This window comes from Nomascus leucogenys, chromosome 8, assembly GCF_006542625.1.
Source record: "Nomascus leucogenys isolate Asia chromosome 8, Asia_NLE_v1, whole genome shotgun sequence".
NCBI classification, from domain to species: domain Eukaryota; kingdom Metazoa; phylum Chordata; class Mammalia; order Primates; family Hylobatidae; genus Nomascus; species Nomascus leucogenys.
Window position 1 is genome coordinate 111137620 of NC_044388.1, and position 69620 is coordinate 111207239.

The 69620-nt window shown below is 55.1% G+C and overlaps 1 protein-coding gene across 3 annotated transcripts; it reads left to right on the top strand.

Annotated features, from left to right (window-relative positions):
• Positions 1–8822: 8822 nt before the first annotated feature.
• Positions 8823–55323, top strand: OLFM1 (olfactomedin 1). Of its 3 annotated transcripts, none has more exons than XM_003279628.3 (6): positions 8823–9376; positions 23698–23847; positions 28942–29097; positions 32572–32791; positions 41028–41134; positions 53647–55323. In XM_003279628.3, exons 1-6 carry the CDS (start codon positions 9281–9283, stop codon positions 54319–54321), a joined length of 1404 nt encoding a protein of 467 aa, XP_003279676.1. In that variant the 5' UTR covers positions 8823–9280; the 3' UTR covers positions 54322–55323. The 3 variants fall into 3 exon arrangements, with proteins under 3 accessions (XP_003279676.1, XP_003279677.1, XP_030674007.1); XM_030818147.1 differs by lacking the exon at positions 8823–9376 and adding an exon at positions 21130–21634; XM_003279629.3 differs by lacking the exons at positions 32572–32791; positions 41028–41134; positions 53647–55323 and adding an exon at positions 32068–32392.
• The last annotated feature ends 14297 nt before the right edge of the window (positions 55324–69620 follow it).

The window sequence follows — 69620 nt, forward strand, 5'->3', positions numbered from 1 at the left end:
ATCCAGCAGGGCACTCAAATCTTAAAGCTTCAAAATGATCTCCTTTGACTCCATATCTCACATCCTGGTCACACTGATGCATGAGGTAGGTTCCCATGGTCTTGGGCAGCTCTGTCCCTGCAGCTTTGCAGGGTACCACCTCCCTCCCAGCTGCTTTCACAGGCTGGCATTAAGTGTCTGCAGCTTTTCCAGGCACACAGTGCAAACTGTTAGTGGATCTACCATTCTGAAGTCTGGAGGATGGTGGCCCTCTTCTCACAGCTCCACTAGATGGTGGCCTAGTGGGGACTCTGTGTGGGGGCTCCGACCCCACATTTCCCTTCTGCACTTCCCTAACAGAGGTTCTCCATGAGGGCCTCGCCCCTGCAGCAAACTTCTGCCTGGGCATCCACACAACAGAGGATGTTTCCATACATCTTCTGAAATCTAGGTGGAGGTTCCCAAACCTCAATTATTGGCTTCTGTGTACTTTGCAGGCTAACACCACATGGAAGCTGCCAAGGCTTGGGGCTTGCACCCTCTAAAATCATGGCCTGAGCTCCACATTGGCCCCTTTCAGCCATGGCTGGAGTGACTGGGATGCAGGACACCAAGTCCCTAGGCTGCACACAGAACAGGGACCCTGGGCCTGGGCCATGAAACCATTTTTTCCTCCTAGGCCTCTGGGCCTGCAATTGGAGGAACTGCTGTGAAGACCTCTGACATGCCCTGGATACATTTTCCCCATTGTCTTGGGGATTAACATTCGGGTCCTTGTTGCTTATGCAAATTTCTGCAGCCAGCTTGAATTTCTCCTCAGAAAATGCAATTTTCTTTTTTGTCACATTGTCAGGCTGCAAATCTTACAAACTTTTATGCTCTGCTTCCCTTATAAAACTAAATGCCTTTAACAACACCCAAGTCACCTCTTGAATGTTTTGCTGCTTAGAAATTTCTTCCACCAGATATGCTAAACCATCTCTCTCAAGTTCAAAGTTCCACAAATCTCTAGGGCAGAGGCAAAATTCTGCCAATATCTTTGCTAAAGCATAACAAGAGTCACCTTTGCTCCAGTTCCCAACAAGTTTCTCATCTCTATCTGAGACTACCTCAGCCTGGATTTCATTGTCCATATCGTTATCAGCATTTTTGTCAAAGCCATTCAACAAATCTCTAGGGAGTTCCAAACTTTCCCACATTTTCCTGTCTTCTTCTGAGCCCTCCAAACTGTTCCAACTTCTGTTTGTTACCCAGTTCCAAAGTTAATTCCACATTTTCAGCTATTGTTACACTAGTGCCCCACTCTACTGGTACCAATGTACTGTGTTAGTCTGTTTTTATGCTGCTAATAAAGACATACTCAAGACTGGGTAATTTATACAGGAAAAAGGCTTAATGGACTTATAGTTCCATATGGCTAGTGATACCTCATAATCATGGTGGAAGGCAAGGAGGAGGCATGTGTCTCACCCACAGCCCCCAAACCAAATGCGTAAGCTGTGTCGTTACTCATGTGACCCCTTCCAGTGGCCCCTGGAGTGCAGCCCCCCTTCCCTGTAGCTCCCTGTGAATCCTCCTCATCCATTCTCCACAAAGAGGCAGGGTTTTCAAAGCACAAATCAGACACTGTCACTCCCTGACTCAAAACCCCAGTGACTGCCTTTTCATGAGACTGAGAGCTAATGGTCTGTTCAGGGCTGGCAAGGCCCTGCCTGCTCCCCATGCCCTCCCCCTGCAGCAGTCATGTTGACACCAACCCCCAACATTTCCCCAAAGCCACCTACTCTCACCCTGAGGCCTCTGCATGGGGTGCTCTTCCCCACGTCATGGGCCATCTTCCCCAAAATGCTCCCCGAGTGACTCTGGGCCCAGCATCCTATTCATTAGGCTCACACCACTCAACCACAGCCGACATATACCAAATTCTTCTATCTGCTTGCTTGTTTGTTTTCTGACCGTCCCTACAGTTGGCTGAGTAACAGCCCTCCAAGATCTCCATGTTCTCAACCCTGGAGCTGTACATGAACCTTGATGGGCCTTTATTCAGAAGAAGTGGGCTGCAGATGTGGCCACATCCAGAGTCTCCGATCCTCCTGGCTTCTCCCTGTGGGTACTAAATTCAAGTGTCCTTATAAGAGGTGGGGGAAGACACAAGTGGTCGGTGGGGAGACACACGCAGGGGGGAGACACATGCGGTGGGGGGAGACACATGTAGGGGGAAGACACAAGCAAGGGGGAGACACATGCCGGGGGGAAGACATGTTGGGTAGAGCCACATGCAGAGGGGAGACACATGCAGTGAGGGGGACACATGCAGGAGGGGAGACACATGCAGTGAGGGGGACACATGCAGGAGGGGAGACACATGCAGTGAGGGGGACACATGCAGGAAGGGAGGCACATGTGGAGGGGAGACACGTGGGGGGGAGACACAAGCTTGGGGGGAAGACACATGCAGGAAGGGAGACACATGCAGGAGGGGAGACACATGCAATGGGGGGGACACATGTGCTGGGGACACACATGCAGTGGGGAGAGACACACGCAGTGGGGGACATACATGCTTGGGGGAGACACATGCAGGGGGAGACACATGCAGTGGGGGAGACGCATGCAGGGGGGAGGCATAGGCGGTAGGGACACATGCAGAGGGGAGAGACACATGCAGGGTTGGGGGAGACACATGCGGAGGAGCAGGGGACGTGGAGATACAGCAGAGACAGCTTGAAGGTGCTGGCCGGGAAGACTGGAGCAACCACAGGCCAAGGAACACCCGGAGCCTCCAGAAGCTGCAGGAGGCAGGAAGGATCCCCTCCTCGAGCCTGTGGAGGAAGGACAGCCCTGCCAACACCTTCGTCTTGGACTTCTCGCCTCCAGAACTTGGAGAGAATGAATCTCCACCGCCTTAAGCTTCTCAGGTTGGGGTATCTTCTTATCATCAGCCCTGTCTGATGTAATAACGCTCTCTCTCCCTCACTAGGGCTCTGTTTGCCTTCAGGGAGCTCTAATGAGGGAGAGAGAGCCTTACTCCATCATACAGTCAGAAAAGCTAAGAAAACAAAGCAGAGGCCAGGGCCTGAATGAAGCCGGGGCGGTATTCACATGGCATCAGGGACAACAGGCTCCTGGCAGGAAAGCAGGCATGTCCCCAAGCAGCCTTGTCCCCAAGCAGCCTTAGGGCAGGGCAGTGCAGCAGAACAGGACTGAGGGAGGGGAGAGAAAAGGGGTGGGATACAAGAGGTGGTGGGGACCTCATGACAGAGAACGGAGGGCTCTCAGCCCTGTGGGAAGCCTCTGCGGGGTCAGGACCTTGGGGAAGCTTCTGTAAATCCACCCTGGCCTCTGGGTTAGGGAGGCGGCAGGGAGACCGGAGGATGCAGTTGAGTGGTTGATGACTGTGTGGGGCCGTGCTGGATAATTCAGGAGGTTGGCCCGAAAGACTTGTGGGTGAGTTGGATGTGAGATTTAAAAGAAAGCAGGTTGTCCGGCATAGCTCCTGGAATTTGGGCCTGGGCAACAGGAAGGGCGGAACTGCTGTTCCCTGGACTGGGAAGTTGGGGCAGGAGCTGGCTGGATCTGGGGTAGGCTACATAGAGCTGTGCTGCAGACTTGCCAGGCGCACAAGCACATTAGATACCAAGGGGCACTCTCAGTTGGTGCAGTACGATCTGGGAATTCAGAGAAGAGGCTATGCTGAGATGCAGGTGAGGGGATCCCAGCAATGGGAGTTCCTGTCCTGCGCTGGAGGAGGCACCTGGCGGGGGGCCACAGAGGATGGAGCCCTGCAACACCCAACCTTTAGAAGGTGGGAAGGTGCCAGCCTGGCCAACATGGTGAAACCCCATCTCTACTAAAAATACAAAAATTAGCTGGGTGTGGTGCACGCGTCTGTAGTCCCAGCTACTCGGGAGGCTGAGGCAGGAGAATCATTTGAACCCGGGAGGCGGAGGTTGCAGTGAGCCAAGATTGCGCCACTGCACTCCAGCCTGGAGACAGACTGAGACTCCACCTAAAAAAAAAAAAAAAGAAAAGAAAAAAGAAAGTGGGAAGGTGGTGAGGCCCAGCACAGGGCCTGGGGAGGAGCAGCCAGGCAGGGACGAGGGCATGCAAGGCAGGGGCATGCACCATCCAGAGGAAGCGAGGCTCCCAGGGCAGATGGAGGAGAGCCTGTGCCGGGTGCCCGCTGGTTCCCTCCAGTCAGATGAAGGCTGGCATTGCCACCGTTGCGTTTAATGATGAGGAAGTTGCTGGTGAGCTTGCCCGGAGCTGTGTGGAGGAGCAGCCTGGAGAGATGGGATGTGGACATTCATCTCTGCAAAGGAGGACAGAGAGGTGGGGCATGGCTGCAGGGGATGAAAGGAAAGACATTTCTTTGGTGAAGATGGGCAAAAATGGCAACATGTTTTCGAAGAGAGGACAGGTGTGGGGAGACAGAGCAGGGAAGGGCAAGCTCCTGGGCCCACGGGATGGTGGTCCTGCGTGGGAACAGAGATGATTCACCTCCTGCAAGGAGCAAGGCAGGGCCAGGCAGGGGTCTGGGTGGTGGATCTTGTGATGGGAGCCGAGAGTTGGGCTGGGCATTCCTTAGTGCAGTGAGAATCATGTCATCTGCCAGGGGACAGGTGTGAGGAGGAGGGTTAAGGGGCAGGGGAGAGGTGTGAGGAGGAGGGCCGAGGGGCAGGGGAGAGATGTGAGGAGGAGGGCTGAGGGGCAGGGGAGAAAGAGTTAGAGCCCCTCCAAGGGTGTTGGGGCTGTGGGCAGGGGGAGGCAGAGGCAGGATTTCAGGACTCCCTTGGGCTGGGAGGTCACGAATTCAAACAGGGACCAGTCCACAAGGCGGTGTGATTTCCCTGGCCCTGCTCAGCTGTCAGGGAGCAGGGAGGGGTGGACAGGGAGTCGGGTGTTGCCAGGAAGATGGGAGGATGGGCAACTCGAGGGAACTGAGAGCACAGGAGTGAATTCTGGGGGAATCCCAGCTGGACAAGCAGGGAAGTGACGAGGGGGAGACCACGGAGCAGGGTTTGGTGCTGCCTGCCCCGGCTGAACATCTGCAAGTGCATGACTGACTCCCAGGAACGTCAAATGTGCTCCTAGGCTGCAAGGATTTAGTGAGAGAATGACATAAGCTCAGCACGTGCACAACACACAGTCGGGCTGAGAACTCCAAACCACCCAGGTGGTCCCAGAAGCAGAGCTGGCCACCCTTTCCTTGCTTGACGGCTTCCAAACAGAAGCAGCTGGTTGCTGTGCACAAGTCCAGGGAGCTGATAAGGAGGGGCAGCCTGGGTCCTCTGTGGGCCTGTTCACCCCCGCCCCAGGCCGGTGTCCCCAGGGGCCCATCTGGGTGCTCACTCGGCTCAGATGGATTTGGAGAGGGTGAAGCCGGCAGCCTGAAGGCTCAGGGCACAGGCAGCCGATCGCGTGGGTTTTGGGTCCCATTTGCTAGGAAATTCGCAGAGAGGAGGGGAGAGTTAGTGCCGTTGCCTTGGCAACGCTCTGTCACATTCTAATGGGGCTCAGCAGTAGAAGGAGGCTTGTCTTAGAGGAGCACAAAGCAGATCGATTTGCTGGTGTCCTGAGGCAGCTCAGCGGGAAAGCAGCTGCTTCCCGGATGCCTGCTGCCCAAGCTCCATCGGGAAGGCAGCAGGAGAGGGGCAGATGGGGCTGTCCCAGGACCCACGGTACCCACCAAAGAGTGAGGCGGGGCTGATGCTGGGTACCCACTTGGCCTCATCCCAAGGCAGCTCAGGATCTCAGAGCTGGGGTGGAGGAGGTGGGCGGCTGCCCCAGACCGACTGGAGCTTTGGGACCCAGGACCCATGCCCACCTCTACATGGAGCCTCTGCTCTAGGGAGCTTCCTGATTTTGCAGACAGGAACACCATGGGATGAGGAAAAGGACAAGCATCTAAATCTGTCAGCAGTGAGGTGTGTTAGTGTCACGGGCTGTGGTCTCCCTTGCACCTGAACTTCAGCCAACCCCAAAGGGGTGGACGCAATGAAGAACTCAGAGCAACCTCCTCGAGGGGCCCGAGTGGACGCCAGATCCCCCCAAATCCGGAACTAAAGCCAAATAGCTAGGAGCTTGGGTTGCAGGAGCAAATATAAATATTAAAAGTACGGACAAGATACAAATAATACAAGCAGTACAGATTGAGAGGAGGGACAGGGTGGCCAGAGAAAGAGGAGCTGAATATTACCCAGCCTTTCAAAAGAGGAAGTGGGCGTTATTGTCAAAAACAGGACCACGGGATAGAGAATGTCTAATTCCAGACAGTTAATGGTCTTCACAGACTTTTCCTTCTCAACCTTAGAAGGTTCTTCCAGGAAACAATGCCTCATGTGGTGAAGAAAAACGCGCTTGAAGTCAGCAGCATCTTCAGCTTGACTTTGTTCCCCTTCCTTCTTTACATTGCAGTTTGATCTAATATTTCTAGGCTGCAAAGCCTAAGAAGGATGATGTCATCTTTTACACCAGCATTTGCCCATCCTTCCTATTTCTTTCTAGCCATTGCCATGTGCCAGGCACGGTTCTAGGTATTTGGCACGGCTGTGGCTCCCTGACGCCACTCAGCTGGGCACTGAGGTGAGGCTGCCATCATCAATCCACCCCCAGGGAGATAAATGCGGCCCAGAGAGGGTGACTGGCCCAGGTCCCCAACAGCTCCCAAGAGGGGGGCTCTGGCTTGGAACCCAGGGCACTTGGTCTTAGAGGCCACCCTCTTACGTTTGCACACTTTGCATTTCCTGACCATGTGCACAGAGGAATGCCTGCAGGGCAGCCCCATGGTCAGCACTGGCTATTCTGGGTAGGGGGCTTTCGTTACTTTTACATTCTTCTTTGTATTTTGTCTTTTTAAAGAAATACAATAATAAGTCTGTATTTAAAAAAAAAACAGCTTTATTAAGATATAGTTTACAGGCCAGGCACGGTGGCTCACACCTGTAATCCTAACACTTTGGGAGGTTGAGGCGGGCAGATCACGAGGTCAGGAGATCGAGACCATCCTGACTAACATGGTGAAACCCTGTCTCTACTAAAAATACAACAAATTAGCCGGGCTTGGTGGCGGGCTCCTGCAGTCCCAGCTACTCGGGAGGCTGAGGCTGGAGAATGGCGTGAACTGGGGAGGCGGAGCTTGCAGTGAGCCGAGATCGCGCCACTGCACTCCAGCCTGGGCGACAGAGCGAGACTCCATTTCAAAAAAAAAATAATAATAATAAAAAAAGATGTAGTTTACATACCGTACAATTCACTCATTTAAGGTGTACAATTCAATGGTTTTTGGTATATTATATTACTATATTTTTAAAACTGTGGTTACATATGCGTAACATAAAATTTACCATTTTAACTGTTAAGTGCACAAGTTAGTGGCACTGATGACATTCACCATATTGTGCAACCATCACCACTGTCAACTTCCAAAACTTTGTCATCATTCCAGGCCTAAACTTGTACCCATTAACTAATCATGTCCCAACCTTCTTCCCCTTAGCCCCTGGTAACCACTAATCTGCTTCCCGTCTCTGTGAATTTGACTACTCTAGGGACCTCATAAAAGCAGAATCCTGCGGTACTTGTCCGTCAGTGACCGGCTTATTTCGCTGAGGATAACGTCTTCAAGCTTCATCTGTGTCGTAGCATGTGTTGGAATTTCCCTTCTCTTCATGGCTGGTAACAGTTCATTGGATGGATAGAGCGCATTTGTCTGTTGATGCATCTATTGATGGACATGGGGGTTGTTCCCACTTTTTTGTTTGTTTGCTTGTTTGTTTTATCAAGACAGAGTCTCGTTCTGTCCCCCAGGCTGGAGTGCAATGGCGTGATCTCGGCTCACTGCAACCTCCGCCTCCTGGGTTCAAGCGATTCTCCTGCCTCAGCCTCCTGACTAGGTGGGACTACAGGTGCCCATCACCACACCTAGCTAATTTTCGTATTTTTAGTAGATACTGGGTTTCACCATGTTGGCCTGGCTGGTCTCAAACTACTGACCTCAGGTGATCCGCCCGCCTCGGTCTCCCAAAGTGCTGGGATTACAAACGTGAGCCACCACGTCCTGTCTGTTCCCACTTTTTGGCTGTTATGAATAATGCTGCCATGAACGTAGGCATGCACATATCCACTCCAGTCCCTGCTTTCTCTTCCCTTGGGTGTGAACTCAGAAGTGGAATGGCTGGGTCACCTGGTGTGTAACTTTAAAAATAAAAACGATCCTTGCTAAAATTGGGTCTGAGGTCTCAGTCCGCTCAAGGAAATCGATGCAGCCTTCCTCCCCAGCCCACAGGAACAAAACCCCAAAGACGGGGGTCGCGTTCCAGCTCTATGGCCATGCCACATGTCTCCCAGAGCCCAGACATTGATTAGCAGCCACCTGGAGCATCAATGTGAAGGCTGAAGGAGAAACTTGGGTTGAGGCCCGATGTGCTGCGCGGGCCCCATGTTCCTGCTTCCACCCCTTTGCTGACCTCCCCACCCATCAGGGCTGCGTGCCAGGTGGCCAGGGTTCTAACCCTGGCTTCCTCCCTGACCCCTCTTCCTGGAAACATCCTTCCTGACCCAGCCTGTTTACCTCATTGAAGGGTGACTTTTAAGGACCCATTCAGCTTTTATCTCCTGTCACTCCGTAGACATCAAGACTTAACATCCCATCCCTCCCACCCCCAGCTGTCATTCCTCCTCCCCAATCTTCGGCCCACTCCCTGTCCAGGGGCCCAGGTCCCCGGGGCGGGCAACCCCTCTGTCCCCATCCCGGGACCCGGAGCCCGTGAGGGCTCAGGCCGCCCAGGATGGAGTTCTCTGTCCCAGTTCAATTTCCCCCGCCTTTTTGATGTCACATCCTGTCCCAGCCTGCTTCCCCGCCGGCCGCCGCCCTCCTCCCCGGGAGAGAGCGAGGCGCGCGGGTCCCTCTGCGCCACCCCCGCCCCCGCACCTTCCCAGCAAACTTTTGGCACCCACCGCAGCCCAGCGCGCGTTCGGGCTCCGCAGGGCGCGCCTCTCTCCGCCAATGCCAGGCGCGCGGGGGAGCCATTAGGAGGCGAGGAGAGAGGAGGGCGCAGCTGCCGCCCAGCCCAGCCCTGCCCAGCCCTGCCCGGAGGCAGACGCGCCGGAACCGGGACGCGATAAATATGCAGAGCGGAGACTTCGCGCAGCAGAGCCCGCGCGCCGCCCGCTCCGGGTGCTGAATCCAGGCGTGGGGACACGAGCCAGGCGCCGCCGCCGGAGCCAGCGGAGCCGGGGCCAGAGCCGGAGCGCGTCCGCGTCCACGCAGCCACCGGCCGGCCAGCACCCAGGGCCCTGCATGCCAGGTCGTTGGAGGTGGCAGCGAGACATGCACCCGGCCCGGAAGCTCCTCAGCCTCCTCTTCCTCATCCTGATGGGCACTGAACTCACTCAAGTACGTGCATCCAACGCCATTTTCCTCCCTGCCAGGCGCCCGGCCCGGCCCCCCGGGAGCCCCACAAAGTCCGGGAACGGTTCCGGCTCCGCGCCGCCCCGCGCCCCCGGCCTGGGCGCCCGAAGTGCCGGGGTTGGGGAGGGGGCCGGGGCGCTGGGCTGGACCTGGGTGGGAGGGAGGGGTGCAGGCTGACCGGAGACGGTGCTCCTCCAGCCCCGGCTCAGCAGAGCTGACAGCTGCCCCCTTTTTCCTAGGACTCCGCTGCCCCCGACTCCCTGCTGAGAAGTTCAAAGGGCAGCACGAGGGGGTCTTTGGCTGCTATTGTCATCTGGAGGGGGAAGAGTGAGAGCCGGATAGCCAAGACCCCAGGCATTTTCAGAGGTGGTGGGACCTTAGTCCTAACCCCAACACAAACCCCTGAGTGGCTCATCCTCCCTTTGGGCATAACGCTGCCCTTGGGGGCTCCAGAAACAGGCGGTGGGGATTGTGCCGCTGAGACCTGGAAGGGCAGCCAGCGTGCCGGCCAGCTGTGTGCATTGTTGGCTTAATGTGCAGGGCTTGGGGGGCTGTGGCCACATGCCCGGCAGGAGGTGAGTGAGGAGCCCTGTGGTGTGCCAGTGTGGGGATCGTGGGCATTTCAAACGGGCTCGTCGTCCCCTGAACAATGTATCAATAGAGAAAGGTCTCTGCTTGGTATTCTCCATTTTAAAGATGCATCTTGGAGCTGGCAGGTCTTGGGGGAGGAGAAGGGCTGTCTGTGAGCGCCGAACTGGGAGGGTTGCTTTGGCACTATGGTTCTCGGAAGAGCCTGCCAGCCTCGGGAGCTGGGCTGCTTGGGAGTGACATTAAAATGCCCTTTCAATGATGCCACTGTGCCATGTTCTGAACTGGAAGACTCTGGCCCTTTGGAGTTGCAAGTCCAGGAAGTGATGGGCAGCCAGTACCTTGGCCCCAAGCCCCAGCTGCCCCTGACCCTCCTTTCCTTCCTCCCTTCCTCCATCTCCCTCAGAATAAAAGAGAAAACAAAGCAGAGAAGATGGGAGGGCCAGAGAGCAAGAGGAAGACCACAGGAGAGAAGACACTGAACGAGCTTCCCTTGTTTTGCCTGGAAGCCCTCGCTGGCTCCCTGGCTCTGCCCAGGACGTGCAGTCCAAATCCCAATCCAGCAATGGGGTTACGTTGTCCCGCTTACCCTCAGAGCCCTTCTCCTGGTGCTGCCCAGACGATCAGCCAGTCCCCCCTGGAGAGGTTCTGCATGGCCTCAAGGAGAGAAGTTTTCTTGGCCCCAGGAAGGCCTGGTGGAGGGGTGGTGGTTGTGCACTGTTGCTGGACAGATGCATTCATTCATGTGCACACACACACACACGCACACAAACAGGGGAGCAGATACCTGCAGAGAAGAGCCGACCAGGTCCTGATTAGTGGCAAGCTGCCCTACAAAGAGCTATGCCTGTGTCTTATTGAGACACCTTGGCAAAGAGATGGCTGGTTCTGGGTGGTCCTGGACATGGCCGCACCCAAGGGCCCTCCGAGCCTTAATGACACCCTTAAGCCTCCATGCCCAGGCCGAAAGATGCTTTTCCTCCTTAAGTTCTCCTCTTTGTGTCTTTTTAAAGATTCCCTGTTCTGGGGAGAAACTTTTGGTTCAACTTCAATTAGAAGCTTTGTCTCATTGGTGAAAGTATTTGTCCATCCACACGAAGGGTGCTGGACATCCGAACCCCAGCCAGCCCCTGGTCACACCCCTGCATCCTCACACCTTGGAGTCAGGGCCCAGCCAGCCACCTTCAGGACCCTGGTCAGCTCCTCCAGCCCACAGCCTCCGCGGGTCAGGAAAGGAAATGCTGTTGTTTTCTTTGCTGGCCTGGCAGGTTCCTCTCTCTGAAGCTGAGCCACAGGCTCTCTCAGGGGAATGTGTCCCTCAACTCAGCCAGGAGGCACCTCCCACCCTCACGGTACAGCTCCACCTTCCCTGGGCTGGCTTCTGATAACTGTGCTTTCAGAATCTTGCATTGGAGGCCAGTTATCCTGCTATGCTGGGATTTTGGAGAAAAGCCTCAGCAGGTGAAATCACTTCAACATTGTCGAGTCTCTGAAGGGGGCAGAGAGTGGCTGGCTCAGCACCAGCACCCGAGAGCCTAGCTATCCTGGTCCCCACCTGGGTGGGCCCCACTGGGGTTATGCCAGGTGACTTTCATCTTTGACCTCGAAGGTGGTGTCTGGGGTCGGGAGTGGGTGTGGGTGCAGGACCAACCTGCTCTGATTCCAAGAGCTACTGGGGGACATCCACCCCCAAGCATCTTACTTTCTTGATTCCAAAGTTATGCGTTGCGGGTTCCTTGAGCAATGCTGCTCATATTTGTGAGTGAGTGAAGAAACGTGTCTGGGCTTCAGGAAAGGGTGCTGGAGCTGCCTGGTGTCTGCCTCCCACTTCCACTGTAGGTAAATTGCTCCCAACAGCCACATCCTTGCTTTTAGCTCCGCCCAAGGAATGGACATGCGATTCTAGGGCCACTGTGTTTCTAAATGAGCATACGTCGACATAAGAAGATGTCAGAAATGCCTGGATCCTACCTGCACTTAAGAAATGCTGCCTGGAGGATTCAGGCGGACAGGCAGGGGGAGTGGAGCACATGGCCGGGCCATCTGCTCTCCCGACAGCTTGCTTACGATGAGACACTCAATCAAACGCCAACCGTTGATGGATGGCCTACGACACGCGAGGTTGTGGGGCCAGGTTAACTTTGTCCTCAGACAGAAAGACATTTTACATGGTCTTGCTCTGTGATTTTCAATAAAAGGCTGGTATTTCAGGCTCTTAGAGAAGCAGGGTAAAGTGGCATCGTACTGAGTTTCCCGGGCAGGGTACTGAGGCGTTGATCTCTGGGCCTTGGGGAAGGTGGGGCAGGGCAGGGCCTCCCTGGGCTCCAGGCCCACCACCACACCCCCCAGGCTTCCCTTCAGAGTGAAGCATGTGTTTTGTAGGTGATAGGGTAAAAGGGGCTGGGAAGCTTTGTAGCAACAATCTTGAACCCAGATGGCTTCATTCTCACCCCGATCCCACCAGACACTGGCTGTGTGACTTTGAGAAAGGCCCTTTAACCCCTCTGAGCCTGACCTTCCTTGTTTCACAAGGAGGATTAAACAAGATGATTCTTGAGTAAGATCCCTTCCTGCTACAGACCTCCAACCACATTCTTTCATTGGCTCACTCGTCCTCTCCTTAGTCAAGCGTTTCCTGGATACCAGCTGGTTGGATTTAACTCAGTCAATTCTGGGCTTACAATGTTGAGTGAGTCCAAACCCTTGCCACTTGGCATCTGGGGCAGGCATGCTTTGAGGGAAGACCCCAGGCTCTGCCATAATCACGTGTTTCAGTGGCACAAGAAGTGTCTGCGCCAAGTGCTCTGGGTGGGAGTTGGGGAGTGAGTTCTGTTTTGGAAACTGGAGGAAGCTCTGGAAAAGGAGGATATTTGATCTGGGTCCAAGGTTGCACCTGGGTCCACTAGTGAGCCCAGGGGAAAGAAGAAGAGGACAGAGGCCGGGTACGGTGGCTCACGCCTTTAAGGCCAGCAGTTTGATCACCTGAGGTCAGGAGTTCAAAACTGGCCAACATGATGAAACCCCATCTCTACTAAAAATACAAAAAATTAGCGGGGCATGGTGGCAGACGCCTATAATCCCAGCTACTCAGGAGACTGAGGGAGGAGAATCGCTTGAACCCAGGAGGCAGAGGTTGCAGTGAGCCGAGATTGCACCACTGCACTCCAGCCTGGGCGACACAGCGAGATTCTGTCTCAAAAAAAAAAGAAGAAGAAGAAGAAGAAGAAGACACAAATGGCTGTAGACAGAGGCTGTAGCAGGAAGAAGGGCCTGGAAACCCTGACTCTAGCATCCAGTGCTCAATCCACGTGAGTTGAGGGTATTTGAAATGTTTGAAGATGGAAGCAGAGCTCTCCTCATTAATCATGTATCCCCAGGCCGAACCTGGCCTTTCCTACAACACGACGCCCCTGGATGCCCCTGGTGGGGTTCAAGCTGTCAGTGAACACAGAACAGGCTTGAGTGGCAACTGTCACTGTGAGTGTTTGCCTTCAGGCTTTATTGAGTGACTACTGTTTGCTGGGTCTCGGAGTTGGGCCAGCTATTTGCGGGCCTAGGTGCCTGCACTGAGAAGTGGGCGGACCCTGGACTGCACTTGGGGAGTTGTGGGTTGGTGTGAACAGGGCAGACGAGAAGACCAGGGAGGCGATGCTGACTTAGCCTTTCAGAACCCCACTGAGGCCCATCCCTCTGAATCTGTTCCTCATCCCCCCATTTAGCTCATTCTAGAGCTGAAGACCTCACTTCACTCCCCTGAGCAAATCCAACAAGTAGAAACAGCTAAACGCTTTTACCTGCTGCAACCTAAGCTTGGGCCAGGTGGTCTGGATGACCTGTCTTGTCCCCCTGCCAGGCCCTCTTTTCCCCCTGCCAGGCCCTCTTCCCCTCCAGCTTCTCTGCCCCCCTCTGTTTGGGACATGCTGGGAGGATACGGTGTTTGTAGAAGGGGATGGAGTGCAGGAGTAGAGGGAAGAGTTCAGGTGAAATTGGGGTCTTTTCCTAAACCCATTATTTCAGAATATGGGGAATTCTTTCAGTATTTGCGCCAAAGTTGGCCGTGGCCTCTCGGGCTGGCAACGCCTCTGGACACACAGAGGGACAGGGGCACCTTCCCCTTTCCCGTTCCCAGGCTGCCTCCCCTGGTAGAGAGGCTCCTGACACCAGGGGCGCTGAGCTGTCAATCCTGCCCGTCAGGCAGCTGCTCAGTCTCCTAAAGCAATTTGCTTCTCATTCCACTGACTTCAACCTTCCCCAGTCAGAAGAAAGGTAATTTCCGGCCTTGGGTTGCATTTATTACTAAAGTTATCAGGCCCTGTAATCAGTATTAACATCACCGTGTAAAGTAATACAAAACTAATTACTAGCTAAACTGAATTAGATACATGGCAACCACGAGCCGGGCTGACGGGGCGAGCAGCCAACTTCCAGCTCTGAAAGATGCGTCCTGGACGCCCTGCACGCTCGGAAACCTCAGCGCTGTCCCAACCGGCACCGCAGGGCGACCGAAGGGAGGGGAAGAGAGAACAGGAAGTAAAAATGCACACCTCTGAGTTCTTTTAGATTATTAAAATAATAATATAAATATTATAAATAATGATAATACATAATATACTGTATAAGATAAATAATATGAGAAACCGGAGCCTGCCCCGAGTTAAAGCCCCAGGAATCCTGCCAGTGGCGAGGACAGATACCGCATGTCACAAGTGTAAACTTTATCGTGTTGTGGCGGTCCCAGCAACCTGGGCAGTTGTCCCCATTCTTGAGCTGAGGACACACAGGCGTGGGGAGGTTAAGCAGCCTGCCCAGCCACCCAGCACATAAGTGGTGGCCCCAGATGGAGCTCTAGGTCTGTCTGACACCTGAGAAACCTAAGTTATGGTGCTTGTTAAGACAGAAAGAAAATGCAAAGTCGAAAAACAGCGCAGTGTCACCGAACACCAGTGTAAGGGAGGTGCTGGTGCTGCCGTCAGGTCGCCGACCTCTGTGGAATGCACCGCAGAGCCCATCAGCTGTGCCTTTCCGACTGTGTGGACACGTGCACGGCCGGCTGCTGACCTTGAAAACGGGCTTTTGAAGGAGAAAGCAGGGCAAGAAGGAGGGGATCCGCTTGTGGCTTCAAAGACCCCAGCAGGCCCATCCACCCCTTGGAGACGGGGGTGCATCTAGGAGTGCCTGCTCGGCAGCCTCAGTTCTCTGGGGTGTAAGGTTAGGGGTTATGTAGGCAGCCCTGTGCCCCTCAAATGTCCCAGCACGTGCCTGACAAATCGAGATCCAAGAAGTAAGAATTAGGGGCCAGGCGCAGTGGCTCATGCCTGTAATCCCAGCACTCCAGGAGGCCGAAGCGGGTGGATCACTTGAGGTCAGGGGTCCGAGACCAAGAAGCAAGAAATAGGACCTACAGGTCCTAAGCTAAGGTGGCCTCTCAATGAGGCTCTAAACCGCCCAACACGCCTGCAGGTCTGGTGACCGCCTTTGTTGCACCTGGCATGCTTTGCACAAGGCGGCTGGAGGGGCCGCCATGGAGAGAATCCGCCGCGTTCGTACTGACCCGTCCTCGTGTGTGGCTGCTCACCTGGAGAAGGTTTCCTGTCACTGCTTCTTCTGTGCTCATGTCAGAACTCACGCCTCTGCCTGGACTCCAGCTGGTGATGGCAGCTGCAGTGTTAGCCGACCTGCTCGCCCCAAAAAGACATCCTGGCAGCAGGGATCTGGCCCGTATATTCCTTATGCATGGTTCGATGACAGTTAAAATCTGATTGGAGAGTGTGTAGCCATGAAAAGTTGAGATGAAAGAGTGTAAGGGGGAGATGGGAATGAGGCCGGCTCCCCAGCCCTTGTCCACATTCAGATCAGCAGTTCACAGCATTGCTTTGGGCCGTCCCTAAAGTGGTTCCATTCCATCTAGTGGTTTTAGGTATACAAGTTGTCCTCGGGGAGTTTAAACCCTGCCGCGGGGATTTCCCTACCATACAAAATGGCTCTCCTGAGTGGTGCTGAAAAGAAAGTCTCCCCCACTTGCTTCTGGTGATGCTTCGGGGGCCTGAGAGTCAAAGAAAGAACATCAGTGTATCGTAAATAACTTTACTCCATGCACCGTAGGATGTGGTTTTTAGACAGCGCAGCGGGACTCAGAAAGGGGGAGCCAGCCATTTACCAACAATTTGGCTGTCAACTTGAGTCCTTGAACCCCTGCCCAGCCTCCTTCCCGGCCCCCAATATGCACGCACAGGTTTCCGTTCCCAGGCCACTCAGCCTCAGCATCTTGTCCCACAGATGCACAGACTGAGTCAGCTGTGAGTGGCAGCAGGTGAGGGGTGTTGACGGACCCAGGGGTGCTTTTTTCCATCAGCAATACAAAGGAAGATGAAACAGGAGATTCCCCCAGAGGCTGCGGCAGTCTTGGTGAGAGGTGGCTAAGAAAGTTTCTGAGGCCAAGTCCAGGCTCCACAGGGCAGGCCCCGTCAGTAATGCCCAGGAGCCTCCTGTGCAGAGGCCGGGTGTCATCTGGATGAAAAGAACTTTGTTTGGAATCTGGCAGCACCAAATCCTTGGCCGTAAGCAAATGGTGCCACCTGGGGCATGTTCCACATTCCCACTGGACCCTGGGATTGACTCTTTGATGTTTCTCATCATGATGTCACCTTTGAATTCATGTCAGGATCAATGACTGATTCCACAGAAGCCGGGCTGCCTTTCCCAATTAGTTACGGTGAGTTTCTTCAACTGGGAAGTAGGAAATGATTATGTTTGTGGGGTCCCTGAAAAACGTGCATTCAGCCCAGAGGGTGACGTGTCTGCTGAATTATCTTGTCCCTGTTCTTCAAAGTACCACTGCCAGAATTGGCTTCTTTTCCATTTGGCAACTAAGGGAATACAGAGCTGTGGCTTCCCATGGCCTGGCTGTGGCCAGGCTGAGGCGATATCCATGAAAGAGGTGTGGATGGAACCTGCCAGGGAGAGTGCGGAGGGTGCACGAAGGGTCTGGGGGGACGGGGGCCGTGGACAAGTCAGCTTGCTGGATGGACAAGGAACTAGGACTGAAGAGCTGGACACGAGGCTGACTGCTGCATGGAGGAAATGTCCCCCAGTGACAGCCATGGCTCTGTGGGATGCTCTCCCCAGGGCAAGTGGCTCCCCGTCACTGTCACTGGGGGACTTGACCAGCTGACACTGAGGGAAAGGGAGAAGGACGATGCCTTGGAGGAAGTTGAATCTCCCGGGTCAGCAGCTCAGGCCAGCTGTCCTCACAGACCCCAAGCACAGCAGCTCATGATGGTAACGGTGTGCATAGGGCACAGGCTGCCTGGGGGCACCTCTGGCTCACATGTCCTCTCATTCGAGGGCCCTGGGCAAGGGAGGGGCCCCCTCTGGACCTGTTTTCCTCATGACAGAGGCAGAAAGCCAGGGCGTGGCTGAGACATTTGGCTCTGAAAGCTGCTCCGTCGTGGCCTTTAGCCGTTCTCCCTCCCCTGGCCAAAATTGCAGGTCACACAGCCACACCCGATGCAGGTGGTGTTTGGGAGACTGTCGGCTTATGGGAGGTGCTGCCAGGCACAGGGAGCCAGGCCAGGATGGAAATCCTCTCCAGGGAAGGGGGTGAGGAGCAGTTACTCCTCCACCCATGTGTGAACCCAGAGGCCTCAGAGGAGGGGAGTGCAGGGGACACTTGCCTCAGAAGACCCATGCTGGTCTTCTGTGGCTGCCGAGAGGGAGTGCTCAGGGGACCTGTGGCTCCTCCCATGCTGCCTGGCTTGAGGCCAGGTCCTTCCCTTGCTCCAGGAATGTTCCAGCACAGAAAGGAAATGAAAAAGGTACATACAACGTAGAAAAAGTAGAGGTGGCTCCATGTGGGGCCTCTCTCTGTGTCTCTCTCACTCTCTTTCTCTCTCTCTCTCTGTCTGTCTCTCTTCTCTCTCTCCTCTCTCTCTCTTTCATCTCTCTCTCTGTCTGTCCTCTCTCCGTCTGTCTGTTCTCTCTCTCTCCTCTCTGTCTCTATTATCTCTCCTCTCTCTGTCTCTCTTCTCTCTGTCTCTCCTCTCTCTGTCTCTCCTCTCTTCTCTCTCCTCTCTCTCTGTCTCTCTCTCTCCATTTCTTTGTCTTCCTGTCTCCTCTCTGTTTCTTTGTCTTTCTGTCTCTCTGTCTTTGTCTCTCTCTTTTCTTCTCCCCTTCTCCCTCCCTTTCTTCCTCCCCTCCCCTTGTTTCCCTTCAAGCTATTTGCCAATAGCCTGAGAACAGTATGCGTATTTTTAAACAGCAACCAGGCGTCCAAACTTTGTCCCTTGAGAGCGTCCTTTGCCAAAGAGCATCAGGAAGTGGCCCAGAGACCTGCTTCCCTCCAAGCGGCCACTCGTGGCTCTGGGACCTGAGTAGGTTTGCGGCCTGTGGACCTCACTGTTCTGACTGTGGGTGTTGGTGGCCGTCTGACCGTGGGTGTCGGTGTCGTCTGTGCCCACCCAGCTCACCATGTGGCTGTCCTAGGGCTTCCCGAGGTGATTCTCCAACAGCCCATGTGTGTCCACCTCTGGCAAGGTCTACAGCAAGCTGGGCAGGAGCACCCTCTCACATGTGCATCTTCTGAGCTGTGAAGCCGGGAGATGCGGAGGGGGTGTGCTTGTTCTTATGTGTGTCGATGAATTTGTACAGAGTCCACCAAGGTCAAGGCCTGTAAGGGGCTGGCATGAGGACAGAGACCTGGCTGGTCTAACCTGTCATGACAGGGAAGGTGGTGCAGGCTCATGCCGGGACTCAGAAAGGGGTGGGCAGCCTCCTGTCCTTCCCATGAGCGTGGAAGGCAAGGGCCCATGAAATGTCTTCTGGCGGCCTCTGTGGCTCGTGGAACTGTGCAGACGGCCAGGGCTTCTGTGGCCATGCAGCTCATGCCATGCAACTCATGCCACTTCTGGGGCTCATGAGATTTAACTATGGCCATGACATTTACGAGACGAGGATGCTACCATGTGTATGAGCTTAGCCCTGGAAATAGGCTGTCACCATATGACCTTGGACAGGTCTTATCATCTTTCTATGCCTGAGACTCCTCATCTATACAGTGGAGTCAATGCCACCACACCATGCACTTCAGTAAGGACTGGGTACCAGGCATGGCAAAGCCCCAGTGCCACCTGGGGCGCAGCACCTGCCCCATCAGTATTCGTATGATTGTTCAGAGCTGCAGGTGTAATGAGCCCTTGCTTTAAGATAAGTCGTGAAGAAATTGGGATTGAAAGTCCTCTTCAGGAACACTTGGTATTGGCTGGCGCCATGGATCCTCTAATCCAAATGCCTTCATTCTTCAACAATCCATAGTTTCCTTCTGGAATGCTCCACGGCCTTCTAAATCAAATTACACTTACTTGCGCCTTATCTGACGACCCTTTCAAAACCATTACGCCCACTGAATCACAGATTTTAGAAACTGGACAGGACAGGTTGGAGCCGCTCAGGTGCAGGTTCAAGCAGTCCAAGTGCAGGTTAATCTTGTACTTCGTTCAATAAATGACTATGGTTTCTGAGATGGCCTGAGAGTTTTGTGGATTGGACTGGGTTGCATTTGAAGTTGTTCCCGCAGAACAAGTGGTCCTTGTCCTTCCGCAGCGGGAAGCGGCGTGAGTGATCTGGACAGACACGGCTTGTGGCCTTGAATCGGTGTTGAACATGCATGGCCAGAGGAGGGGGGCGGAGCCAGCCCAACCGGACTTGTGTCTCGGCCTGGGCCCAGTCTGTGAGCCGGGCCTGCAGTCCCAGCTTACACTGGGAGATGGCGCCCTTCCCCAACAGTTGGAATTTACTGGCCTCCGACCCAGCCCGGCATTACAGCATTAATCAGAAAAGCAGATCTGAGGGGCTCATTTAACTAGCGGGTCTCACGCCCAGCACTCAGGCCAGGATCATCTTGGCTGCAGCTGAAGTCTCTACAGCCGAGGACTGCGCACACAGAGAGAAAAGCCCCAGGAAGGCGTTGTTCCTCTTAGGCGGGCGCCAGGGAGGCGCGCTCCTTGCGGCCCGGCGTCCGTCTTTCAAATCCCATCCAGGAAGGGAGATTAATTTTCGCCCAGGCAGAGAAGAGTGTAGTGAGTGATCCGGAGGATTCTTTCCTTCCCACATGGCTGGGAAAGCTTAATGGAAGGCCCCGGAGGAAGCGGCTTTCATCTCCGATTAGAAGCCTTCTGCAAATGCAAAAGCCCTATATTAACGTGTTTGACCCAGTCAGGCCTGCGCTTCGGGTGGGACTGACACGCGTGAGTACTGCGGCGGTCGCCGCAGAGGGCCGGGAGAGGGGCAGCGTGCGCCACTTGCCCTGCCTCTGGGCCTGGACGCCAGCACTCGAGCCCCACCTCTGAGCCAGTGAGGACACCCCCCAACCCACACCCCTACACCACAGACCCCAGTCCCCGCCTCACACACCCACCTCCCCAACACCACGCTCACGGGCGTGGCCCCTTCAGCTCCTGAGGCCCAGGCCTGAGCCCCAGACCTTATGCAGCTCCTGCGGGTGTGCGCCCTCCCAGGGCCCTCCCTGCGCACCGCGGGCCACAGCGGACCACCCCAGCCCCCGCCCTGCTGTGCAGGTGCCAGGAGTGCCGGTTCGCTCCCTTCCTCCCAAGCAAGGCCTTAGGGCACCGCGGCTGCCCAGGGATCGCAGGGGCGCCTTTAACTCTGCACCGATGCCCCGACGCCCCCCTGGCGCTGGAGGCCCTCACGAGTCTGGCTGCTTTTCGGAGCCGGCTCTGCCTGCTGAGTTTCAGGCGACGGCCCAGGCTGGCTGGGACCCTCGAATCACCGCGGAAAAGGGCCCCAGTAGGCAGGACGGCGCCGTCTCTCTGCCGAAAACCTTTGCCCCAAAGCGGTCCCTCTGCGGGGATCGGAGGGGGTGCCCCGGCGTGAGGATGGGAGAAGCCCCGGGACGGGAGGGCCGCGGGCCGTGCCCCCAGCTGGAGTCCCCGCGCCGCCGCCGGGTATTTTATGATCTGAGGGTGGTGGTGCGTCCGTCTCCTCATGTCACCCTGATCCCAACTCCTGGGCGGACTGGAGTTTGCAGACCTCGCTGCCAGCAGCCAGGGGGCGGCGGGGAGCCGAGCGAGAGGAAAAATCCACCCATTTCCTGGGCGGATTGCGTCGGCCCCGCCCGGCCGAGCCCCGCCTCCCGGCCGCGGCCCCCGCGCGCAGCCCGCGCAGCGCTCAGAGCCGGACGGCGCTTCCCGGTGGCGGCGGAGGAGCCCGGACGGACGCAGCCGGGCAAGGCAGGGCGCGGGGCGGGCGGCGCGAGGCGCAGGGCGCGGCGGGCAGAGGCCGCCTGGCCACCTTCCCTGGCGCCCGGGGAAGGCGCGGCGATGGCCGGGGCGCGCGGGGCGGCGGAGGCGGCGGGCGGGCGGCGGCGGGCCGAGGGGGCGCGGGGACACAGCCGGGCGCCCCTGCCCGCCGCGGTGCCCGCCGCCTGAAGGCCGCCTGGGCGCGGGAGCCGGTGCCAGCTCGGAGCGGGCGCTGGAGGCAGCTCGAGGCGCGATGTCGGTGCCGCTGCTCAAGATCGGGGTCGTGCTGAGCACCATGGCCATGATCACCAACTGGATGTCCCAGACGCTGCCCTCGCTGGTGGGCCTCAACACCACCAAGCTCTCGGCGGCCGGCGGCGGGACGCTGGACCGCAGCACCGGCGTAAGTGCGCCCGCCGGCCGCCTTGGCGCGGCCCCTCCTCCTCCTCTTCCTCCTCCTCCCCCCCCTCCTCGGTCCGGAGCCCGGGGCTGGGCGGGCGCCGCGCGGGACCCGGGTCGCCCAGGGAGGCGGCGGGGAGCAGGGCGGGCAAGGGCAGGCGTCGCGGGCCGGCGCAGCGGTGGCGACCCTGCTCCCCACTCCCCCAGCCTGGGCCACTCCGTATCCGCCCGCGCGCCCCTGGGGCGGCGTTTCCTTCGCCTGGGCCCCTCGCCGCGGGGCCGGGGGAGCTTGGTGGGTTCTCGGAGGCTTGGAGTCCTGGGTCACTAATCATGAGCCCCTCACTGGAAAGGTTAGGAAACTAAGGCTGGGGACTTGGGGACTTGTCCAAGGTCACACTCAGCGAGTGAGGGGTGGAGTCGCCGCTAGACCCTAGTCTGGGCTCGGTCCAGCGGGGACTCTGAGCCCGCCCTAGTTTGTAAAAGCCAGACTGGCGCGACCGGGCTGGGAGTGGGGCCCCGGCCGGTGGGCTCCGGAGCTCCTGCCCGCGCCTGCATTCCCAAAGTCCCAAGGCACTCTTTCCTCCCCAGTCCATAGGAGGGTTTGTTCCTTCCCCTCCGGGGACGGTGCCAGGGGGCTTGGGTGGGGCCCCTGGGAGCCTGCCCTTGGGCGCTCACCCCCTCGCCTTTGCCTTCGTCTTCTGCGCGCACCCCTCCCTCCTGGCCTCTGAAATTGAAATCGCGTCTGCCTCTCGAGCCTAGCGGGAGGGGAACCGTGGCCAGGGCTGCTTCTGGGCAGAGCTGACTTAGATGGCTGAGCGAGGCTGAGCTGAAACCGCCACCCGGAGGGCCGCGCGGGGAAGGGGCCGCCGCCGGGAAGGTGCGCCCCAGACCACTGCCCCTTTAGGCTGAAAGGAGAGGTGAAGGACGTGAGTCTCCCTCCCTCTCCCTTTTTGCTGCCAGAGGTTTAGTGCTCTGTGAAGAGGGCTCCGTGGTGTGGCTCCCTCCTAGGACCCCTCTTGAGGCCGCCCCCCTGCTCCTACAGGAATCGGAGGGCGATTCCTCCATGATGACTTTGTTCCTGCCTGCGGGTCCCGATCTTCTGGGGTTGGGAATGAATGAGATTAAAGATGTGACTACTATAGATTCTCCCAGCCCAACTTCTCCTCCCCATCTTCATGCTAAAAATAGCAGAGAGATGACCTGATGCCACCGGAGGGGAGCGCGCTCGGAGACAGTAGGGCCAGCAGCAGGATGGAGCGTGTAGGCTCAGGAGTGCCCGCCCCGGTACCTGGCGGGGCTGGGCTGCAAGGTTAGACCAGACATGGGCAGCTCCAGTTTCTTGGTGGTCTTTGGGCAAACCTCAGGACTGAGGTTGGGGGTGACCCCTGCACAGCATGTCACCAGCAATTTGGCGACATCCACCAAATGGCTCGTTGGTGGAGCCCACAAGGAGCTGGAAACCTAGTGTTCTCTCGGGTCAGTCTTTGCGGCGCTGCCGGCAGGGAGGTTGCCGCGGCTTGGGGTTCATCACGGCTCTGGGCGAATAGGCTGCTGGATCTGGGGCTGTTACAGTGGGTGCTTCGTCTGCGAGTGTCAGGGAATGGCAGGGCGAGGCTTAGTGGTGCCAGCCACCTGTGCTTGACTTACAGGAAGGATATCCTGTTTCTGAAATACGTGCCCGCTGCAAGCCACCCGGCCTTTGCTTTCCTGCCTTGCTCCTCGTCCAGCCTGTGGCCTCCAGTTGCCCCTCCCATCCACCCAGCAGATCAATTTGGCCAGATGACAAACTCCAGACATCCCTTGAGTTGAACTTAAATTTTAAGAATGTAAAGGGTCTTGCCTCTTTGACATCCTTCCACCCCTGGGCCCCCTAACAGGAGACCTGTGCCTCTTTGTTCCCAGGGACCCTTTCTTCCCTTTGGGTCAAACATGTCTTGGGACCATTTCCTCGGGTCTTTTCCTTGGGGGTGGATGTGGACAGTTTCCCCTGGTTGTTGGCTCTGATACACAACCTCATGGTCTCCCTTTCTCTCCTTCCCTCTCCGTCCCCGCCCCGCCCCTCTCCAGGTGCTGCCCACCAACCCTGAGGAGAGCTGGCAGGTGTACAGCTCTGCCCAGGACAGCGAGGGCAGGTGTATCTGCACAGTGGTCGCCCCACAGCAGACCATGTGTTCACGGGATGCCCGCACAAAACAGCTGAGGCAGCTACTGGAGAAGGTGAGTCTGCGCAGAGTGTGTGTGTGTTTGTGTGTGTGTGCGTGCGTGTACATGCCTGTGTGCTCACACCAGCATCAAGACTTGGCTAGCTTGCAGGCCCCATTTTGACTCTTTCCTGGCTTGTCTCCACTCAAAATATTTGTGAATGAGTGAAAGGGTGGATGGACGGATGGATGGATGGATGGATGGGTGGGTGGATGGATGGGTGAGGGTGGGTGGGTGGGTGGATGGATGGATGGATGGGTGAATGGGTGGGTAGACAGACAGGTGGCTTGAGACTTCCAAGAGTGGCCCAGGAAGAGAGGACTAGACCTGCCTCCCTGTCACTGCAGGCTCCACTGAGAAGTCACATGGGCATGGTGAGACAGGACACAAGGCCCGTCTCTGAGTGATGTCATAATCTGTGTGCACAGGGCTGGGGCTGTCACCCAGCAGCTACCTTGGAGAGCACCCGTGGGCCCAGGAATGCATGGCCATTTGGATTTTACTAGATGAGATCTTTTTTCTGCCCTTGAATGGTTGTACCTGGCCAGTGGCTGGACAGGTGCTCATCCCCATGAATGCCTTCCTGGGGCTAAAGCAGGCTATGTGGTCACCTTCAGAACCACATGGGAACAGCAGAGTGTCATTTGCATAACACATTTTGAATCCATTATTTCACTTAATCTTCACAAGAACCACGTGAAGTTGGTGGGATTTTTCACTCCAGTTCAAGAAGAGGAAATTTGGCTCCCAAGAGGTGGACTTATTTGTCCCAAGCCAAACAGCTGTTAGTAGGGAAGTAGGCACTCGGACCCACATGGCGGAGCTCATCACCTGGTTCAGTCTCCTCCACTCCCCACTTTAGTCAGGTGGCCTTCTCCTGATGGGCACAGCCCACCAGCCTTTTGGTACATTCCACCCAAGGACCCCGTATTCTGTGGTTAAAGTAGGTTCTGGGGGCCCCCTAGGAGAGTTACCAAGGGAACAAGGAGGAATGGTGGGCCCTTCTGTTCCACCCATTGATTCCCCAGAAGAAAGGGGCATTTGCATGTAGTTCCTATGGGCAGGGAACTTTCCCACCCTGAGGGAGTGGGGTCACACCACACACACACACACACACTCACACATAGTCACACACACACATACTTACACAGTCACACACATACTCACACACACACTCACACACAGTCACACACACTCACACACACACAATAGCAAAGCCATGACTCTGCAGGTTGTCCTTGGACTTTCTGGAATGGGCGTCAGCTCAGGAGTATGACAGGAGGTCTGTGAGGGGGCCTCTGTAACTCAGGGCTGGCTCCATGCTAGGGGGACAGATAGTGCTGTCACTGCCCACCTCGTTGGGGAAGGTGGGAGCAGCCTGGTGAGAGGACAGCATTGCCCTGACTCGGGTCAACATTCCTGGTGCTGAACTACAAACCCTCAGGAAACTCTGGACAAAGCAAGTCCCCTTTCCTGGAGAGGGAGAGGGTGGGCTAGAGGTTTCGAGTAGCCACCCAGCTCTGACGGGCCTTGAAAGCTCCGAGTCACTGCCTGTTCTGTGTCCCAGTGCCTATCTGGAATGGCCACAGGACCCTTGTTTCTTGGGCAGGAAGGATGCATCATGGTACCCAGGGCAACTGGCCTAGTTCATAAAGCACCTCACCTTGCAAGAATGGGATTTTTTTTTTCTTTAGCCACCTGAGTAAATCATTTTAAAAGAATTAAAGTAAGATGCATTTAAAAGATTCCACCAACATTTATTAACACCAAACTAGACCAAAGCCTAACTGAGCCTTTAATTACTCAGAAGCTTAGAGGAGGGAGGCGGCACTTGGAGGGGCCTCTGGGCTGTGGGGGCCAGCGAGAGTCAGGAGGCGAGAACAGAGCCCTGAGCCCAGGAAGTAGGCATTTGCGGGGAGAGCAGAGAGTTGGCAAATGGATTCCAGAATGCTCCATGAGCCCCTGGGACTGCAGGCCCTGGAACGTTCCTTCCTGCCTGTGCGTGCCACAGCATTACTGCTTAAAAATTTAAAGCCCCATTTGATACCATAGCGGGCACTCTATTTTCAGAGGGCATGAGCCATCTGCTGTGGAAGAGGGCCCTCACTCCTTAATGCACTGCGCATTTTAGCAGGAGGCAGCGCTGCTCTGTCCTCAGCTCCCCCGCACACCCTGGCCTGTGTGCTATTTTCTTTCTTTCCTCTTTCTCTTTTCTTCTCTTGCCTTCTCTTCATGGGCAGAAGCAGGACAGGATGCTCCAGAAACCTCAGCCCAGTGCCCTGTTGATGGGGCTGGGTCACAGCTGAGCATATTCCAGCCAGGTTGGTGTTTCTGTGGCCTGGCTTCACCTTTAACCCACCTGGTGAGGCTGCAAGGTACTGAGTCCCAGGCCCCACCCCCAGAGTCTCTGATTTCTGTTGCCCTGGGGTCCCTGTGGGGAACCCAGGCATGTACAGCCCTGGAAGCCTCACCAGGTAGTTCCATGCAGCTAGGGTTGAGCACTGCAGGGACATGGATAGTGGCAGGCGTGGGACACGGGCTCCGTTCTCTTTGAAGAAGCACTTGGCTCTGGGTTTGAGAGTAGGCTTTGGAGCCAGTCCAGCTTGAACTGGCAGGCCTCCTGGCTGAGTGACAGTAAGCAGTTGCTTAACTTCTCTGAGCCTTGTTCTTCTTATGTGTAAAATGGGATTCAATATAGTATTCATCTCCCAGGGTTTTGTAAAGATCAAATGAGATAAATAACACAGCAGACTCAGTGCAGTGCCTGGAACATGGGAAAGGATGGGTAATTATTAGCTGTTAGTTATCTTGAGGCCAGGCGTGTCTTCACGCATTGCTGGCCCCCCTCCTGCTTCTTGATGCGTGCTGCCGCGTTGGGTAGGGTGTGGGATAGACTGTCCCGTAGCTCTGTGACCCTGAGCCTACCAGTTGGCTCCTCAGAGACACATCCTGCAGGCAAGAAAATGAAGGTGCTCAGAGGAAGGGCTGTGCTCAGAGGAACGCCCTCCCGAGGGTTGGGAGATGGGTGTGTGATTGCAATCCCAGACTGATTGTGAGCTGGAGGCAGACCTGTGCCTCTGCCTTATCCATGGCCAGAAAGGAAAGTGCATTCAGGGTTAGAAGAACTATAGGAGAGTAATTGTTTGGTTTTAAGGCAGCTGAATAGCTTGGTATCTTTAAAATTTGTTTTTTAAATCTAAAGTCTAATCTTTGAAATCTTTTAAAAGCATTCCTTCTCTGGGGAGCAAAAAGCCTGCGGCACCGTGTGTGGTCTCCTGACCGAGGCCAGCATGAGCTCAGCAGCTTCTCCTCAGCGCTTGTGAGCCTTTGCTCCTGGGGATTTTGCCAGGAGGGGAATGGAGAGAGGGGTCTGGACTGGCGCCGCCATTGTATTGTTGCTTCCTCCGGCCGTGTGGCTGCAGGGGCCACTCCTGTGCACTAGATTTACTGGACTTTGTGCAGGGGTTACAGATGTGGATGAGACCCAGTGTTAATCCCCCCATGAGCATCGTGTCCAGAAAGCTGTCTGGGGACAGCTGCATGGCTCACTCCTAGGCAGACATTGTGCCAACAAAGTGACGTTGTTGTTTCCAAATAGTTTGCAGCCAGTTTTAACTCAGTTCATCAGAGAAGCCTCCCTGGAGGAGGTGGCATTTGGGCTGGGCCTTGAAGGATGAATAAAGACAAACTTTACATCTTTTCTTGAAAAAGGTGCTGTAGTTATTCAAAGTGACAGACAAAGACAAGCAAGGGAACCAGGCAGGTGGTGTAAGAAGTATGCTTCCATTTCCCCGGGAAGAGAAGGGGTGAGAGGGAGCTAAAGCCACCCCACCGTGGGCTTTACAAACTGAAAATTTCAAGATGAGTTGGTGTGTGTTACTTTCTAATAACAAGATATTAAATTCCTTGCATTTTGGGGTGCTGAGATTGGCAATCGTGGTTTTCCTTCTACTGAGGAGGCTTGGTTTGCCCTCTCGAATTTTACTTTTTCGGCGGGGTGGAGGATGTATAGTAAGAAGTGGAAACCACACTGACCTCTTTTCACTTTTCACACTGACCAGGCAAAACTAAGCCTCATCCCCAAGTGGTTTTGTTCCTAGAAGGGAGAGTATTTTCCAATTCAGCAAAAAAGTCAGGAGTGAAGATTTGCTGTCATGGAGGTAACTTCCTCCCTAGTAATTGGATTAGATTCTGAGAAAATGACCCAAACACCACTGCGGCAATCCTCAGCTTCCTCCCGCCTCCCCGCAGCCCTGAATGCATTTTGCACAGAAGCACACACCAGTTTCCTGCAAATAAAATGCACTGGCAGGTGGCTGCACTAAAACTGTTTTTCTTTTAAGCTCCCTGGAATCCTGTTGAATATTAAAGTTCTATCTTGAGGCGAGACTCAATTCAGATCTGCCTGTAAAGATGTAAAACAGCGATTCTTCATTTGCTGGGTGATTGATTCCTGACTCTATGCTCAGAATGTACATGTTTGCAGAGCAGTCATCTACCTATGATACTGTGGGGTGTGTGATGGATGTTATAGCAGATAGGGAAAAAAGCTTGATGCAGAGGCAGGGAGAGCGGCTCCCTTGTTCCTTCACTCTGCACTTAAGTAATCAACCTTATCAGCAAGACACTCAATGAGATTTAGGAGGAAGGAGAATTTATACCTGGGGGCGGGGCAGCCTAAGAGTGCCATTCCTCTCTGCTGGTATTTATGCTTAACTGATGTTGTCCTGCAACATAAAGACTAGGAACAATCCCCACCCACCACCACCAAAAAAAAAAAGAGAGAGAGAGATCAAGAGAAATCACCCAGCCTGTGCCTGGAGCTACAACCAATAACGGAAATTGAGTCTCCCGCACCCCTGATTTGCATCCCCCATGAAAAGAACACGTTGGCAGAGGAAATGTTTACCCAACCAATTTGCTGTGTTTGGGGAGTTATCGGTCCTCACAGTCCGCGATGCTGGCGATTACCCCGTAAATAATGCATGGGCCACTTCCGGTTCCCAGTGTGCTGGCTGTGTGGGAAAGGGCAGTGTCGGTACAGCAGGCAGAGAAGATTGCCCGGCACCTGCTGCGGCCGTTTCGCTGAAACTGCTGCCCTTTTGACAGGTGCAGAACATGTCTCAGTCCATAGAGGTCTTGGACAGGCGGACCCAGAGAGACTTGCAGTACGTGGAGAAGATGGAGAACCAAATGAAAGGACTGGAGTCCAAGTTCAAACAGGTGGAGGAGAGTCATAAGCAACACCTGGCCAGGCAGTTTAAGGTATGTATGTTCCTCCCCCTCTCCGTCCCCTTATCCTCCTCCTCCTCCTCTTCTTCCTCCTTCCCCTCCCTCCTCTCCTCCTTCTCTTCTTCCTCCTCCTCCTTCCCCTCCCTCGTCTCCTCCTCTTCCTCCTCCTTCCCCTCCCTCCTCTCCTCCTCTTCCCCTCCTCTTTCTCCTCCTCCTCCCCCTCTCCCCTCCCTCCTCTCCTCCTTCCCCTCCCTCCTCTTCCCCTCCTCTTCCCCTCCTCTTCCTCCTCCTCCTTCCCTCCTTCTTCTCCTCCTCCTCCTTACCCCTCCTTCCCTTCTCTCCTCCTCCTCCTTTTCCTTCCCTGCCCTCCTCTCCACCTCCCTCTCTTCTTCCTCCCTCTCATCTCCCACTTCCCCTCCCTCTCCCTTCTCCCCCTCCCCCTCTCCTCCCCTCCCCTCTCCTCCCCCTCCCCCTCTCCTCCCCTCTCCCCTATTTTCTCCCTTTCTCCTCCCTTCCTTCCTCCTCCCTCTCCTCTTCCTGTTCTTCCCCTTCCCCTCCTCCCCTTCCTCTCCTCCCCTCTCCTCTTCCCCTTGCCCCTCTGCCTCCCCTTTCCTCTCTCTCCTTCTCTTCCTCCCTTTTCTCCTCCTCATCCCCTCCCCCTCCTCCTTTCTCTTCCTCCCCTTCCCTTCCTCCTCCTCTCCCTTCTCCTCCTTCTCCTCCCCCTCCTCTTCCCCCTCCCCTCCTCCTCATTCCTCCCCTCCTTTTCTTCTTCCACTTTCTCCTCCTCATCCCCCTTCCTTCCTCCTCCTCCCCTTCCTCTTCCTCCTTCCTTCCTCCTCCTTTCCTTCCCCCTCTCCTCTTCCTCCCCCCTCCTCCTCCCCTTCATCCTCCTCTTCCTCCTCCCTCTCCTCCTTCTCCTCCTCTTCCTCCTCCCGCTCTTCATCCTCCTCTTCTTCCTCCCCCTCTTCTCCTCCTCTTCCTCCTCCCTCTCCTCCTCTTCCTCCTCCCTCTCCTCCTTCTCCTCCTCTTCCTCCTCCCTCTCCTTCTCCTCTTCCTCCTCCCTCTCCTCCTTCTCCTCCTCTTCCTCCTCTTCCTCCTCCCCCTCTTCATCCTCCTCTTCCTCCTCCCTCTCCTTCTTCTCCTCCTCTTCCTCCTCTTCCCCTTCATCCTCCTCTTCCTCCTCCCTCTCCTTCTCCTCCTCTTCCTCCTCTTCTCCTTCATCCTCCTCTTCCTCCTCCCTCTCCTTCTCCTCCTCTTCCTCCTCTTCCCCTTCATCCTCCTCTTCCTCCTCCCTCTCCTTCTCCTCCTCTTCCTCCTCCCTCTCCTTCTTCTCCTCCTCTTCCCCTTCATCCTCTTCATCCTCCTCTTCCTCCTCCCTCTCCTTCTTCTCCTCCTCTTCCTCCTCCCTCTCCTTCTCCTCCTCTTCCTCCTCCCTCTCCTTCTCCTCCTCCTCCCCTTCATCCTCTTCATCCTCCTCTTCCTCCTCCCTCTCCTTCTTCTCCTCCTCTTCCTCCTCCCTCTCCTTCTCCTCCTCTTCCTCCTCCCTCTCCTTCTCCTCCTCTTCCTCCTCCCTCTCCTTCTTCTCCTCCTCTGAGGCTGGGTGTGCTTTCCCTTCATGCTCTCCCTTTCCCTACAGAAATGGTCATTTGGGGCAGGGAGAAGCACAGCAAAGGTTGTTCTGTGCCTTGAAAGGACTGTTGCCCTTGGCAGTAGGGAGGCCACCACTGGCCCTGGCTTGGCAGAAGCCACCTTGACAGGGGCGGCCTGAGTGGTGGCAGCAGCACACACTCGCCCCCAAGCCCCCGTCAGTGTGATTTGGAAGCCAGGGGTCTGAGATCCTGCGCTGCCCAAGCCAAGTCGAATATTAGCTGGGAAGGGACATCGTTATTGGCCCTTGTCATTCTGCAGCTGCTGCAGGTAAATCACATTAGCCAAAGATTAGCTGAATTGATGAGGGCCATTCTGGAGCAGGAATCTCTCAGGGCAGTTTTTCACATCTGACCTAATCTAGCCATGACAAGGCATGCCATAGACTTGCAGGGAAAAAAGAGAGAGACGCCAACCTCCTTTCCACCTCGTGGGAAGTGTTCTGCTTCTCCGGGTAACTCTGGACATTAAAACTCGTGTTTGTTTGACCTAAAATCATAGATACAGATGTGCAGCCAGGTAGAGATACGCCCACAGTTGACTCCATCTCAGTACGATTCGACTGAAACGTTATATGCCACCTTAATTAAGGTATACATGCATTTTAATTAGAAATCCAGCCCAGATGTAAATGAACAGGTCAAATTACACAGCCTCACCCAACTGGAAGCTGCTGATGTGCTCTGTCTCTGTCTTCCCGTCCTTTATATGCTAATGTTTTTCTCTGATGTGCTCCCTGCATGAGGCAAGAACTAATTCTCTTTTAAAAATGATACATTAAATAGATGAAATGGCAAGCTAATGAAATTATAAATCTATATTATAAATAAAATAATAGCAGGCCCAATCCTGTTGAGGTGAAATGAGCCGATTGCGCTCATCAGAGGCAGGTGGACATTTTGTCCTTGCATCTGGCTGGTCATCATGAATGACTCTGGAGGGAGAGATGTTGACCTGTCTAACCAAAAAGGATTTATGTCTCTGAGCCAGCACTCCCTTCTCTGCGGCCGCAGACTCCTCTAACGATGGGGGTGTCTTCAGCAACTGGGAGGTAGCTCATCTTGGCAAACGTTGACACAGGCATCTCTCCGAGTTTCCAATTTTGGGGTGCTGTGACTCTGGGGGAAGAAAAGCAAGCACTTGCCTATACTGTGCTAAACCGCATTAAAAAAAATTCCAACAGAAATTGTGATGAGGGAATCTCAGTAACTCTTAAAGCAGTTTGTTTTGACTAACTCGAGCGTTACAGTGGGATTTTTCTAAGTGACCATGCAAATATGTGTTTCCTCATGGCTGTCTGTTTCAGGCAGGCTAGTGAGCTAGTTCTTCAACGGTATTTCATTTTCTTACTTGCAGGGCTAACTTAAAAGAGTTTTTTCAATGCTGCAGTGACTGAAGAAGCAGTCCACTCCCATGTAACCATGAAAGAGAGCCAGAGAGCTTTTTGCACCATGCATTTTTACTATTATTTTCCAATACTTAGCACCATTTCACTAAGGAACCTTGAATACAACCAAGATCCTCCTTTGCATGCGACTGTAGCTGCATTTCATGAATAGTTTGAACCCTTGTCAATGCATTTTTTGAAAAAGAAAGAAAAAAAAACTTCGTGTATGTGACTCAAAGCATGTAACCTTAAGATGTTGCATTCTAAACTGACAATAAAGACCTTTCCCAAATATGTTGGTGTTCTGAGGACTGTTTAATATGCTCTTCTAACTCATTTGGACCAGAATAAATAAGCCTGTAAAGAAAGCGGGAATATACACACTTTCCCTCACCTAGGGAGAAGCCAGGCCAAGGCAGGGTGTGAGAGTTCTTGCATGCATCGCACTGAACCAGCTTATTTTAACCTTGCAGGCGATAAAAGCGAAAATGGATGAACTTAGGCCTTTGATACCTGTGTTGGAAGAGTACAAGGCCGATGCCAAATTGGTATTGCAGTTTAAAGAGGAGGTCCAGAATCTGACGTCAGTGCTTAACGAGCTGCAAGAGGAAATTGGCGCCTATGACTACGATGAACTTCAGAGCAGAGTGTCCAATCTTGAAGAAAGGCTCCGTGCATGCATGCAAAAACTAGGTAGGCCCAGTACCCTGCGGGACGTGGCGCTGCACTGCCCACCTCCGGCACACGCACAGGCTTAGGGAGTGGTGCTGAAGTGGACAGCGCCCGCTTGGCTTCGCGAGGTGATGGCTGGATTAGGGCTCCTGGGCAGGGCTACCTTGAGAGACAGCAAAGGCGGAGCGTAGGCCACACCCATCCTAGGGCATTGTTCTGAGCCGGGTCTTGTGCAGAGGCCACAGACCCTGCTAAGTCGCACATCTGGAAAAAAATAGCATACCATCTGGCGGATTGTGTGTGCGTGTGTGTACCGTATGTGTGTGTGCATTGAAGACACCAGTTTAATAGGGCTGGCAATAACATCTCAGATTCCTCCGGATTGAGAACGGGGGCTGGTGGAGCTCCTGAAATATTGAATCATGCATAGTTTGAATAAAAAAGGGAACAAAATTCAATCACATCACAGTAGAGCTGCCATTCACAGCAGGGGAGGGAGCCCCCGCTCCCAGCCTGGAAGGGGAGGGGCCTCTGAGCAAATGAGCCCCTTCCTCAGGTGTGTTTCCTCAGAAAGACCCCCAGTGTGGGGTGACCCATTTGGATTCTTATTTCTGATTGATTACCCATTGACCTTATCAACTTTCCAGTTAATTACTAGCAGAAATATTAACACATTAGTGTCTGAGTCTGCTTTTAAATAGCACATTTCAAATCCCAATTCTACTTGTAGTTTTTCTTAAGAAATATTAACCATCTGTCCTCACCAAGCTGTGTTTTTTTTTTAATAACACAAAGGTTGTTTTCATACTACCTACTTTTTAGGGTAACTTAGGGTAATCTTAGGGTGATTTTGCCTTATGAAGTTTATCTCAGGCTTTCTCTGATGTTCTAACTTGATTACCTTTTTATTTCTACTCTCCCTTCCACACACACACACTCCAAGTGCCTTATTATAAACCTAAAACATCCAAAAAGAACACTTTAAAAAAAAACCTCTAATGTTGTTAGTCGGGTGAAGAGAGAGAATATTCAAGGGGAAAGAAAAGAGTCAGCCAAACCCTTGTTTTCCCAGGTTCCCACTTTAGGTGATTTTTAAATGCTGTTCTAGGTGTCCTCAGTGAACGCACAAAGCTTTAAGTTCCCCAGTCCCAAAACAGAGACAATAAGAAATGCTTGGAGTCGGAGAACTAATCCATTTTGATGTGTGCATGCTGGCTGTGTCCCACGGGGGCTGCTGACTGCATTCTTTCAGCTCCGTGCTCCATGGTGCCCAGCCCTGGTGTGACAGTGGCTGGGTGACCTCAGACAGTCCCAGGAGGGGGGTCTGGGCCAGATGGCCTCTACCATGGCTTCCCAATTTGACTTTCTAGGAGTTGGTATGAGTGTTTAACTTTCTAGGAGTTGGTGTGAATGTTAATGACGATAGGGCTGTATTAACAATCATGGGGCTATATGACAATTTCCCTCGGGTACTATCTTCGGCTTGCTACCCATCATACCCTTGGGTGACCTCACCATTGCCCCTCTCTCCAGCACCTCCAAACACTCCCACTTATGGGGTCTCCCTCGGCCTCCGAAGAATCCAGTGGCGGGGTCTTTTTGTTGTTGTTATGTGTTTCCCCACGAGCAGTGTCTTCCCTCCCTGGAATAGACAGGGCACATCACGGAGAAACCCAGAGAAAAGCTCCACATTTTCCAATCAAGGAATCAAGGGAGCAAAGTGGGGATTTGGAGTAAAAAGTTGCAAATAGTGAGAAGCCAAGGGCCTTTCCGAGGGGGCACCACCCCTCCCGGATGAGCTGGCCTTCCCATCTGTGCTTGGCCTATTTTTAGTAGCTGGGTGAGTTTACCTTGCGGCTTAAAATCTTGGGTCTTGTGAAAGAGATCACATGGCTGTCCTTGGGCTGCTAACACCATTGATTTGGGAGTAAAGAGAGAGGGTTAATAGGCCTCCAGAGGCCCTCTTTTTCCCACCTTTGGAGTGCAGCTGCCTGGTTTCCCCTCTGCGTTTAATTCTTTCTTTGGAAGGGCTGCGACACGTAGGCAGAGCTGCTGAATCAGAGCGTCTGCAGGTGGGGCCCTGGCATCTGCCTGTAGCCAGCACCCGGCTAATCTTGACACACAGCAAACTAAGCTCCCCCATTAGAGGAGGCAGCTTTGTAAGGTAGTAAATGCCACTCGATAGCTGTGCGACTCCCCCAAGGCATTTACCCTCTTGAGTTTCAGCTGCCTCCTCATCTGTAAAATGGTGCAGGGAGTCCCTGAGCTCCGGGGTAATTCATGGAATGATAATTCGTGGAAGTCCTTCAGATCCTGAGCTCAGCACTGTGTCCAGCAGAGGAGGTGCCGGTAGGCAGGTAGGTCGATGGATAGAGAGGTGATGACAGCTGACTGATAACTGGATAGGTAGTTAGATAGATAAATGATTGATTGATTGATTGATTGATTGATGGTTGACACACAGATTTAGCAGCTGCTGATCTTCCTCCTCCCTCTTCACAGGCTTTTGTTCAAGTTCAGTAACTTAAGCACCAAATTAATATCCTGCAGCTGCTTAATTTAGCTTCATTTTAGCCTTGCAAATAGGTACCCATCTCAGGACCACCCTGGCAGCCTGTTTCCTTGCTGGGGGGTTGCCGAGGAGACCGGCCTTCTGCAAAGTGGAGCCAGCACACGCTGCCGGCCATCCTGGGTGGTCGAGGCTTCTGTGAGATGTGGCATCCAGTAGTGGGCAGTTTCCTCCCCTGTCCCAGACCCCGCAGTTTCTTGGTGTGCCTGCTGCACCTGCTGGTGTGAAGTCTGACTGCAGGTTCCGTGGTCTAGTCAACAGGGTCCAGGTTCCCTTCCTGCAATAAGCCTGGAGGAGAGGCTCTCCCAAAGTCTTCCTGATAGCTCTCCCCTTGCTGCTACCTTCTTCAAGGCACTGTTGCTGACAAGCCCAGAACATACTCAGAAACAGAGAAAACAGGACCAGGGCTTCATCGGCTTTCAGTTTCCAATTCTGAAGATCCCTCTTTTGATGGCATTATATGATTTTGTATTGGCCCAGCCAGAAACTTGAATCTGAACCTCTCCTCTCAGGCATCCTCTGGAAGGGAGGCAGTTTGTTGGTTCCCCTGGAGCAGGTCTTGTTGCCAGGCAAGGGGAGAGGCAGTGTTGCCCCGTGCCCCTGGCCTCGTCCCCTGAGCTGGGTGTGGGGCCCTCTCTCCAGGAGAGCCTGTGGAGTCAGATGCCCCAGCAGCGAAGCTGAGTGAAGCCAGAAGCATGAGGGTCAGTGCATGACGCCGCTCTACCCGTGGAGCTCCCGGGGCGTGTCGTGTGCCTGTCGGCTTCAGGCCTCCGTGGTCCTCTCTATAAACGAGGGGTGAGGGGGCCAGCTGATGTGAAGGGCTCCTCCCAGATATACCATCCTGGCACTCTGGTGCTAAAGGCTTCCTTCATTTCTTTTTTTTTCCCAAAGGGTGAGAAGGAAGCCCCCAGACACCCATAAGCACAGACAGAGCCTGGGCTTCAGGGTCAGTCGGGTCTTTTTGTTTCACTGGAACACGTCTTAACAAAGCCTGCTGGCTCCAGCTTCAGAGTCCCCTGTCAGCCGCTGGGAGCTGGGCCTGCCTGGGTATCTAGGTTGATGCAAGTCCAGTCGCAGGCCCCAGGCCCCTGTCCCAGCTCGGGATGGCAGGGCATATGGTGCTTGGCTCTGGCACCGTGCCCTACACTCTGTCCTGGGGGAGACAAATCTGAAGGCTCCGTCTTGTTCCCTGACCCTGAGATGTGAGAAAGGGTCAACCAGGCAGAGAGAGCGTCTGTCTTCTCCTGCCCCCGGCCCTGAGTGGAGCTAGACGGTGAGTCACTATCACCGGCACACATGGCGTGTTCAAGGATAGAGAGTTAAGCCCTGGCCAGTGGATTCTGAAGGAAAACGCACTGGAATGACAGGGGAGGAAATAAACCGAAATCTAAAAAGCCACTCAGAAGCACTGACTGAGTGGGGCCCAGGCGGCCAGGGCTCCTCCCAGGAAGTTCTCCAGATGGCAGGTGGTGAGAGTCTCCTGGAGGCCCGCCCTTCCCTGCCATGCAAGGAGGAGGGTCTGCCATGACCCTTTTCTCAGTGGCCGCCCCAGCCCAGGCCCTGGGTCTGATCCCGAGGCCTGGCGGGGATGCTGCATGGTTCTCAGCTTCTTTCATATGCATCTTGGACATTGGTTTGTCCAAGTTCCCAGCTTTGCAGACTTCTTCCAGCTTAAGTCTTCCCGGATTGCAGGGGATAAAAGCTGGGACCAAGGAAGATAGGCTCAGAGGGCAGGCAGCAGGCCAGGAACCCCATCTGCCTGCCTCAGGGCACTCAGCCCTCCCGGCCTGTCTCCGGGGTTACCCAGAGACCCCTCTGTCTCTGGCCTGAGGTCCTCGGTGGGCATCTCGCCGGGCCTGTTCTATGAGGTCGTCCAGGCTGCTGCTCAGAAGTGGCCTCCTCCTGGGAGTAGCAAGAGGCAGATTGTCTCATCCGCAGGGGCATCGACTTGTCCAGGCTCCCGGCCTTGCACAGTGCTCTGCCTTCTGAGCCCGTCTGGGGCCCTCGGGAGGCCTCCCCCTCCAGCTGAGCATGCCAGCCCTCCCAGCCCAGGCCTTCCCAGGAGACAGAGCCTGTTTGGGCCATTTCCTGAGCCTCCAGCAGTGCAGGAAGCCCGGCCAGCCCTCTCCTGCCTCTCCCCTCCTCTTCCCTCCCTGTGAGTGCATCCTGAGTGCTCGTGACTGGAGAGGGACGCTTTCCTGAACTGGATGTGCCAAGATTCCGCTGAGGCTCTGCCATGGGCTTTTTTAGATCCTGTCAGTTCCTGAGGTCTTGGCAGAAGCGGTCTGGATGGAGAACCAAAAATAACTCCCTGACTCAAGGAGGGCAGGTGGCCTCCAGCCCTGAGGGCCCTGGGAGCTGTGCCTACAGCCAGCAGTTGGAAGAGCAGGGTGCAGAGCCAGCCTCACCCTTCCCTGCCCTCGCTAAGCCAATATTTTAAGGCTCATTTCAAGGGGTCACTTTTGCATTTAAAAGAGGGAGCTGGAGAGGGTGATGCTCAGCTCTGAGCCAGTGGGGCCCATGCAGGAGGGAAGAGGGAGCCCTTGGCCCAGGGCAGGGTGGGCCTGGGGCAGAGCCACCCTCTGGAGAGTAGAACTGCAAGGTCCAGGGTGGGCAGGATGAAGTGGGAGGGGTGAAGACCACGTCCACCTGGGCTCGCCTTACTGCACATCCTCAGTCTGAATCCCCAGGGATGCCTCCTGACCTCTGTGGAGCTCTGACTCTGTGGCAGGTGCTGTCCCAAAAGCTCTCTGGTGGTCCCTGCCCTAATTCTCACAGCAGCCTTCCGAGGGGGCACTGTTGTTATTAGCCCATTTATAGAGAAGGAGAGGGAGTACACAGCATCCCCCAGGGAAGAGGGTCCCTCTCCCTCCTCCACTGAGACAGAGAGTGAAGCCTTCGACTTAGGAGGCTTTTCTGAGCAATGAGTCATTCATTCATTCATTCATTCATTCCATACAAATCCCCAGGCTGAGTTTTGGAGGAAACAGGGTGAATGCAGGAAGCTTCTTCCCTGGGGCAGTAAGACCCAGACATTCCTTGGCAGCCCCAGGAGATGTACGGTGGGAAGCTGGCTCCAGCTCCAGTGAGGACAGGCAGGCCAGGCAGAGTGAAGGAGGGGCACGTCTTTAGGGCAGAGGTGTCAGTTTGGGGCAAGCCAGTGAAGGTGGGTGGGAAGGTGGGGCTGGGGCCGGCACGCCAGGTGGAGGGACAGCTGGAGCAAAGCTGCGTGAACCAGCAGGGCGGGGCTCAGGCCAGGTGGCAGAGAGGAGCCCGGCACTGACTTGCTGCCTCTGGCCTCTGCCGGCTGCCTGCAAGGTGGAGGGCAGACACCTGGTCTCCTTCCAGGAGGTCATGCGACCGGGACGAGCCTGCTGCGGGTGTTGTTCTGGGCGTTAGTGTGGGCCAGCGTCACGGAAGGCCCGGCGTGTTGACTGAGGGGGCTGAAGTGGCCAGAGCCCGCGTGCGCTGCTGGATGGAAACCCAGTGTGGGGCCGCCGCTCCTCTAGGCTTCTCCTTCTGGACAACTAACAGAACCACGGCGTGGAGACCCCTCACGGGACGTTCCCAGGGCCAAAGCACTGTCTTAGGGGACACCAGCCTCTGGACGGCAGGGAGGGCTGGAAAGGGGCTGTGAAGGGCTTCTCCCAGCGCCCACCCAGTGCAGAGGGAGCTGCTGTCTCCCCTGAAGCCCAGGGCCCCCCAGCAGCCGGAGGGTGAGGGGTGAGCCCGGCCATGGCTCCTGTCTCCTGCTCCTCCAGGGCCTTGGTAAAGCCGCCCTGAGCTCCCCCTCTCCGCCAGCGAGTTGCACTGGAGTGAAAATCTGGGCCGGGCTCTCCTGGAAGAGGAGTCTCTTGTGAGACTTCTCAGACCCCCCACATCTTCTTACTTCTCGTCCCCATAGATGCCGGTCAGCTGTGGCCATCTCCTCTCCATCCCTGTCTTCTGCTGCTTCTCCTCCCACAGATGGGGAGCATGGCCTCGCCCAGAGCCCGTGTGGACCAAGGCTGAGCAGACCCTGGCAGCCTCTCACCCGGCCCCACTGCCGGGAAGCCTCCAGCCATGAGGGGACAATATTTACTTGGGAAAGCACATAATTCCTCTTGAAATTAGGAACGGGGGACTAAGCACGGAGGAGGAAGGGAGGGAAGGGCTGTGACATTTCTTCTTCCAATCGGGGCAGTGGCGGCAGCCTGGGAGCCAGGTTGCCGGGGCCTTGGAGCAGTGAAGCCCGACTCGATGGGAATGTGGGGACAAACCCAGTCTTTTTCTGTGGGCAGTGGGCTCCTCGTCCCTCTGAAAGCCCCTGGTGCCCGGATGCACGCTCTCCCACCAACCCACAGAATCAGAGATGCCTCCACGCCGGCGGGGCCGGGAGCATTCATCTTTCTGGTCTTGTGTGATGCCAGTAACAGGCCACTTCCAGTTGGGAGAGAGTGGGAGGCACCCTGAGACCTGCGCTGAGCATGGGAGTGACCGCATCCTCTAGGGGGGCAGCCTGGAGCCTGCCCCACCCTGCTTGCCTACGGGATTATCCTGGCTGAGCCGAGGTCCAGGCGCACTCACCAGCAGTCTTCCTCCACACATGGATGGCCTCTGAACTCGTGTGCTCGTGCAAGCCCACGGAGGGTGCCACGCAGACCTAGGAGGTCACAGGCGGGCTTGGCCGGGAGGGACAGGGCAGGGTGCGGGGGCTTGCGGCAGAGGGGCCCTTCCTCCACCCTCCGCAGGGAAGCCACCCACTTCCCATCCAGGGTCCCTGTTAGAATCAGGAGCATTTGGCCCTTCAGAGGGCAGCCGAGGCTCGTGCATTCTGGAAGAGCTGCATGGCTGTGCAAACTCGCCGGCCTCCGGGTAGGAGGAGTTGTGTTCCTGTGCAGTGGGTGTGGAAGCCGCCCTGAGCCCTCAGGGGTGTGGGGGGCTCCAGCCTCAGCCCGAATCACCGGGTGGCCCGGGTGTGTCCCTCCTCACCTCCATGGTCCTCTGTGAGACGGGAGGGCTGCTGAGGCCACATCCAGGATCCCATCTGCCCTGGTGCTCAAAATTCCAGCGCTCCAGCCTGGGCTCCTCCCACAGGCAGAAGCAACTGGCTCACGCCTGTAGGAGAAGCGCGCAGGCTCTTCCTGCGGGAAGGCAGCTGTGGCCTTTGTCCCGGGTCAGTTCCGGGGCGGCTGGTGGTGGTGCTGCTCCATCGTGGAACAGGGCCTGCCTGGATGCAGTGTCTCACACTGGGCCTAACTGTGCCCCATGTGGGCTGGGCTGTCAGGGCATGAGTTCTAATGCCCTTGGGGGTGGAGCTGCCACGTTCCCATTTCCAAGAGAAGAAAATTGAGTCTTGGCAAAGCTGCCCCCCTCTCCTAGAGGTGCTGCTCCGGCACCCCCATCCCCAGGCCATGGGTCCAGCAGGCTGAGGAGGCATGAAGCGCGGGAGGGCGGCCATCTGCCCACGGCTCTTCCCTGCTATCCTGGCCACAGCTGCTCTGTTTTGGGGAGGAGGTGGCTTTTCCGAGACTGGGGGAGTTGTCTGTGAAAACAAGGGCGTGAGCAGCTTTCCACAGCACCCCAGACCCCGAGGGCATGAGGAGAAGCCGCCACGTGGCACATGTGCTCTGGGCAGTCAGGGTCAGGGTGACCACCGCGGGCCGGGGCCCCTGCCCTCCCTCTCCTGACCTGCGTGATCTTTTCCAGCTTGCGGGAAGTTGACGGGCATCAGTGACCCCGTGACCATCAAGACCTCCGGCTCGAGGTTCGGATCCTGGATGACAGATCCTCTCGCCCCCGAAGGCGATAACCGGGTAAGTGTCCCCTTATGTCATAGGGGGTCATTTGGGCAAGGGTGCTCTCGGAAGCCTGGTGGGCCCTGGACATGGGTACAAGCCACGCCCACCCTCCAGGGCCTGTGGACTGGGCAGCTTGGTGCCTGGGGGCGTTTGTTCCTGGAAGACTTTCCGGAGGGACCCAGGCCTGTGCTAATCCAGAGTTGTAGATCATGGGCCGGGGAGTGACATGAGGATGATGGTATCCCATGACTTGGCTGCAGACCCCTTCAAAGCCCCCTCCCCGGCTCCGGTGGGGTGGGCTGGGCTGGGCTGGTGCCCCAAGTCCGTTTCTCTGGAGCCAAAACCCAGCCCTGACTTTTCCGGTCCTTGCATCTGCTTCAGGAAGAGAATTCATTAGGCCTTTCTTGTTTTAATGACATCTCATTTGTATTTCATTTGCCATTCCTTTCATGGCTGATGGAGACTCATGTTCCTTTTGATTTAGGAAAGAGGCCATGTTCTTTTTTCCCAGGCTTTTCCCCCCTGGGTGAAACCTCAGAAGAGGAGAGAGAAACAGGCACCATATTTGCCTTTATCTGGGGAGCTGGGTTTTACATTCGAGCCCCTTTGAAAAATGGGGAGGTGAGGGTGGCTGCCCGACCGATGGTGAGGCCTGGCCTCGCTCGGCCCCTGGGCCCCAGACCCCTGGACACAGGTAGCATGGGCTTATAGCCTCCCTCCAAAGCGAGCACCCTCTGAAGGCTCTCGCTGGAGGAGGGAAGCTGTCAGGGCTTCGCTGTCCCTTGATTTGCAAACTGACCTCTGGCTGCCAGAGTGGGCATTTCTCACCCAGCCCCCTCTTCCTTCAGGGGCTTACAGGACACTTAGAAAATAAACACTTAAAAACAAACAACCCAGCTCTGCCGTGGGCCGACTGAGGAAGGCCCTTTGAAATGTGAGATCCTCAAAGCTTTATCTGGAGAGGGTTTGATGGAAGGGATGGACCCAGCTCTCTCCCCTCTGATTTCTGATCTCTTTGCCTCCCTCCTTCACCATTGCCACCATTTCCACAAAATCTCTTACATTTAAAACATGGGCGGCATTGCCTCCAGCACACTCCTTCCTTCCAGGAAGACGGCTGGGGCGGGGAGAGGGACTGGCAGGCCTGCTAGAGCCTGTTGCATGTGTCTTGATCCCCTGGCCTCGCATGGGAGTGGCCCCTGTCCCCATCTGGAGGGGCTGGCCAGACTGCAGAGCTGGGATACAATTCGTGCTGGGTGTTTGTCGGGGAGAAGGTTTTTCTGTCCTGTTTTCTAAATCGTGACAGCTGAGGCCCGGAAGTTTTCTAACAATTTAATTAGCTGTGAAGACTCCGACCACTCTTTTATTCCACCTCCCACCTGGAAAACCCCGCTTATGTTCAGAGTTAGGAACTTGCTCCTGCCACAAATGTTGGTGACAATGATCATAATACAGAAGAAAACAAGGTGATGCTGGCAGGCACTTAGAAAGCAGGGCCGGGTGCAGTGGCTCACACCTGTAATCCCAGCACTTTGGGAGGCTGAGGCGGGTGGATCACCTGAAGTCAGGAGTTTGAGACCATCCTGGCCAACATGGGGAAACCCCATCTCTCTAAAAATGCAAAAATTAGCCAGGCGTGGCGGCATGCACCTGTAATCCCAGCTACTTGGGAGGCTGAGGCATGAGAATCGCTTGAACCTGGGAGGCAGAGGTTGCAGTGAGCCGAGATCACGCTACTGCACCCCAGCCTGGGTGACAGAACGAGGCTCTGTCTCAAAAAAAAAAAAAAAAAAAAAAAACACAAAAAGCGAGTGGGTCCTGTGTGCAGGTGCTGTCCAAAGCACTTGCTCTTCATGCATTAACTCCCTTAATAGCAGGGGGAAGGACGGGGCCTTAATGCGGCCATCTGCATGCCCTTCCTGGTTTGTCCTCCCTGGGACCTTCCAGCATCAGGGTCATCGGCATCTCAGTGTGGATGACAAGCCTGTGTTCTCACCCCCAGAGGCAGAAGGGTCTCAGGATCGTGGAGTGCCTGTCTGCAGCATGCACTGACACTCCAAGCTGAGTCCCCTTATACCACCCTCCCCCTACAAGTGCCCTTCCCACACCTCCCCGCAATCTGGCCCACCCCACCATGCAGAGCAGGAAAACCACCCCACAAACCCACGCTGGCCACATTGAGATCTGTGAGCAGGAAGCAGTCACCTCGCTGCTGCAGAGGGCAACCCCAGGGCTGGACTGCTCTGTCTGTATCTGACGCCCCCCAGGACTGGACCGCTTTGTCTGTACCTTACACCCCCCAGGACTGGACTGCTCTGTCTGTATCTAACACCCCCCAGGACTGGACTGCTCTGTCTGTATCTAACGCCCCCCAGGACTGGACTGCTCTGTCTGTACCTTACACCCCCCAGGACTGGACTGCTCTGTCTGTATCTAACACCCCCCAGGACTGGACTGCTCTGTCTGTATCTAACGCCCCCCAGGACTGGACTGCTCTGTCTGTACCTTACACCCCCCAGGACTGGACTGCTCTGTCTGTATCTGACGCCCCCCAGGACTGGACTGCTTTGTCTGTATCTGACGCCACACGTGTGTGCCTCTTGACTTCTGTTTTTGTATCACCTTCCTTTGTCATAGGGAGCACTAGTCAAGTTATCGTTTTTCTAGGTACCAAGGATCTGGGGCTCCTGGAAGCCCCAGCTGTTTGCTTTGCACAGCGCACGAGGGTGTGGGTTTGCAAAGCTGTTGCAGTGCTGATGGATGCTTTTGATCATTAGGCATCTATTTTCTGCTTGATGACTGGATTGCCCTCCAGGAAAAGAAGTTTTGGTGGTGGGTAGAGTGTGGGGAGAAGAAGCCCCAGGAGAAGGGATCCCTGGCAAGGGGGTGGGGGAGATGGGTGCTGGGGCTGGCAGAGGAACCACCGGGGGCCTGCTCAGAGCACCCTCTGCCACAGCCATTCCGAGCCATACGCTCAGCACAGCCTCCAACTCCCAGCGTGCTAAGTGACATGTCCCCAGGTCCTGCCATTGATCTAGGCCAGCCGTGGTTTGTTTGTTTTGATCTTTTCCAATCTCCCATTCAGTTTTGATCACACACACAGGAGACCAATAACTTGCTCCAAAAAAAAGAAAAAGAAATCAATGTCGGCGGCTTCAGTGCAGGCTGCCATGGAGGGCATCATAAGACGGGTGTGGCCAAGGGCAGAGGGGAGAAGTACAATGGGACTGCCTAGGAGAGAGCCCAGCTCAGGGGGACCTGCAGAATCTCTGTGTTCATGTGACCACAGGAGGGACGGTCCTGAGCCAGCTTGCAGGGCCTCACTAAGCTGTCAGAACAAGGTTAGCTTGGGATGCCTTTGCATCAGGCCTTTCTCGATTCATTTATTAAGCACTGACTGTATACCCGGCCTGTGCTGAGCACTGAGAACCCCCCAGTGCTTCTCAGCAGGCAGCCACCCCTGCGCTTCCCAGGGCGCCAGGCCCCAGAGCCCCTCCTTTCCTTCCCACCCGTCCCATTGCCTCAGTGTTGGAGGAGGGAAGGGCTGTGTGGAGGTTGGCCAGCTCTCAACCTGATGCATGAATGCCCTGCCAGGCTGTGTTCCCGCTCACTGGGAGACCACATGAGTTCTGGGACCCCTTCCCCAGCTCGGAGGCTCCTGGCCTGCTCTGACCATGGGCTGCCTTCCAGAGCCCGACATCTGCCTCCTCCTTTCTGACCCACTTCCTATAAAAGTCTCAGGTCAGCTCACATCAGACACCAGACACCAAAAAGGGGGCCAGCGCTACTCCCACCACCCCAGGAAATTCATGTTCGAAGGGGTGATATAGTTAGGAAAACACTGTCATTTTACAAACAGCAGCGAGCTTAGCTTAGCGTTTCAAAGTCCGTTCCCATCATCTAAACAGCGTCAAGGCCATCTAGATATTTTATAAGGATCCTACGGAATCTTTTTTTCCAGAAGGTGGAAATGCATAAAACCGTGTGGGTGCAGGCAGTGGTCAGGCCACCGCCAGTGGTGCAATAAACATCAACGTCCCTTCAAATCACTTCTCGGTGTGAGAAGGGACATTCCCAGGACCGAGAATTGTTGTGTGTTCCCCTTCAGCCTTCACTCCCCAAGTGGAGCCTCCAGCAGAAACTGCCAGCATCCCCACCTCTTTCCCACCACCCATTCAGCTATGGCCCCCTTTAGAGCGTCTTTTCCAGCAGCCCAGGCTCCTTGATGTTAGCAATTCTGTCAGGAGGACATGTGACAGACGCTCGCCAAACCAAAGAGAAGTGCCAATGCAGGCCCAAGTCCCTACGCCAAGACCCTTTAAATAGCATCCGCTTCCCACTTCCCGGGGGCTGCATCAGAGGCGTTTGGGACAGCTGTGCCAGATCCGTGCCTATCGTCCAGCTCTACCCTGAACCGAGAGGCCCTCTTCACTGGGAAGCTGATGAAAGTAATCAGGACAGTTAGGAAAATCCCACATTCTCAGTAAACTGCACCACATGTGGCTGAAATGCGGTCCAGAGGTTCAGCCAGCCAGTTTTTCTTATATGGGAAGCTGTGTTGGGCCTCAGTTTTGGAGAAGCCTGGTCCCGTGAAAGCATGGTATTTACAAACGCATTGCGTGTTTGCGTGAGAAGGAAGAACCCACCCATTGCTTTATTTTATGTTTTCCGACAAAGAAACCCTCATGGGTTGGGGAGGAGATTTGGGCAGGAACTTGGGGCCTTCCAGCCTGTGTCGTCGAATTAGAGTGAGGCTGTGCTCGGGGCAGGGTGGCCTCGCTCACTGTCTGGCCACAGGCTCTCAGGGACTGTAGCGCATGGCCCACTGAACTAGAGAAGGATGATCAGTGTGCAGAGACCCCCACGACCCCCAGGAGGCCTGAGTCCAGCCCTGACCCCCTGCTCTTCCTAGGTCTCGGGGCCGGGAATCTGACCTTTCCTGCCTGTGCTGAGGGTGGGTGTGTTGCAGAGCTGTTGGGGACATCAGATGTCACCAGTGAGCTCCTGTGTGGGGTCCCTGTGGGTGGTGTGGTTCAGAGCTGGGCACAGAGGTTCAGAGCTGCTCCACACTGGAGTCTGCATCTCTCTGCTGCTCCTCCCAGCTCTGTGACCTCTGGGATATTCTTTTTTTTTTTTTTTTTTTTTTTGAGAGAGAGTCTTGCCCTGTCGCCAGACTGGAGTTTAGTGGTGCAATCTCAGCTCACTGCAACCTCCGCCTCCCAAGTTGAAGCAATTCCCCTGCCTCAGCCTCCTGAGTAGCTGGGATTACAGGTGCACACCACCACTTTCGGCTAATTTGTGTGTGTGTGTGTGTTTTAGTAGGGACAGGGTTTCACCATGTTGGCCAGAATGATCTCCATCTCCTGACCTCATGATCCGCCTGCCTCGGCCTCCCAAAGTGCTGGGGTTACAGGCGTGAGCCACCGCGCCCGGCCAGGACATTCTTAACCTTCTGTTCCTCAGGGTCATGATCAGAAGGGGCACACCTGCACAGGGGGCTCTCAGCATAGGCGGTGGCAGCAGCACCAATGGCTCTAATACACCAGGTTTCACCCCGTGGCACACAGCAGGCCGTGCAGCTGTGAATGAAGAGCAGTTAGGTCAGGGAGGGACACATACTGGCCACTGATCTGCCAAGAGGGCTCCATGGACAGACAGCACCAGGGGCCACCCACCCTATGGGGCTCTCAGTTGGGAGAGGCACCTGCAGAAGAGTCTCTGGTCTCTGCTGTCCCTGATCCCTCCAGGCTGCACTGGCCTTCTTTTCCCAGAATGTTCTCTCTGGTCTCCCCTTCCTATGCCTGGGGAACCCCAAGATTCTTCCAGCACGAGGATTTTTGCATGGAGCCATGGCCCCTCATGAGGTCAGAAGCTTTGGGAGGACAGGGCCTGTGTCCCCAGCACCTGGAAAATAGGAGATGAATGGTGGCCCTTGGTGGAGCTTGGGGCCCAGCCTTGGGGCTCTGTGTAGCCAAGACCCGGGGCAGGATGGCCAGCCAGCCATGCACACCTGCTTTCAGGCACCATTCTCCCAGTCGGAGGGTGACCCGTCCACCCAGTCCGCACAGGGCCACTCTTGGACAGGTATCTCCTGGGCCACTGTGGATGCCTTGACACTGGAGAGCTCAGCAGCAGGGACTCGTGTGGACACCGTGGTGCTCCTGGGAGGACGGCAGCATGAGAGCTTGCCTTCTGCAGGGGCACAGGCAGGGGCCACCACATGGGGTCGCCAAGTGAGATTGGGATAAGGTCCCTGAGGGGGATGAGGAGAGGCCATGGCAGGAGGGAGAACGTCATTGCTGGGGGCGTCCAGGGATGAGCAGGTTCGGGGAACCACTGTCTCCTTCATAGATGAAAGCCACTTTGTGGGGTGGGGGAGGGCAGCCTTGGGAACCTGGGTGGAAGCAAGCTGTGTCCGGGTCAGGGCAGGCTTTGAATGTGCTGTGTGCAAGATCCAGACCAGCGTGCACGCTTCCTAATGCACAGAGCAGGTGGCAGCCAGCACAGCTGGCCATGTGACCCTGAGAGAGGCCTTCCTTCTCTCTGGGCCTCTCTGAATTGGGGATGTGGGGATGGAGTCCCTAAGCCTCTGTGATTCTGTGGAGGGATGGGTGTCACGGCCTGTCTTGCTGCGTCCTGGGCTAGTCTGGAGGCCAATCCCCCTGTGGTCTCAGTTTTCAGATGGGGTGACCCTACCGCCACGTCCCCACAGGTGGTCTTACGGCCTTCTTCCTTTGGGTGGTGCCTGGGCCTGGTGAGCTCCAGCAGGCTCTGAGGGCCGTGTCTAGCTTACCCAGAACCACAGGCCACTCGAGTCCTGGGCTATAAATGATAATAGCTGGCATTCATCGAACCACTACAGGTGGCAGGTCCCCACAGGACCTATTTTACAGCAGAGGGAACTGAGGCACAGAGAGGGGTGGAAACTCCCCAGGTCTCACTGGAGACTGGTGGTGGCTGGCAGTGGAGGCGCTTCTTGGTGCCGCATTAACAGGAGTCCAGCCACATGGACACCCCTCACTCTCCGGGATCCACAAAGCAGTGCCTGGGAGGCCAGAAAGCTTTGGCAGACCCACGGTGTGCCCTGAGCTGAGTGGGGGTGCTGGGTCACAGTGAGGCAGCAAGGCCTCCCCTCCAGGCTCACAGTCAGGTGGGAGACACATGCCTGATGCCCCAGCACACGGGTGTGGAAGGCCAAGAGGTGCCCTGTGGCTGCTGCAGGCTGCGCCACAGCCTGGGGGGCACCACAGGGGCTCACTGCCACCCAGCGCTGGAGGCTGGAAGCCCCAGACCAGGGCACCTGCAGGGCTGCACTCTGAAGATGCCAGGGGAGGACCCTCCTGCCTCTTCTCGTGGCTTCAAGTGTTCTTGGCTGTGGGTGCATCACTCCAGTCTCTGCTTCCATCTTCACATGGCTCCTCCCTGTGTCTGTGTCCCCTCTTCTGTCTCTTATAAAGACACTTGTCACTGGATTTAGAGCCCCCACCTTCATCCAGGACGAGCTCATCTTGAGTTTTTTTTTTTTTTTTTTTGAGACAGAGTCTCACTCTGTTGCCCAGGCTGGAGTGCAGTGGTGCGATCTCGGCTCACTGCAAGCGATTCTCCTGCCCTAGCCTCCCGAGTAGCTGGAATTACAGGCACGTACCACCATGTCCGGCTAATTTTTGTATTTTTAGTAGACGAGGTTTCACTGTGTTGGCCAGGTCTCGAACTCCTAACCTCGTGATCCGCCCGCCTCAGCCTCCCAGAATGCTGGGATTACAAGCGTGAACCCCCACGCCCAGCCGAGATTCTTAATCCTATCTGCAAAGACCTTTTTCCCAAATAAGTCCCCATTTGCAGGTCCCAGGATGTGGACCTGTCTTCTGGGGGCCACTATTCAGTCCACTACAAGATTGGACACCTGCCTGCCTGGGGGTACAGGGGTTTAGGAAATACCTCCCGAGGGGGTGAGTGTGCCCTGGGGCAGGCATGGGGACGGGGCAGAGGGGCGGCTCCCTCAGGCACAGAGGCAAGAGATGGAAGCTCTGGGACTGAAGGATGTGACTGGGCAGCCTGGGGAGGGAGGGAGGGGCTGGCTGGGCAGCAGAGTTTGGAATTTGGGATCAGGAAGGGTGTGTACAGGGGACTGGGTAAGGGACAGGCTGGACTGGCATTCTGGAAGGTTCACACAGGTCACACCAGAGCTGCAGAGGCCAGGAGGGAGCTGCCAGCACCACTGAGGAATGAGGCAGTGGGAACCAGGCCCCGGACAAGGATTATTCCTGTGTGCCTGGGGAACAGCCCTCTTTGCACGCGGCACAGTGTGGCCCCCGGGGCTGATGTCATCCAAGCCCCCCACCCACCCCTGCTCTATGGCAGGAAGGACGAGGCCAGGCAGGAACAGCAAGCTTCTCCCTGCAAATGCGTCCACCCTATTTGGGACAATTTCCCCGCTGGAGCTCGACACACACAGATCCTTTCCTCAAGACCGCTAGGGCCACAAAATGTCAAGGGTGAATGTACTTCTTTGTAATTCAGCCCTGCTGGGAAAGAAATACCCTCTATTGTGGGAGCCGCCGAGATCTTCAGCCGGGGCTGCCATCTTCACCTTCCTACACACTCACCACTCAGGTCTGCAGCTTCAGGCCGAGCCTTCAAACCCACGTCCACATCCGGGTTGCATCTGTCAGAAGAGGGAGGAGGCTGGCAAAGCCTCACCTGGCCAGGCCCTACTTCCCCAGCACAGGGACGAGATTGCTTGCCCAAGGTCAGGCCTGGTGGCTGACGCGGGGACAGAGGGTTTGCCCTCCAGGTTCCCCTGGGGGCAGAAAGGATAAGTGGACGGAGGGAAATGGGCCGTTTACCTGGTAGGTTCATGGCGTGGACAGCAGCACGTCAGGGCTTTTCAGCCTCACCCACTGACATGTGGGACTGGATCATGCCTTGTTGCCGGGGGGTGTCGGTGTGTGGGGATGGGTAGCAGCACCCCTGGCTTCTACCCCTAGATGCCAGCAGCACTTTCCCCCCCTTCCCAGCCAAGACAATCCAAACCGTTTCTGGGCATGGCCAGTGCCCCCACGGCAGATCACCCCTGGCCAGAGCGGTGGTTTCAAGCTCAGGGTTTGGAGTCCCCTCCTGGCCCTGACCACTGGAAAGTCACCAAACCTCCCTGGCCTCCATTTTCTAGGCTAAAAATGGGGTGATCACGGCTCCCTGGGTGCACGGGCTCATGTGATAATTGAAGGTAAGAGATGATGCCAGCGTCCGGCGCAGTGAATGCCCTGAGTAAGGGCACACAAGTGACCTGGCATCCAGGCAGCCTGGTTCCGCTCTTGGCCTTTTGCTGGGTGCCTTTGGGTCTTTTTGGAAAGAACGATAGGTCCTGCCTGGAGGCACAAGTGCTCAATCTCCCTAAAAGCTGGTACTGTATTTGGGGCCCCAGAGAGGAAGCTAGCAGGCCTTGATGGGATTTGATCTGAGCCTTGGGACCTGGAGAAAGGGGAAGAAAAAGGCCTTTCAGATAAGAAGGTTGAGGGAATGAACTCAGAGGAGGGGGCCTACTGTGAAGCACGGGGCTCCTTATCCCAAGGCCTTTGGGGTTCCATGTGCTTCTCTTCGCATGAGTGCCTTCCCATTGGTAACTGGATCTCAGCCTCGAAGGAGTTTTTACCCCACAGAAACTGGCAAATGCTCAGAGCGGCCTCCCCTGAACCCTGCCTGAGCACCATGTGCCGATTCTCCCTCCCACCCCCAATTACATCTTCAGAGTGCTGTGCCCTGTGTCCGATTTGCTGGTGTACTGGAAGAGAAAGTGATTTAAAAATCCTTAGCAACTTGATGCTGGTGTCTCTCCGTTCTGCCCATGGGAAGGAGGCTCTGGACCCAGGGTACAGGGGTGAGTCACCCTGGGTCCCCGCGATCAAGGGCTTGTTTGTGGGGGTGATGTGTGAACACAGTCAAAGGTGTTCTGTGTGCTGCGATGGCAGGGGTGGTTCCCCTCCAGGCAGGTCAGGAGAGGGCTTGGGGAGGAATGGTATTCGATGTGAGTTTCAGAAGCAGTGAGCTCCCTGTCTGATGAGATAGCCAAGCAAAGAGGGGGCAAGAGGGCAGCTTTGTGGCAGTGTCATTAAGGGGGTTTCAGCGCACGGCCCCGTTCCCTCCAATACCCCTCCCAGTTCTAATCTGTGACCCATATCGTTGAGGTTTGGTCTGTGAGAGGCTAAGGATAATAGCCTCAAATGAGGCCCAGCCGAAAAAAAAAAAAAAAACTCATTGAAAACAAAAAGCGCATCTGCCTATAAGTATCTGAATGGATGTCTTGAGAAGAAGGTTATAATTTTTTTTTAATTTTTAGCGCATGTGTAGTGCCAAGCCTGAAAGCTCCCTCATCCCTAGTCTCCTGCAGCTCCAGAGCCCTCGATGGATAAAGCAGCTGTCTCATTGCCAGACAGATGCATGCAGAGCGGCACCAGCCTGCCAGACTCCCTCTGCCTAACTGCGTTGCTTTCTACTTTGCTCCCACATTGGTTGGAAAATGACTAAAGCATTTTGCGCAAAGTCCAGACAGTTCTCAAGTCAACTGGCATTTCATTGGAAATCTCTTCTTCTGTAACCCCAAACTTGGGCCATTACTGGATTTGCTATCTTGGTTGATTTCGACAACGAGAGCCTTCTTCAAAGCCCATATTCTTCTCAGAGAGGCATTTTCCCTGGATTAGGGGTGACAATGAGTGATTACACTCACAGCATCCCAAATGCCAAATTAATGATGTTCCGCCCTGCAGACAGGATGACTCAATCCGTGCTGCAGCGATGGCCTGGTGGGAGGAGAGGCCTCAAGCATGGTGTCTCGTTGGGATATGGGAGCTGCCCCTTCCTGGTGACTTTCAGAGTTGATCCTCATTGCAGACAAGAGCTGCCCGGGGCTGTGAGTGTTTGCCCTCAGCTAGGCCAGGCGGCTGTGCCCCTTCGAAGGCCCCCTTCAGCTGTGGGTTCTGTACTGAAGGAGCTCCTTTCTTGCACATGTGTGTATGACCCCCACTATGGGCCAGGCCCCTGGCTGAGGGTACGGCAGTGAACAGATAGGTGCAGCTGCTGCCCCACAACCTGGTGTCATCCCAGGCAAGCAGAGGGCAGGATTAGGGGCGAATGGCTGCACGTATACGCCTGTGTGCTCCCATCCCACCTTCCCGCTAGATTCTTTCTTCAAACTGTGTGTTCCCATCCCACCTTCCCGCTAGACCCTTTCTTCAAACTGGGCCATCCTTTCTCTGATAGCACAATAGCTGTGTCTCCTTTTGAGGAGTGTGCTGGGTTTGGAGGTAGGACGTGGCACCCTTTGGTTGTGACTACTCTTTGCTGGCTGTCTGGGTTTGGAGGGAGGACCCGGCATCCTTTGGTCGTGACTACTGTTTCCTGGCTCTTTCAGCTCCTTCTCCTGAGGCCCAGGAAATTCCAAGTCGGGGAACAGCTTCCTGCCCAGGGAACAGCTTCCTGCCCAAGGAACAGCTTTCCACACAAGCCTGTTCCGCCCCACTTTGGAAGTGTTCACTGGGTCTTTGGAGTACTTACTGGATCTTTCAAGTGCTTGCCAGGTCTTTGGAAGTGCTCACTGGGTCTTTGGAGTACTCACTGGATCTTTGGAGTGCTCACTGGGTCTTTGGAGTACTTACTGGATCTTTGGAAATGCTCACTGGGTGTTTGGAGTACTTACTGGATCTTTCAAGTGCTTGCCAGGTCTTTGGAAGTGCTCACTGGGTCTTTGGAAGTGCTCACTTGGTCTTTGGATTACTCACTGGGTCTTTGGAGTACTCACTGGATCTTTGGAAGTGCTCGCTGGGTCTTTGGAGTACTCACTGTGTCTTTGGAAGTGCTCACTGGGTCTTTGGAGTGCTCACTGGGTCTTTGGAGTACTCACTGGGTATTTGGAGTGCTCACTGGGTCTTTGGAAGTGCTCACTGGGTCTTTGGATTACTCACTGGGTATTTGGAGTACTCACTGGGTCTTTGGAGTACTCACTGGGTCTTTGGAGTACTCACTGGATCTTTGGAAGTGCTCACTGGGTCTTTGGAAGTTGCTCACTGGGTCTTTGGAGTTCTTCTTTAGTTCTGGGTCTTTGGAGTGCTCACTGGGTCTTTGGATTTTTTTTTTTTTTTTTTTTTTTTTTTTTTTTTTTTTTTTTTTTTTCTCACTGGTTTTGGAGTACTCACTGGGTCTTTGGAGTACTCACTGGGTCTTTGGAGTACTCACTGTGGTCTTTGGAGTACTCACTGGGTCTTTGGAGTACTCACTGGGTCTTTGGAGTACTGTACTCACTGGGTCTTTGGAAGTGCTCACTGGGTCTTTGGAGTACTCACTGGGTCTTTGGAAGTGCTCACTGGTTTTTTTTTTTTTTTTTTTTTTTTTTTTTTTTTTTTTTTTTTGTCTTTGGAAGTGCTCACTGGGTCTTTGGAGTACTCACTGGGTCTTTGGAAGTGCTCACTGGGTATTTGGAGTACTCACTGGGTATTTGGAAGTGCTCACCACCGGGTCTGCTCTCTCCACAGGTGTGGTACATGGATGGCTATCACAACAACCGCTTCGTACGTGAGTACAAGTCCATGGTTGACTTCATGAACACGGACAATTTCACCTCCCACCGTCTCCCCCACCCCTGGTCAGGCACGGGGCAGGTGGTCTACAACGGGTCTATCTACTTCAACAAGTTCCAGAGCCACATCATCATCAGGTTTGACCTGAAGACAGAGACCATCCTCAAGACCCGCAGCCTGGACTATGCCGGTTACAACAACATGTACCACTACGCCTGGGGTGGCCACTCGGACATCGACCTCATGGTGGACGAGAGCGGGCTGTGGGCCGTGTACGCCACCAACCAGAACGCTGGCAACATCGTGGTCAGCAGGCTGGACCCCGTGTCCCTGCAGACCCTGCAGACCTGGAACACGAGCTACCCCAAGCGCAGCGCCGGGGAGGCCTTCATCATCTGCGGCACGCTGTACGTCACCAACGGCTACTCGGGGGGCACCAAGGTCCACTACGCGTACCAGACCAATGCCTCAACCTATGAGTACATCGACATCCCCTTCCAGAACAAATACTCCCACATCTCCATGCTGGACTACAACCCCAAGGACCGGGCCCTGTACGCCTGGAACAACGGCCACCAGATCCTCTACAACGTGACCCTCTTCCACGTCATCCGCTCCGACGAGTTGTAGCTCCCTCCTCCTAGAAGCCAAGGGCCCACGTCCTCACCACAAGGAAACTCCTGTGAAACCGCTGCCAAAAAGATACCGATAATACTAACAGTACCAATCTCAAAAAATCATCAGCAGTGCGGATTCTGACATCGAGGGAAGGCATTACCTCATGTTTCTCCCTTTCGAGCCGCCGGGCCACAGACGTCGGAAGAAACTCCCGTATTTGCAGCTGGAACTGCAGCCCACGGCGCCCCGGTTTTCCTCCCCGCCCTGTCCCTCTCTGGTCAAACAACATACTAAAGAGGCAAGGCAATGACTGTTGGCCAACTCTCACCGGGGAACAACCCACTGTTAGGATGGCATGAACATTTCCTTAGATCGTGGTCAGCTCCGAGGGATGTGGCGTCCAGGCTCTTTGAGAGCCGTGGGCCGCACCCAGCCGTAGGCTAGTGTAACTCGCATCCCATCGCAGTGCCGTTTCTTGACTGTGTTGCTGTCTCTTAGATTAACTGTGCTGAGACTCCACGTAGCTCCTGGACCTGTGTCTAGTACATACTGAAGCGATGGTCAGAGTGTGTAGAGTGAAGTTGCTGTGCCCACGTTGTTTGAACTCGCGTACCCCATAGATATATTGTGCAACGTTCTTCTGTTATTCCCTTGAGGTGGTAACTTCGTATGTTCAGTTTATGCAATGATTGTTGTAAATGCAATGCCGTAGTTTGGATTAATAAGTGGATGGTTTTTGTTTCTAAAAAGAAAAAAAAATCAGTGTTCACCCTTATAGAGACATAGTCAAGTTCATGTTGATAATAATCAAAGGAATTACTCTCTTCTTGTTAAATTAGCTAAATCATGTAACCGCAGATAGGAAGGGCTCGCTTAGGGAAACTTTGGTTTCCGATGGGACAGGAAAGTCATACGGGCAACAGTGTGCGGAAAGTACAATTTTTTAAGTAAAAAACAAAGGCAAACTTTGTACTATCCAATTATCTAAGGAACAATAAAAACATTAGGAGATCTTTTCGCTTCACTTGTCATTTCTGAGAGTTTTAAAAATGACCGAGACTTCCAGGTCCTTGCAGATGGATTCCTGGGTTTGAGTGGCCCTTTGAGAAAGGGAAATAAATCCTTTCTTTTGGAAGAGGGCACGGACAGGTCCCTGTTGGATCTCCAACCTCCCATCCCCCCAGCCTGGAGAAGCAGCTTAGAATCTACCTGCCACCCCTTAGGTGACTCTAGGGCGCTACTCCAACTTGGGGCTGTGTGCCAGGGACCCCACCCACACCCCACGTCCACCCTGCTCTCCCTCCACAGACACCGCTGGAGGGGGCCTGGGGTGGCACCCACTTTAGACAGCCCTGGCGTGGTGGGCAGAGACCCTGCTGAGGAAAAGTTCACTCATCTAGGGCTGCAGCAGGCCCTGGAGGTGAGTGACAGCCCTCTCTGGGACCCGTATCTCCCCAGGCCTTGGAGACCGTGGCCAGGCGTGTGCAGCCCTTGGCAACCCTGAGGGGCCCAGGGCGTCACATGGGCTAGATCCTGAGAGCCTCGTAAGGCCCCTGCCACTCAGCAGGCCCTGAGGTCTCTGCAGGACAGGCCACAACTCAATATCCAGAGTCGTTCTGGAATGTACTGGCACTTCCTGTCAGCCAGAGAAGGAAGAATGTCAGAGTAACTCCCTCACAACATTACTGACACCAACTTGGCAGAAGAGGGCTGCTCGTCTGCGTCCCCAGGTATAGTGTGAGGTTGGGAGCCACCCTGGTCTCACCTGTCCTCTGCTCAGGGGCAGCTGGCACCCCCAGCAATGTGGATGGCAGGGCAGAGATGTGGGGCATTGGGGAAAGCCAGGCAACCCTGTGAGCCTGGCCCAGTGGCACCTGCTCAAACCGGTAAGTGGATGAGCTTCTAGTATTTCCATCATTTGTCCTGGAAAGACAGCCAGCTGGGCAGTACCCAGGTGGAATCGTGGATGGCACTTAGTCAGAAGAAGCTGATGTCTGTAGCACCCGGTGGAACTGAGTCCAAGAATGTGAGAAGGTGCGACACCAGCTCCTGAAACCACACAGAAGTTGGGGCTGCTGAAAGAGAGAACCGGTCAGGGAAGGAGGCAGCTGGAGACATTTGGGGACCATGTCTAGCTCCCTTGTTACCTGACCCTGGACAACAGTTAGGAAAATACGAGATGACAAATAGGCACAGGTGAGCCCTAACCCACTGAGTGGGAAGGGGAGGAGATGCCAGCATCTCCGGAGAGGTGCAGAGCCCAGCTCCCAGGCCCCATGGCCATCAGCCGCTCGTGGAGTTGAAGTCTGTCCCAGGTCCCTTCCTCCCGGCCGCTAGGGCCATATTTCTACAGTGGGTTGGGTGGGCCAGTGATGCCCCAGTCCCAAGCTGCCTAGAACCCCACGGCAGGGGCTCAGTGCCTGTCTCTGCCCTGCACACGCATCTCCCAGTCAGTCTGGCCACTTCCCATCTGCTCTCTGAGGCCCCACCCGCCTCCAAGCCTCTCCCCTGCCCTGCCTGCCCTGTGTGCCCTGCTGTCCCCGCTCTCCACCTCCCCCAGGGGCCAGCTCAGGGGCCATCATTTTAGGAATGACTCCTTCTCACCTCCAGGGAGCATTCCTCCTTGGCCTTGCGTTCCTCCAGGCCTCCGTTCTCCCATTCCCCGGCTCTCACCAGCCCCTGCATCCATCATCTACGAGTCTCTTGCACCTGATGTGACATGTTCTTTGGAATCTGAGGGGGATTTGGGGGTATCCAAAATAGGTGAATTTCCAAACCCAAGACAAAAAAGCCCGACATTTGGGAGGGAGTGGGGCAGAAATGCCTGATCCATAACTACAGCCTCACTGGCAGGAAGGCAGTGCTCACACGCCACTGCGGAGTGCACGTGTAGTGAGGAGTTTCAGGGCTGGAGGCACATTCATACTTTCTGTTTACAAATTGTCTCAGAGCGTGGTGGCACACAAAATGCCCCCTGCAAGACACAGGAGTGGATATTCAGAGAAAAGCCCTGAGTTTCCATCAAGCCATAACTCAGTCTAGCAGGCCAATGACTTTACCCCGACGAGACAGAAACCTGTCCAAGCACAATCAGGTGGGAACTATTCTATAATTACAGGCTGTGATTACGGGCTGATTTCTTTGTAATCTCCCCTTAATGACATAGTAAAAAACAAGCGTTCGAATATCTGTTCTGAGTCACCAGAAGACAAAATAATGACCTGACAGGTCCAGAATGGATTTGCTGTCTCAGGCTGAGTATTTGCTAGGGAAAATATTCCTCCAGGATATTACATACGCAAGAAAAATGGTTCCACCCAGAGAGCAAATAAAATAACCAGGCTGCCATTAAATCTCCCAGATTCCAATAACCGAATATATTGGCTGATGGTGGAACATCTGTGGATGAATTTTCTTTATTAAAAGTTTGGCCCAGAGTCAAAATCTGGCAGTTATTCCCAGTACTCAGAGGCCGGAGCAAGAGACAGTTCTGTTTGCAGCTGGGTCTGAAATTCTCCTAATTTCCAGAGGGAAGCCTGTGACTGGTGGTCCCACAGCTCCCCACCGAATCCTCCCCTGGCCCCGTCAGAGCTGCAGGTGCTCAGGTAGCACTTGGTGGGGGAAACAGAAGATGTGGGCAGCTCTGCTCTCTGAACCAGTGAGCAGGAGGGGTTGGCTCTGGGTAGGCGGCTCTGGGTGGGGCGCTCCGTCTCCACGATCCTTGGGAAGTGCTGGGTGGACAGCCAGTGCCCAGCTCTGTCCTTGGAAGGGATCCAGAAATGAAAGGCACTGTTATTTCCAATAGCTGAACGCTCTGGAACAGCCAACAGTCAGCAAGCCAGGCGACATCGGGGCAGGTACTGAGCACAAACGGGCCCATTGTCTCAGCCCAAGGGACTCTTCAACCCAGAAACCTGTAGGTCATCTAGTCATAGTCCATAAAGCTGCGGAGTGTGAAAATGTTTTTTATTGGAACATTTCACCTAATTCCCTTTGAAAGCAGCAAGTGGGCCAGGCACGATGGCTCATGCCTGTAATCCCAGCACTTTGGGAGGCTGAGGCAGGCAGATCACGAGGCCAGGAGTTCGAGACCAGCTTGACCAACATGGTGAAACCTGGTCTGTACTAAAAATACAAAAATCAGCCGGGCGTGGTGGGGTGTGCCTGTAATCCCAGCTACTCGGGAGGCTGAGGCAGGAGAACTGGTTGAACCCGGGAGGTGAAGGTTGCAGTGAGCTGAGATCGTGCCACTACACTCCAGCCTGGGCAAGAGAGCAAGCAAGCAAGCGAGAGAGAGGAAGGAAGGAAGGAAGAGAAAGAAAGAACAAAAGAAATAAAAGAAAGAAAGAAGGAAAGAAAGAACGAAAGAAATAAAAGAAAGAAAGAGAAAGAAAGAAAAAAAGAAAGAACAAAAGAAAGAAAGAAAGAGAAAGAAAGGAAGAAAGGAAGAAAGAGAAAGAAAGGAAGAAAGGAAGAAAAGAAAGAAAGAATGAAAAGAATGAAAGAACGAAAAAAGAAAGAAGAAAGAAGGAAGGAAGGAAGGAAGGAAGGAAGGAAGGAAGGAAGGAAGGAAGGAAGAAAGAAAGGAAGGAAGGGGTGGCTTGGAGCAGATAATGCCTGGATGCCATGCCCCTGGCAGCCCTGGGACCTCACTGCCCCGTTGAAGAGGCGTCAGGCCCCACGCTAGATGGAAAGAAGTCAGGCTCTGAGACACCAGTAATTTCCCTGGGCCACTGCGCTTCCAACCCAGAGTCCACATGATGAGCACAGCCCAACATGGAGAAGGGTCTAGGACAGCAGTTGAAGCTTAGAGATCAGCTGAGCCTGCGATTTGGGACAGCAGACAGTTTCTGGTGCTCAAGGGGGACCGGGAGGCAGAGGAATTGGGTCAGCTCCTGGTCCAGCCTCCTATAAGGCCTGGCCAGTGAGTAATTTTGCCTCTGTTTCCACCCTCAAGGGTGTGAGGTGGAAGGGAGCCATCATTCAGGGCAGCGGGGAGGACTGACTCTGTTTTCTGTGAACTTTCAGTTCCTATCTCCTGCCCACTGTTTTCTATTCAGTTGTTGGTCTTTACTTTCTCAAATTTTAGGAGTTCTTTCTATGTGTGGAAAGTCAGCTTTTGTGATTCTGTGGTCTGAGGTGCACATATTGTCTGGTCTGCCATTTGTCTCCTGATGTCGGTTATGTGTTGTGAGTGTGTGTGTGTCTGTGTGTGTTTGAGTGTAGTCAGAGTTATCCATCATCCTTGTGATGCTCATGGCTTCGGGGTTGGAGTTAGGGCCAAATGATCCCTACTCCTCTTGGTTCTGGCAAAGTCTGTCTGTTTACCCTGGGGCTGTCCACGTCCTGGCTTTGATAGTGTGAAGTGTGGAGCCAGTTTCATCTTCTTCCAAAGGCTGCTCCTTGGCCCCAGTGCTATTTGTTAAATGGCCCAACTTTCTCCCCTGGACCCTTTGTGCTAGAGTCCATCCCTGGGCCCTCCTCTCCCTGGGTCTGTGCTGGTGCCTGTGTTCAGAAGGCAAAAGGACCCATTGACTCACCTGGGCAGGAGCTTTTTCACAGGCACCCACCTTGCACACTTCCTATATGGTTTTTTAATTTTTAATTTTTTAAGTTATTTTTATTTTTATTATTTTTTTTGAGACAGGGTCTTGCTCTGTTGCCCAGACTGGAGTGCAGTGGTGCAATCCTGGCTCACTGCAACCTCCACCTCTTGGGTTCAAGCAATTCTCCTGCCTCAGCCTCCTGAGTAGCTGGGATTACAGGCAAGCACCACTATGCCTGGCTAATTGTGTGTGTGTGTGTGTGTGTGTGTGTGTGTGTGTGTGTGTGTGTTTTGTTTTGTTTTGTTTTGTTTTAGTTGAGACAGGGTTTCACCATGTTGGCCAGAATGGTCTTGAACTCCTGACCTCAAGTGATCCATCTGCCTCGGCCTCCCAGCTGTAAACCTGCTGGGATTACAGGTGTGAGCCACTGCACTTGGTCCCTGGATTGTTTTCTAAAGTGATCTCTGAGTAGCTTATAAACCATGATGCCTGACCCCTGTGATTGTCAGGCCCTACTCCAGGAAGCATCCGGAAACCTGAGCGCCATCTTTTGCCTTCACCAGTGTTGTTGGGTCAGTAAAGACCGCAGTGACTTCGGGGTGCTGTGTCTCTCGGACATGGTTCTTGGTTGTTCTAAGCCAAGTGCCTAGCTCCAGAGACTCTGCCAGGATTCTAAGGCAAGGTGAGGTTTTGTCTTTGGAAGGATCTTTCAGGGAAACCCCCACCCCACGGGGTGCTGTGTGACCTCCATCTTACAGAAATAGACACGGGGAGATTACGCAGCAGCCCAGACCCACTGATGAGCCACAGCTCCGGGTGCCAACCTGGGGCTGCCGAGCCCGGGCGCTGCTCTTTCCCGCCTTCGACAGGCCTGCTGGCACCCACAGTGCGTCCTCCAGTTGGTGAGTCACCGGCCACTTATTCATCACGCAGCAGGCAGTGGAAGGTGCCAGAATGGCGTGCCCTACCAGGCTCTGTGCTGGTGAGTCACTGCTGCCAGCGTGGAGTAGGGCAGCAGAGGGAGGCGAGAGAAGGCCGAGCCAGCAGGCGGCATCACTTCTGCCTCTGCCCTCTCAGGAGAGGATGGCTGATGGGGAGCTGACCCTTTCCTCTGTGCGCTCTCTATCCCTGTGCCCCACCACACACACACATGTGCACACACACGTGCACACCCACGTGCATGCACGCACACACACACGCATGCATACAGCACGCACGCCAGCTAATACTGAGCACCCCACCAGACGCCAAGCAGCTGCGGGTTAACAAGCAGGCCTTGCAGACTCGCTTTGCTTCCTCTGGTTTAATCTCCTCCCTGGAAAACGGGAGTGGTAAGCCCCCACTGCCTGCTTCCCGGCAAACTTCTGCTCCCATGTCCCACAGCTCCAGTCCCCCAGCCCGGCAGGAGGAGCAAAGCTCGGGCATGAAGTCACCCAGACCTGGGCTCGAACCCTGCCTCCACCACGCACAGCCTACTCCGGGCCGCAGTTTCCCCACCTGACAGCCGAGGATACCAACGCTGGTGTCACAGTGAGGGGGCTGTGCTGGGGAAGCATGGGTCCAGTGCCAGCAGACGCTGCTCCCCATTCATGGAAGTGGCAGCCACGGCTCTTGAGATGGCTCCCCCAGGCTGGCGGGGGCACCGGGCATCACATCAGATGACTTCAGGGGTCTCTCTGCTCCCTTTACCTGGAAAAGGCCTCAAAGTCGGACTCTTCCTGGCCTCGAGGCAAAGCACCCTCTGGCCGGGTGCAAACCTCCCTCCCCTGTGCTCATGCAGTTCCTCCCTCCAGGGGCTCCCACAGCCCTTTGCTCTGCCTCTAATGCATTGTCATCCCCACTCGGCAAGTAGAGACATCGCGGCCCGAAAAGACTAGTTAGCACCTGCCCAAGTTAGCATGGTAAGGGAGAGATGGGCCTGAGACGGAACCCAAGTCCCCTGACACCCAGCCTCGGGCTTTTTCCAAGAGCCATGTTTGGAGAAATTGGTGTGATATCAAGCAGCTGCCTTCGAATGGGCCAAAGTTTTCAGAATTGCTTGGGGGCAGGAGCCCACTCCTCCGGAGGCCGCTTTCTTCCTTCCCGAGTCAGAGCCAGGAGGCTGGGCTGTAGCAACACTGCAGGTTCCAGCAGCTGACTGTGAAAAGAAACAGCAATTTCCTTATCGATCTCTTCCTTCCCGCTACGGGCTGGAAAATAAGGTCGCCAAGAATGATGTTGTTGCTGCGTGTCTCTTGTTTCAGTTTCGCTTATTGAATCGTTATTCCTGGAGGACCCCAGCCTCACGGCCGCTACTCCACCCCCAAACAGCTTCCTGTTTCAAGGACATCAGTGGCTCGTCCAGATTCCATGAAAAGTGCCTTCTCTGGCTAGTGCCTCCAGCACTGACCCCTCCGCTGTCCCCAGCGCAGCACAGCCTGAAAGGTGGCCAGCTGTCCGTCCACCAGCATCACGATTCCCCAGCTTCCAGGCTCCTCATTTCTGTAATTAGCAGGACGGGCTCTCCTATCAGCCCTCAGGCTGTTTGTCTCGCTCAGGCTGGCTCCTGTTGTCCCTGTTAAATTGGCTGTGGCAGGCCATAATAAAGAAGAAAAACTGTGGCTGCATCAGGTCATTCCAAGAAGCTGACATTAGCTCCAGAAGGGCTGGGAAAGGAGAGATTCAATTAAACTCTTACTGCGGCCTGTCGGCTCCTGGCCTGGCCTGTGAATTCTGGAGCTGGGCTGAGGTTTGGTGAAGACTGACAGCCAGAGGAGCTTCCCCGGGGTCCCTCCTACCAGGAGACTGTCAGTCTGCACTGGTCCCAGGCAGGCGGCGGGAGCGTGGCCCTGTGGGGTTACCCTGCAGCCCAACTCTGCAGAAGGTTAATGATCGCACAGCTCCATGCCGAAGGCTCAAACCAGACACCCCAGCCTAAAGGGGCTCTGAGCCTACCACAGAAGACAGAGACAGGGACAGACAGTTCCAGAAGGTGTTCCCGAGTCTCCAGTTCTTGGATATAAAACCAGCGGCTAATTTAGCCTATTCAAGTGCAATAAAATCACAGACAAATGTGGCGGCCTCTTCAGGCCCTTACCGATTCTTTATATACAGGCTAAGACTAATCTAAAATGTGATTTTCTGGATAAAACCATGCAATTCTTAGACCCCTTCACCTTCTCTTGCTCCCCTCACTAGCACAGGCTTTTCGGGGAGCCATTTTCCTCAAAGGAAGCAAAAAGAAACACATGAGTTTAACGCCAAGAGAGTTTCTGTGGACACTGAGGTAGGGTGAGAGCTAGGGATACTGGGGATCCCATCGGAGTCCCTGCTCCAGCACTGGCTGCTGTGCGTCCCTTAATGGGCCTTAGCTTTCAAATCTGTAAAACGGGATTCACACAGGACCCACCCCTGGGGACCTTTGAGAGCAGGCCCTGAGCCAACCCTGAAAAAGCAAAACGGCTGGGGATGACACAGGGTCCCAGGGCTGGGACAGTGTGGTGGGGACAATAGGGTGCCGGGGCTGGGGCAGTGGGGTGGGGATGGCAGGGGGTAACACAGGGTCCCTGGGCTGGGACGGCGGGGTGGGGATGGCAGGGCATGACAGAGGGTACCGGGGCTGGGGCAGTGGGGTGGGGGTGGCAGGGGGTGACACAGGGTACCGGGGCTGGGGCAGTGGGGTCGGGATGGTGGGAGGTGACATGGGGTGCTTGGGCTGGGGCAGTGGGCGGGGAGGACAGGGGTCTTGACTGGTGGGCACCAACGCTCCGTGGGGATGGTGGTAGGAATGCAGGAGCAGTGAGGTGCGGGCCTGGGGACTGCTGACGGCTCGTGGCTCCTTTTCACCCCCATTTGCTGAGCATGGGTTGCTGGGCTACAGGCTGAGCCCTCGTGTTCATTACCTCCTCTCATCACTACAGCAAGCGCCATTTCTCATATTGGAAAATTAAGGCTGAGAGTAGTCAGGTGACTGCCACTGGCCCTCAGAGGGCCAGGCAGACTGTGCCTAACCACCTTGCTGTGCCCCAGTCGGGCTGTGTCCACATCCCAGCCAGGCAGCTCAGGCACTGGCTCCATTGTGAGGTCTCAAGGCCACATGTGAGGGAGGGAGCTGCCGCTGTCCGATGGGCTGCGCTTGCTGTCCCTGGGCCAGGCCTGCTCTAGGACACTGATGGGCTGGCAGCTGCTCCATCTGCAGGTGAACTCAGGTCCCTCCCAAGCACTGTCTACAGGTGTTACCTGTGGAGAGTCTTGACTATGAGTTGTCCAGGTTCTTGGCATTTTTAACAAACAAAGCAACAAAGAATGAAGCAGGGAAAGCACAGATGTACTGAAATGAAAGTACCCTCCACAGAGTGGGAGTGGGCTGGAGCAAGTGGCTCAAAGAGCACTGGTTACAGAGTTTTCTGGGTGTAAATATCATCTAGAGGTTTCCCATTGGTTACTTGGTTACACCCTATGTAAATGAAGTAGTGGCCGACATTGGTTTGATTGGTCTGATTGTTTAGTCTGATTGGTTACAGGAGGCAACCAATCAGAGGCTGAAGGGAAGTTACCAGGTTACACCCTTTTGCAAATGAAGACTTGGCTGGTGGCCAGTCTGATTGGTTGTGGGAGGGGAACAATCAGAGGTACTTTCCATTTTTCCTCTGCCAGGCAGTGCAAAGTGGGGGGTTGCAAAGGGAGTGGGCTCTGATTGTTTTGTTACTTGGGCATGGAGGTGTGGGGTTTTCCTTTTGATTTAGTTATAGGAAGTCAGCGTGACTCAGCCTTAGGTTCTCTGCCTCACAGGAGCCCGCTCCTGAGTGTCTGTTGCACCCTGCAGAAGACTCCAGGCTAGGTGGGAGTCCCTATGGTCCTGCCAGCCTCTGCTGTTCCCTGGGCCCACCCTATGCCTGCACACGAAGGTTCTCAGTCTGTGTGTGTTGAATACACGAAGGACGGTGCACACCTACCACCATGAAGCATTGCAAAGGCACCCAAGGTGGGGATGGGCCTTCAGAAGCAAACTGAGGTCTGGAGGCAGCCAGTGCCCGGCTTCTGGCACCTTCCAGTCATCGTTCCAATTCAACAACCATTTCCAGAGCTCCTTGGGGGTGCACAGCAAGCTGAGCTGGTGGGACTGTGAAGAGGTGGCTTGCCCTCCCTCGAGGCAGGGCCTGGCCTGGTTCTGGCTCTTGTCCTCACCTGGACGCTCTGTTTTTGGAATGAGGGCTGCTCCATGTGCCCTGGACATTCGGCTGCGATTCTCTGAGGCACGGAATGGATTCTCCTTTCTGCTTCTCAGAACTGAGACTTGGGCCATGATGTAAAAGGAGGAGAAGCACCCGGGTAGCCCCGAATTCCTGACACAGGAAACCTTTTGAGGACATGGAGGCCAGCCCTGAAACCCTCTTGTCTTTTGAAATCATCCACAGCCCCTCATCAGGGACAAGGAGGAGGAAGCCATCACCTCCTTTCTGCTCGCTGACCCCCAGCCAGGCCCTGCAGACTCTCCCTCCTGTGTCTAGGCAGTCCGAGAAGAAGCAATTTGGTGCATGTGAATTATTCAGAGCAGTCAAAGTGAGAGGAAGGACTGAGGCAACCCGTCTAGAAACAGCTAGAAAAGAGATCCCAGCTTGAAACCACTCAGAAGGTTGATCTTGAAAACAAATTCGCGGTGAGTTAAGGAAAACATTATTTGATTAGATGCAGCCAGTTGTTTCAAGAACAATACTCATCAATTGTTTTTCTCCAGACAGGATTCTGGAGAACCCTGTGCTCTTCTGCAGGCTTTTCAATTGCTGGCCTGCTGACGTCCACCTCTGGCAACCCCGCTTCATCACTGACTCCAGAGAGCAAAGGTCCTTCAGACTCGCTCGCGGTCCTGTCCCAGCCACACGTCCGGCCAGCTCAGCACAGGTGCGCAGTAACTCCCTGTGGAGGGCAGGAAGTTGCGTCTGTAATGATCTCACAGGAGCACCTCCTATGTGTCTCAACACTGGTCACAGCCTGTGCCCCTGACCCCAAGCCATGGGAATGCCCAAGCCAGGGCTCTCCACCACACTCCTCAGGCGTGAGGTGCATCGCATGCCTGGTTGGGACTGTGCACATCCCTTTATTGTAAAATTATCCCAAATTTGGTGCTGCTGGCTTGGGGCCATCTCCAAAGACACTGCACGTTTAGCCTTAGCTGCAAAGGTTCATATTCACCCCTAGACAGGACACTTCTTGCGGCAAAAGTGGGGGTACAGCAATTGTGCAGATAACAGGCAAAGCAGGCAAAGACCTCAGGAGTCTAGAATATTCCCCTGCAGGCAAGGCGGGGTGTGGGCACGGGGCCTGGGGCCGGGCAGCACCGGACATCAAGGTATCGCGGAGAACGAGATGCAGCATCATGATGGGGGAGAATCTTTTTAGGCTTCTCGTGATCACACAAGTGTGAGAGGTGAGAGACGGGACGGTGTGCAGGCGGTTGGAGTGTGGGTCGGAGTCGCCTGCCTGGGACAGGACTGCCGAAGCCCGTGGCTGTCTCCACATGGCTTCCCCTTCTGAGTAGCTGGGTCACTGCTCAAAGGTCTAAGGCCCTTCCCTTCCGCCACTCTGTGTCCTGTTCATGGGGCTCCTGCCATGTGGAAGGTCCCGGGTAGGAGCTGTCTGCCCAGCACAGGGAGGAAGGAGCTTCTGCCCTTGTAAATGGCCAGGGTCCCCATGGTTCTGTGGCTGCCAGGATAGGCTGACGGCTGGTGGACTGGGGCCATAGGTGTCTGCTCATCCACTCTTCAGCTCAGTTAACCAAATAACCATGAATCACCATTCGTTCCTGATGCCGTTTTGGGCCTGGGAACACGTCAGTGACCAAGACAGCAAGGCCTGGGCCTCACGTGCAGGAGGGGGAGTGGAACGGGCAGGTCAGCGGATGACAATGTCAGGGGTGGTGAGTGACAGGAAAGCAGTGGCAGGGAGAAGTTGACAGTGCCGGAGAGAGGAGGCAGTTGCAGGAGCATCTTTGGGATGTCGCCAGGGAGTGAGTCCAGGAAGAGTCGGCCCCTGCAAGACTTCGCCCGAGACTAGCAGGACAGAGCAGAGGTGATAATGGGCGGTCAGGGCCGGAGGGGCGTGCCTTTCCATCTGCTCCGACTTTCGCAGTGAGGCGTGCGTCAAGCTCAGGGTCGGATGAAGGGGAGGGGCCGGGGCATGTAGGAGGGCTTGCAGGGAGCAGGTGTAAGCCCGTTGGTTTGAAGGGTGGGAAACCGGTCCCCTAGGGCTGCGCAGGGTGGGAAGTTCCTGCCAGTCAACAGAGGAAGGGAGCGAGTGGGTCAGGGAGATGGTGCTGGGCGACTGGGAGTCAGGGACACTACCTCAGGGGCCATAGAAATCCAGTCGGGCCAGGCAGAGGTGGGCAAGGGCTAGGGGCAGGCAGGAATTAAGAGTGAGAATGTGGCTGTAGCCAGGAAGTGAGGTCTGCGCGCAGCCAGGGACTGGAGCACTCCATCAGGCGAGCTGGAGAGAAGGGGGCTTGGAACCAGGATTCGGGAGGAGGAGCTGCCGCCAGGGCTGACAGGGTCAAGGGCATGGCCCACCAGGAGGGTTGCTCGGTGAGGGGGGGGACAAGCTGGTAGGCAGGGCCAAGGAGCTGAGAGATCACACTGGGATCAGGACCCGATGAGGCTACACGGGAGGGAGCTGACCCACAGGACCAGGACCAGGACAGGAGGCTTGGAGGAGGCGAGCAGAGGAGCTGGGGCTTTGCAGAGGGTGAGGAATCAGGGCTCGACCACATGGGAAAGGGAGGAACCACCCATGGGGGTGGAAAACAGCCTTCCCTGGAGAGACTGCGGGAGCAAGGTCTCACCTCTCCACACAGCCAGGTGTCAGAGCAGGCCGGAGGACACTCAGAAGCGGGGGTGTTCGTGGGTGCAGATTTGCACCAAAGGGCCTCACGGCAGGGTGCAGGGAGGGTGACTGGGGTTCAGGTGGGAGCAGTGTGCATGGGGCAGGGGTCTCATGGAGACCCCAGGGGAGCAAGGGTCAGAGCCATGCCCTCTTGCCCATGTGGGCTCCACACAGAGCCCACCGGAAGCCATGCTGATGCCAAGCCTGAACTCCTTCCTTCCTCACCACTCTGCCTGTGCTGCCCCTCAAGGGCTGGACTTAGTTCAGAAGACTCAGAGTCTACATCAGAGCTGTGTGTTCAACTCAGTTGGCATCTGTCCATCCCTCCCTCACCCATCTGGCCATCTGGCATGGACACGGAACCTAGCGGGTGCCAGGCCTCATACCCAGTATCAGCATGCCAGGGGGGCAGGGAGTCTGCAACTGAGAATGACCTTCTGCCAAGCTAGGTATCCCAGGGGTGGCCCGTGCTGGCCACCTCTGTTTGGTATCGGTTGCAGCCTTTGCTTCTAAAGGAGACAGGATGAACCTTCAGCCTTAAGACTTGGGGCCACTAGGGTGGTAGGTGCAGGGAGGAGGCCTGAACTCCGTGCAAGTGAGTCTTCTAAGCATGGTGAGCTCCCCATTACTGGTGGTAGGGAAGCAGAGGGAGGAAGCCATTTCCACCCCCTCCCCCGGGGAGTGGGAATCCGTGTCCCTCAGCAGCCTCTGCCCACTGAGTTTCATTAACGGGCAATCTGCCAGGCCGCGGCTCGCCCCTGGGGAGCAGGCACCAGCCAAGTCGGGGTAATTTCTCCAGCACTGCTCAGAGGCACCACCCCGCCCCAGACCATCTGTGCGCGCAGCTCCAGATCATTTTTCAACACATCAGCAGCATGACCGAGAAATCTCTCTGGCTCCGGACCACCCCGCCAGCTCCTGCAGTCAGAGCTCACACCGAGGACGGCATTTCAGCCCCTTCTCAAAGTCAGCAGAATATGATTTTACTGATTGGAACCACTGGGCTTGTCGATTTCCTACATGAGGGAAAGCATGCATTTTCCTGTCTCTTTCTTAAACAGGTCGTAAAATAGACTGTGCATCTAAAAGGGCCACATAAAGCACTGGCCACAGTGAGCTTCGTGGAATTTGCTGACTGCATAAATCAGGGAGATGAGTTTCAGAGAAGGCTTCTTCTCCCTTTCTGGATATAAAATGGTTGACTTCTAAATTGGGATAGAAGCCAGCCCAAGTGTCCCTGAGGCTGTCAGAGGGCATGGGGACAGAGGTCCTGAGAGGGGAGATTGGGTTTTCTAAAAGGCACCTGCCAGGAAAGAGGCAGAATATGCCAACCCCATGCTGGCCCTGAGCCTCAGGGCTCGGGAAGCACCTTCTTTCTGCTGGGGAAGCAGCAGAGCCCAATGCTGGCCTTCCCAAACATCCTCACAGCCACCTTCCAGATACACCATTTCTAAGGACCACCCGTGCTATTTACTTAACAGTTTGAGAAAGAGAATCCCCTCACCCTATTTTGTAGCTGCATTTTAGCAACAGTATCTCTAACCCATGGATATATATATATATATATATGCAGGCTATATTTTTTCTGATACTTCACAATAAATGGTAGTAGATTAATTCCTCCAGGTCTCATCCTGTCCTCTCTCTTCCATAGGGTGCCGCAGGGATCCAGGCATCTCCATCTGTGAGCCTCCAGGGTGTCTGCAGAAGAGGAAGGCTCCACCCGCACTTCCTTGGCTAGAGTCAGTCATGTGGCCACAGCCTAGTGCAAGGGAGGCTGGGAGGTGTGGTTTCGGGATACCAGGGAAGCAGGAAGTGAGAAGAGAAGGCGACCCGTTTCTGACATTATTAAAACAAAAAATGCATCTCTGTATACCTCTCAGGCCACATCTGGGAAAGGCTGACCTTATA

Coding starts and splice junctions, on each gene's coding strand:
- OLFM1 (XM_030818147.1), top strand. CDS start 21,485: ATGTCGGTGCCGCTGCTCAAGATCGGGGTCGTGCTGAGCACCATGGCC. Junction 23,848..28,941: donor TGAGGCAGCTACTGGAGAAG/GTGAGTCTGCGC, acceptor CCCTTTTGACAG/GTGCAGAACATGTCTCAGTC. Junction 41,135..53,646: donor CCCCCGAAGGCGATAACCGG/GTAAGTGTCCCC, acceptor CTCTCTCCACAG/GTGTGGTACATGGATGGCTA.